Genomic DNA, 62139 nt, shown 5'->3' with positions numbered 1-62139 from the left:
GAAGGATGTCTGAAGTCGCTTATTTCAGCAGAAACTATGTCTACAGGGAGACCTTTCCCTGCCGTTTGCATATATATGCTGTAATATTTGAAGATTTCAATGAAAACACATTCGCCCATGTAACACACTTTCTTGACACTTGGCAATAATCGCTCTTATAATTTTGGACACATTCCAGCAGCTTAAAGTGTAAAACAGTAAATTTACAAGACAATGAGATGATGTCACAGGAAAGGCTGTATTTAGGAAAACCTGAGAAGAAGATTACAACCATTACAGCTAGTCGAACACAGCACATGCTCAAGTCTATGAAGGAGGTATGCAATTCTTTGCCTCTCAAAGTGTGCAGAACTAAAAAGTGTAAGAGAAGTGTAGGACAACAGCAGGACAAAGTTCACTGTGACCCCTGAACCCAAACCCATCTCTGACCTTTTGACCCCACCCATCAGGTTTGAGAACACATAAACCTGCCATGCAAGGCCCATGCAGGGAAACAGGATTTGGTCTAATCCATGCCTACAAGGAAGTGGTTTAGTTTGTCAATTCAGAGGTAATTATAATTTGTATGTTTTGCAATCCCACACATTATTTCAAGGAACACTCACATTTACAAGGGCTCAAAGTCAGAGAATTCTCTTAGAGACTTGTTCTTAAATCGATTCAAAATTAAAGAGAGATCTGGTAGACTTTTAGAGGATGTGTCATGTGGTCGGACCACTCAACACTCTGTCACCCACACTCTGTTAGTTCAGACTTTGCCAGGAAGGCAGGAAGCTGCACAAAAAAAACAGTGACAATTAGAGAAGGAGTTTCAGTAAATGAGTTTAACCCCCCTCCACCCATTAGGACATACACACAAACACACACAGACAAATACACAGTCTTAATTCCCACTGGACATACAATCATTCCTACATTTAGACCCCATCTCCAACAACAGCTGCCACCGCACCCCAGCAGAGGAAATGCCAAAGTCCTCTGAAGTGGAGCATAACAGCTCTGCCGTTCACATCCACAAAGAAGGACCAAGAGGGCAGGAGAGCCTCTAATAGCAGGAAGTTGTAAGAATAATAGCGACGTGGGGATGTCATGCCCCCTGTCCTTCTGGCATGCAAGCTTTGGCCAAGACAGCAGAGTTTGTATGCTTGCTTGTACAACTAATGCAACATATTTCACACAAGTTACAGCAAGGGATTACAGGGTGAAGGCTTTTGTGGGAACCATGTATGCTTCGCTACACATAAAGCCACACAGTAAAGGCTTAACATTAGATATGATGCCATATTTGTGTCATTTTGTCACACTTTTTTTTTTTAACAGAATGCCTGGCAGGCTTTATGACTTGCCAGTAAAAGTGGTTTGTAATCAAATGTCATGAGGTCAAGGCCAAGCTGAGCCTGACACATCAGAAAATAAAAACCTGTGACTTTTATCCCCTACATCTGTCCTGGATTATCTAAGAATGGCTGCTAAGTAAATTACTGAGCTCAGGAACATTCCCATAATCCAAAGTCTTTAACCCTAATGCTGCTGTCCCACAGCTGACCACTGGTGTGTGTGTGTGTGTGTGTGTGTGTGTGTGTGTGTGTGTGTGTGTGTGTGCTGGCATGTCTGGAGAGAGTTTGGCTGGAGTTCACAGGTTATGCATATGTGAGCCTTTGCATCAGTGCATAGCAGCGCTTGTGTGTAACATGGTTTTGTGTGTGTGTGTGTGTGTGTGTGTGTGTGTGTGTGTGTGTGTGTGTGTGTGTGTGCGTGCGTCACTGCTGGGCAGTCATTGCACAGACCCCCAGCTGTTTTTAAACACTGAAACAGCCTCTCCTTCTTTTCGCTGCCAGTTCCCATGAAATTGGCCCTTCTTTGGCTTGTTCTCAGATTGTCTGCACTGAAGGCTTCTCTGGAGTGGGGACCAGTAAGGGCCAATTCAAAGAGAGAAAAAAATAAACTGACAGATCCAGGGATGTGGCCCAGCCCCTTTAGACCCTTTAATCACATCAACAATGCTAACTGGAATTTTAAAAAAAAGGTTAGAGCTCATTTACTGTCTTATTTTTGGATTAATTACAAAGCAAAAATGATTGTATTGTCCCATGCTTCCGACTGTTGGCCATCATTCATTAGTAGCATGATTATGAAATAGTATACACCTAGGCAATTTATTGCGCAGGAAAGCTGCCCCATATAAACCAATATTAAGTTAATTATGGGGTATAGTATGCACGTATGATCAGTACAAGTAAATAAGTTGTTAAGTTTCTTTAGAGTGACCCAGCTTGCAGTGAAGTCATTATGCTTTCCACTCTCTCAACGGGAGGTGGGGCTTTTTAGTGCAAACTTCTCCTTCTCCGCTGCACAAAGACCAGTGTGCAGTCGCAGTCTCCTCCACACTGAGTGCGCAGCGCCTTCACACAACTCTCCAGTTTGGAACTTAAACCCCACACTGCATGAACTTGCAAACCTCCGCTGCTGTTTTCTCGCCTGTGAACGACCTTAAGTGTACCGCTGTGGCAGTTTTCCAGCAGATAGTCGGACCCCGAAAAGCGTCGGGACCAGTGAATAGAGAAGCTGCGGGAGTGGTCTGGAAACTCTTGCCATCATGAGCACCCGAGGGGTCGACCTTGATACCTACAGTCTGTCGCTGCTCACAGCCAAAGAGGACATCCTTAACCCCCGGTCCTCCACCAACTGGTAACTTCACAGTGCTTTTGAACTAGACTGCATCTGGCGAATATTATCGTTTTTTTCTTCTACTTTTTGACTGCTTCAGTGTTATGAGACTATAGCCTACAAAGACATGTAGATACCGTAACTATAGTTCAACTTTCATGTTCTCCAGCATAGGCATATACTTTCCTTATTTAGTCGTTTACGCATAATCAAATGCTCGTAAGCAGAGGCTTGATTTCAATTAATCCAATGAGGGCAACTAAGTAACCAACGCAGGGACTGCACGCAACCTGTACTATATTTACGTCCAGCAGTGACTAATGCATCCAGGCTTGTTAATTAGCACAGCGAGTGCTGTGTTAAATTGTGGCTAGCCGACCATTACGCACGCCAGGCGGCTGGTGTGGACGGCACCTGGCCGGCGGCCCAGTTGTCCTGCGCTCCATGACTTTGCTTTTCTCCACCAGGAGCCGTGAGGCTTCATTCTCTGTGCTGCAGGATCACGTTTCTGCTCTTTGTGCTGATCTCTGACAGGGGTTGTCTTTCAAGGAGAGGCATTTAAATTTGACAGCTTGCACACATGAGGACCATCCACATAAAAATATATAAAAAATAAATGATAATATCAACCAATAACTAAGATGTCTATAAATAAGATGTACAGAGTTTTGAGAACCCATAGACTATTTAAATGACCATTCAAGAATAAGTAAACACAAAGAATTACTAGCTCACAGTTCAGAATCGACTTTAACAAGAATGTTCTTTAACATCAAATGTTGACATCATTTGTGATTAATTCTGCTCTGACATGTGTGAGACCTCATCATGCTATAACCTGACCTCCTGATACCTCCCTCATTCTGTTACTTTGCCACAGGGTCTGTTACTATGGTCACCCATTCATCTTTCCCAAACATCAACACTCAACCTATTTTTTTCTTCGTCTCTTATGCTGTCTTATAAGAATTTGCGATATTGTCATCTCCATCGACTTCATGTTTTCACTGGCAATACTCAGGTAGAGCAGGAAGAAAAAAAAGTCTGTTGTACTTTGATATTGCTCTTCAGGTGTCCACTCGTTTTGATGTACCATAGGTATACTTAAAGGAAGTGGGCCGGGGCCCACACACACACAAACACGTGTTCTCATGTGGAAGTAGAGGACTGATTCTGTCCATCTCTTTTTCATCTTCCTCTGCCACAGGGCTTTGCTGCCCACTTTCCTTTTACCTTCTTCTAACCTCTTCATGATGAGATGGGACTTGGAGTTATGAGATCCAGCTCAAGTGAACTCAGTACGAGTGAACTGTTGTCTTCATAAAAATTTGTGGAAAGAAAGAAATTCTCCACCCAGGCAGAAATTGCTCAGTTTCCATTCTTTCTTGCATTTGGAAGATCTTAAAAAGTTTCCACATTTAGTATCATTATGGAGGTTTTGTCCCAACACCTCCATAATGATATACCACGTATTTCAAGATGCATGCACATGTTTGGTTGTGCTTAGAAGATAATAAAATAAGAAGGAAAAAGAAAGAGAGAGAGAAATCCCCCAGCATTCCCTAAACCCACTTGGCTAAATAACTCTGCTGTGACTGAATTGGGAGGTGGGAGGGGGACAGGATGATGTCATGATTCCCACTGTCAAACCGCAGACGAGCCAGCAAGTGTGTGTCTGTGTGCACTGAAGGGATTTTATAAGCGTGCATGTGAGTTTGCATGTGAATGTATTTGTGTCAGGGTGTGCATATGCATCCTGCAGGGACTATTAAAGTGAGTCGGGGCTGTTGAGAAGTTTGCATGGGGTTGAAGGGTAGGAGGCTGGTTTTGTCAAACCATCCCGCCCCCACTACGTGGCCTTGAGGTTCCTATGTGTATTATCTAATGACCTTGTGTGTCCTGAATGGGAAACAGACCCTTTGTGGGTGAGGCTGTGTGAAGAAAAGAATAGCAATTGCAATGCATTCGTCATTCAGACCTCTTGGCTCAACATGCAGCCTTGGAGGTCTCCCCTCGGTCTCTAACACCACTGAGGACTGCGAAGTGTCTCACTTGTGGGCTGGAATTACACTATCTGCATGTGTTATGTTTTTGTGTGTGCTTGTAGACACAGGAAAAAGGATAACTGTAAAAAAAAGCTCTTCCCAAGGACATTGTGTAATCCTCAGAACAGGAAATTCCTCCAATTCCTCACCACAGAAACCACATTTATGTCCAGTTTACACCCAAATAAATGATTCAAATTGGCACTTGAGCTCACTGTTGTTATTGTGTTTTTTAAAGCAACAATGCAGAGTTATTTTATTTAGGCCTTTGTGTTTCAAAAGTTCTCTTGCTTGTTATTTTTCTCTTTACAGTTCTATTAAACACCCCACGTCAGTGGTTCGTTCTTCAAATGTTAAACACACACTTTCTACTTGGCCAATAGCACTTTGTAAATAAGAGCAATTTTCCAAAGCAGCAAAATGCGTTGCCAGGGGTGTCATCTTGCCAAGTATCACATAGTGCAGCACCAGTTAAGAGGAAAAATCAGTTCAGACAAATGATTGTACAAAGCATATCCGATTGGAATTCCTATTGAGCTGTGGAGCAGTTTGAACTCTATTCATCAGATTGGGGCGTGGGCTGAATCCAAACATCTGTGGGCCCTGGTGACTTTGTACACACCTTCATTAAGACATCTATCTTGCAGTCCACATTTTGATACTATGTGCTTTAGTTCTAAGGGCACGGTCACACTGGCCATCCGTACCGTGCCCAAGCACGCTTCAACGCTAAAGTCCAGTTCGTTTGACCAGTGTGACCTCTCCGTATCGTGCTCAGGCACGGTACACTTCCTTGGCTTTGGCACACTATGGAGAGGTGTGCTTCGGCACGGTACACTTCATGCACGAGCACAAGCACGCGGGAACACAACGCTGACAGCCTTCATTATGGAGAAATCCAGAGTTTCGTGTCTGTATCTGACTAAAATGACACAATATAAGCCACAAAGTAGCTGTCATGTTCTCTGTGTCGTGTATCAGCGTGTTCTCTTGCAGGGATCATTACAGGCAGTGACACATTAAGTAAATATCTGATTCATTGTAGTAACAGAGAAAATCAGTCCAGTGGAGCTTGTCTCTATTCATCACAGGTCAAAAGTCTAGTTCTAGAATTAGATCAGATATGACTAAATCATGTACTGGCCATATTATAAAAAACAAAGAAGCTGCTCAGAGACGTTGTGTCCCCCCCCCCGATTCATTATTAATTTGAATCAGAATTAACTGTAAGGGACTGTGAGAAATACTTAACCTTTAATAGAAAACTCAAACATTGGATAACAACCACCCAGATATACCGTATATAATATTGGCCTCCACTTCTGGTGCCTCTCTCCGGGGGCTTCTGGCTCATCCTGCATTTTTAATTAACTAATCATATGAGTGTCTGTTGTAACAATTGTAATAATTGTGTCCATCTTGTTTGTAAAACTGGCTGTGAGTTCTTTTGTGAGCTATCCTGTGAGGTTTCCTGTTATTGTAAATTGTAAATTGAGTTTTTAGTGAGTAACTGTCTTAGAACTTCCTGTACAGATACATTTATAGCTTTTTTGCTAATTCCAGTATATTGACATAGATCGTATTTCTGATATGTTGATTAATGTGCATTTCCCCTTCTTCATAGCGGAACTATAGCTGCAGTGTGATCTGCGATGGTCATGGATATAACAGATATTAGATTTCTGTTTTCTGTTTTAAAATAGTTTTGAATTAGAAATGCACCTCTGGCAAAACCTTAAGTAATCAATATGTTACACTGTTGCAGCTGTTAAAAACATTCCTCCATATCATCATACAAAAGTTAATTTAAACTTTGGGATTCAGAAAGTAACTAGATTCAGAAATGGACCATTTAATTTGACCTTTGTGTATTTTTTCTTTAATTTTGACCTTCTGTGGGAAACTGAAGTAATCCATCATACTCATTTTCATTCGAGAAACAACACCCAATCCTCTTCTCTGCGGGGCCTTTGAGCTCACGAGAAGGGACTCTCCTGGTGATGATAAAGGCAGCAGGCTTTATTTCAGTGCAGGCCCGGGGTGTTTGTGTTGCAGCTACTTGCCAGAATTTCCACAGGCTCATGCATGATTAACCACGACCTAAAGAGCTCCCGTGTCTAAAGTTACGTCGTATGGAAGACACCTGTGGGTGTGGGTGCAAGATGGGAGGGAGGCAAAAAGTATGGCTGCCATTGTGCATGAATGCTTACCAAAGTGCTCCTGCATGTGTGCGAGTGTGCATTATTTACTGACTGCAGAGGGAGGTTACAGGTGGAAGCGTGTGATGTTATCTTGTTTGTAAAGATAAATAACCCTATCATCACACTGTTATCAAGAAGTTACTTCCCTGAAAATGTTCTGCTTTTTCAGTTCTCTTATGAAAGGTCAACTGAAGGTGAAAACTCTATAACCTTTCAATGTTTGAGCTGATGTGTTATCCTTATCCATTTTAGTAAAGGTTGTCATTGATGCTATGTTAAAACAATTCCTTCTGACCACCTGACTCTGCGGTCTCACAGGAAGAAAACAAGCAGTCTGGTTGGCTTCCTCTGGCTGTTCAGGATAAGGCTTCAAAGGTTGCTCACAGTGTTGATACAGGCTGGATAGTGACAGGACATGTTTGATCGATCGCTATATAAATAGCGGTATATTTTAAATGGCTAGTCACACGATGGTTTGCCTGGACTATTGCCTGCTCTTTGTTGAGCTGCTGTCTCTTTCTGTTAGATAGGTTAGATGTCTGTGTGAAATGGATCTCCATCGGTTTCTAAAGACACATTCATCTTATCACATATCCTACTATTTTTAGTGTGAACCATTGCATCACCAGTTTTGATGTGTTTCAGTTAACCAAAAGGATAATGAATGAGCCTTAAAATCCAATAAAAGGGCTCCCATTGATACCATGGTGTTCACAGACAATGTAAGAGGCAGTCATGAGAAACATAAAGCAGTCAGATTTTAGGGGATGCCAATATTGTCAAACTTTATGATTTTTTTTTAGTATGGTGATTGAGTAAAAAAATCAATCTGGATTATTAATATGTTAGATGAGAATCAGAGATGTTAATAAAAGTTTAGCTTCTCATCTCCAAGCATCTAGAGTCAGTTTTAATCAAAAGCATAAAACTTCATGCTGAGCTGTCATTGGTTCATAGCCGGGAAGGGGCACAAGTATTACACAGTTCAAGTGGTTGTTGAGTGACATTTGAGCAACATGGGCATGAGTCTTTTCCTGTTTTTGTAAATGTTTAAAAAGCTATTTAACACCACAAACACACTCGCTGTTTCAAAGATACTGTACAGGGTTTGCACCTTTGCACTTTCCACAGAATAACCTCAGCTATCCTATTTGCTTGTGTGAGCATGTCTGTAGGTGGCATGTTGGAAGATGATGACAATGAAGGCTGTAATAGCTGGTATGTGAATGTCTGTTTGGATGAACTTAGTAAATGATTCAAACAGGCATCACTAAACAACTGCTTCCTGCCCCTGAAAATATTGTTTAGATCCATCTGAGGTCTTAGATGAAGCTGCGTGGTAATAGTAGGTATCAGGCATGATGAGGCCTGACTGCAGGAGGTTATTCTCTTTGTGTAATGGTGAAAACTTACGGGTGCAATACTGCCACTTCACATGTTGAGGTGTGACTTGTAACTGTCCTGTAAAAGAAAGGACGTTAATAATGTGCCATGACTTGGTGGCACTGCAGAGCTGTTATTCTTCCTTGTTAAATCATTCAGACAAACAAACTTCTACCTCAGTAAAGATATGGCATCCAGCATTTGCGTGTTTCTTCTCTGCTTGTCATAGACGTTTTAAACACCATCATCACCACATCATAAACCATAACTATCTAAGTATTTCATTATTCTCACACCTGACCTTTCTGTCAGAATGCTCCTTTTCTTTGTTTTCGGTGCCTCTCACAGCAGTTGACCTTAATCCAGATGCCTCCTGCACATTGTTTCCACTGGAAAGCTTCTCTTTATATTATACCCACACAACCACAGTGAACACTACAAATGCTTTATTGTTTGCCTTTGCAGTTTAAGATCCAGGCTGGGAAACTCTACTGGAAAATGTTGGCTGTCTCTATGTGAAAGCAGATGCATTTTTTTCTGCAGTTGTAATGAAAAATGGAAGCTGGATTGAGGTGAATTGTTTGTTTAATCTAACTAATGAGCTGTGAGTGTTGCAGGCAGTGCAGGATTTTATGGGTGTGTCAAATAGCTGTCTAAGCACATCTGTATTTTAGTGTTTTTACAAACATTGGCAAGAGGATGAATACAGTTTACGGTGTGTGTGTGTGTGTGTGTGTGTGTGTGTGTGTGTGTGTGTCTCTGATTCTGTGAGGCACTTTTAGGGGATGTCTGAGCAACTATTTGAAATCGAGGGACTATAATCTGCTGCTGGAGTTTACTTGTGCTTGAGTAACAAATCTTGATGTTGTTACCTTGGTTGGTTTACAAAATGCTGAATTAGGAGATGGTGAGACACAATATTCTCTTCAGCTGTTTCATCTTCGTTCCAAGTATAGACCACAGACAGCTGCTTAGGTGCTGAAGAATTTAGGTTGGTGTAGGCAGCTTTGGTGAAAAAAAAATATACAAGAATTAGGTTGATTTTGAAATGATCAACTCCCCTACACACTAACACTAACTTAATTACACAGGTCCTGATATTTTCAGGAATTTAACTTTCACACATGCATATCATCAACCTTGCCTCTCGCTCGCAGGGAATGTTCCAGACTGTTACCTGCTGCATTCACACATCAGCTCAATGATACTTTATGTGTACATTTTACTAGGACAAAAAGTCTTCTTAAATCTTAGGTAAACAGATTCAGCAGTGTCCTTTCACATATGCATTCTATTCAGTGTCGGGGAAATTCTCAGGAGTGCAGGGCATGTGTTACATTGTGAGTGTACAAGATCATTTCATAGCTTGTTTGCCTTAGCTTGTGGAAAAAAAAAACTTTTCTCATTCACAATTAATGCATGGGCAGAATGAGGACAGACAGGTATTTATGGACAGGCTGATTAGCCTTCCAAACACCCATCATTTATTTTTTTCCAAAAAAAATGATCAAACCGGCTTACAGTATCTCACCGTTTTCCCTTTTTCGTCAAAGCATTTCTTTTATTGATTGCTGTCAAGAAATCTTTTGGAATTTTAACAAATAGAGCAAAACAATTCTTCTTAATAAATTGCTTTCCATGTAGCTTTAACGTACAATACATATGGACCTAGAGTCAGCCTTTATATAATGTTCAATTCCTATCCAGAAAATACTCAAATTTCATGTGTCCTCTCTTCTTTCTGGCATCTTTAGCTCCTGAAGTATCCAGAGCCTCATTGAAAGTTGCAAAAGGTGTAACAAAGTGCACATGGTCATGTTTTCTGTTGCTATGACCCGTCTATCAGTGAGCCTGCCAAACTCAGCACTCAGAGTCTGACAGAATCTGATACTCTGAAAGACCAAAACATATTTACTGTCCTTCTCTTAATTATTGATTTGATCAGATAAACACACTGACCCTGTCACTGATATCTTATCCAATTATATAAAATTCAAAAACATATTGTCCAATTGTCCTGCTACTGTTTGGTATCATCAGCTGTCTTTGCTGCCTCATCACCATGGTTACAGAGAAGCTCCATGGTTATAAACACAACAGTCTGGGGTTAACTATATTAGCATCTTACAGGGCCTTGACTGGGAACTCCACTTTTCCTTTCTCTTTCTTATTTGTTCACTTGCTGCTAGTGCGATCAGGGCTGTGGGTGAGATGAGGCGATTCGGGGGGCTCCGTTGTCCTGACGACCCTTGTGGGAAAGCTTGGTTGTTTGTTAAGGGAGACTGAATGAAGCGGGTAAGATGAGTGGAAAAGGACTGGGGAGGCTGGGAAAGGGGGAGCAAAACAATAGGCAAGGGCTTTAGGTAAGGAATATAGAGGAATAACGAGATGAGAAAGTAGCAAGAGGGAGGAATCGGCCAAGAATTACAGTGCATAAAGACAAGGTGAAGTTGGGGGGAGTGACAGAGCAAAGAAGACGGTAAGATGAGAAGAGGACAGGTGGAGGAGGAAGAGGAGGAGTACGATCAAAGCCTTAAGAAAGGCAGCAAAATGAGGTCTAAGTGGACATGTGATACTTGAGAGTTTGCTTTGATGAACTGAAGGAAATGAATGAAGATAAGAAGTCATCATGTTGTTACTAGTCCTATTATAACTTAGATGTAGAGACAGGAGGCTTGTGTGTGTGTGTGACTGTGTGACTGTGTGTGTGTGTGTGTGTGTGTGTGTGTGTGTGTGTGTGTGTGTGTGTGTGTGTGTGTGTGTGTGTGTGTGTGTGTGTGTGTGTGACTGTGTCTGTGTCTGTGAGTAATGTAGTATTGGAGTGTGATTCTGCATGCACAGGAAATGCCAGAGAAATCCCAGAGGACCACAATTTTGGAGTTTTATCTCCTCTCCTCTCCTCTCCTCTCCTCTCCTCTCCTCTCTTCTCCTCTCCTCTCCTCTCCTCCATACTTATACTTAGGTGTAAATTCTGTTGTCACCCCCCCCCCAGCTTTACTTCCCAGCAAGACACATAACAATTTACCCCATAGAGACCCTTTCTTTAAGACACTCACCCCCAATAACCACATATTCCTCTGCCCCCTTGGAAACCTCCCACACACTCAGGGTGTTTCCCTTTGTGTGCTATTGTTTAAAGTGCCCCTACTAGCCTGCTCATTTATACCTATCTACATCCCCTGGTGCTTTTCATCTTTTCCCCTGCGTGAACCCCATCTTGTCGCCATCACTCTCTCTACCCTCACATCGACTCACCTATCTTAAACACACACTTGCAAGACATTGTACCACATGTACCCACCTTTAACTAACCCTTGCACACAGAATTGTACTACAGTTTTAGCCTCAAAGTGCTGCTGTCTTCTCCAACAAGTGCAAAAGTTATGCAAAACTGAACAATTTTAGCAACTCTTGTTAGTCAAAAAAAGTACCTCATATCTTATTGTGAAGCCCGTCCTGTATATGCATCGATAGTATTTTCTGAAACACAATCTTGTCATATTTATTTTAACAATCAAACTAACAGAACAAATGTCAACAGGGTCTTTCAACAGTGTGTAATGTCTTACAGTGACTTGGTGTGCTCTAATCAGATCTCATACTTCATATCACACAACAGGTGAGGTCTGTTTCCACGTTCTGTGTTGAAAGATACCTCATGCTTTGAAAACAAGTGTGACAGAGTTTCTAAAGTTCCAACCTTTCAAAAGTAAAAAAAACAAACAAATACGTCATATAGGCTCATAAATGTTGCCCTCAAATTCTATCTTTACAATTTATGTTATAATTTATGTATTTATGTTACGATTTACAAAAAACCCTGTCACACGCATACACAAACTCATACACTTGCATGTCTTGATGGTGCAGATTAGATTACATGGAGATAAATGTGGTAGTCAGTTAGTTACTGTGTGCAGCTTTATACAATAACGGGTTAATGTTAACAGTGGATTAAGTCACAGCTGTAACAGGAGACAGACAGATCCACCACTTCACACTGCCTCACAGTTCATCACCTGATTGTATAGTGTCATTGTTGTTTCGCGAGGTTTTGAACGGACAGCTCGCCACACAGCCGCATGTTTGTTGTGTCTCTTTCTGCCTTTGTCCATCCCTCGCTCTTTTCCATCCGCCTCAGCACACAGAGGGCCGCTGCCTCTCACTGCTCCTTGGCAGAGAGTTAATTACTTATTTGTTTAGTTTGTCATTTTGTAAACTTCTCTGGCTCTGTGTTTTGCTGAGAAGCGAAGTTTTTCCTCCCTCCCCTCCTCCTGTCAGCATTCCTTCCAGTCTCTCCCTCACTCTCTGCCCCCCCACAACCCACCCCCCAGCCACCACACTGCCTGATATCATATGCTCCCTGTCTTTCCCCCTAAATTCTACTGCATTTAATTAACCTACACTTTCTTTTCTTTCTTATAATTTTGTCTTCCCTGGCCTCTGTCATTTCTTCTACTATTTACACGTTTCTTCAGGCCAAATAGCTGCAGTGGTCTGTAATAGTCTCCAAATTAGTCTGCTGTGTCCTCCACCCAGTCAAATAATACACAGATAAGTGAGTGTTACTCAGAGGGAGGATCTGAGCAACTTTTCTTATGGGGCAAATATGACGCCAACCTACATTTCACATTGACTTACACAGCTGTTTGTTTCATGTGGCGTTAAACATGATTTATAAACTGTATGAGACATTCTCTAATATCTAATGTACTGTATAAAAAAAGCTTGGGCATCTAGATGTGCTACTCACAACATTCAAGTAGAAACAAATGATTTATCAACTAACAAGTAGAGCCAAAGCTGTGAGGAACCGTCTTACAAAAACAGTTGTGACTTTGGGTGATTTAAATGAGGTCAGATTTTCACCCCAACATGTCTCACTCCTGTCAGAAATTTCCAGAAATATTTGAAGCATGAAGAGCAAGCAGTCATTTTTGGATTAGTCTGCGAGTGTGTAGGTCAAAGAGACCTGTACGCTTACTATATTTCTTGATGTCCATTGATAAAATAAGACTTGAACCAGAAACCAGACATGTCTAAGTGATGTCAACATTTGTATACGTTTCTTGAGAAAAGAAAGGCAAACCTTTTTTTGGAAGCTTTCAGTTTGTACGGCTTCTACAGGCAGGTGGGTTTAACATGATGCATCGCTGGTTTTATGCTTATTTCATTATCCTTTATTATATTTATCTAAAGAACTGAAAATTCTAGACTGTGAAGTAACAGTCAGTATAATCATTTCATCTACTGTAACACTGCTGTAAATGACTGAATGTGAAGCTTTGAATGAATCCAACTGTGTGTGTGTGTGTGTGTGTGTGTGTGTGTGTGTGTGTGTGTGTGTGTGTGTGTGTGTGTGTGTGTGTGTGTGTGTGCGCGTGTGTGTGTCTTTGTGTGTGTGTGTGTGTGTGTGTGTGTCAAGCGGGATATACTTACAGTCCAGTTGGCTGGTGTTAATGGTGTTGATTGGGGCTTGGCATGGTTCGGTAATTGGATCAAGGTTTCTGTGCTAGGCACCAGCATCACATCATAACCCTCACACAGAGCCTCTGCCAGGTTAATGTAAGACCTTTTCCCAGAGCCAGCTTCACTCCTGGCACAGTAATACACGTGTAGGAGACCAGACAGTCTAAGTTTTATAATAAGAATATGTATTTTTTCATGATTTTGTTGTATGTAGTCCTTGTTAATCAAATCTTACTGGGAGAGGGGCATGTTGAGTATAAACTTGGGATGTAGTGAATACAAAGAGACATTACACCTTGGATTATAAACTGCTGCTTGAGAATGTTTGGTGAGCTTTTGTCTTTGCTTTTTGAACACTGCATGTCTCATGACTCTATGAGCACATCAATGGTTGTTTTGTGTTCCAATGAGCAACACATTTAAATGTTAATGCAACGTTCCTGTTCATTTGAAAACAAGTTACATTTCATTTGTAAATATTACTTCACTTATGTAATTTTAAGATTTCCTCTGGGAGTCTTTTGGCTCCGTGTTTCTATCCCCTCTTTCTCTGCAGGTCTTATTAAGGGGCCCTGTAGCTTGGTCTGTTGGGATTACAGGTTACAGCCCCAACTCTCTGTAGGGCACCTGACTGAACTCTGGAGCAATGCAGAGAGCCATGAGTATGGGGACCAAGACAATACCTTTTTTTTATGCTTTTCCAATCTCTATTTTTCCATTCAGCCTTCCCTGTTCCCTAGCTGTTTTTCAAAAGAGATTGTTGCACATTTTCCTCAATATTTCTCCCTCCTTTCTCTTTTGTTCTCTTGAGCAATCTTCCTCTGAGTAATCTAGGTCATTGCGGGATATTAGGAAAGCACAGAGCAGCAGTGTTAACATAAACATCATCCTTCAGCATCAGTCTTCATCATATTGACATTCATGTTTCGATTACGAGGAATCCTGGTTAATACTGAATAGTCTGCATGCTTTTCCTTGTGTTGATTAACTTTAAATATAAGGTGAAAACCGAATGAAAATGTTTTACGTTTTTAAGTGAAAATGAACCCATCAATATGTTTGATCATAGCATTACTCATATGTGTCTCTGGTATCCAGTGTCAGATTTGAAGTCATGACGTTTGATTGGATGCATCACTGTACTGCACAAAATTCACAGGCCTCTAAACCAAACAAACGTTATTCTATTCTTTCTTTGTCCGTTTCTCTTCTTCTCAATCACTCTCTGATTCCATCACTTCCTTTCTTACTCACATTTCCTGACCTCTTCCCATAAACCGCCACATGTTTCAGCAGTCCAGACGGACGGAGGAATGTGTGTACTGCTGGGGTCGCCGCATGGACACTATATGAGCAACATGCCGAAAAGGGGGTGGGGGGGAGGGGACGGCTTTTTCAGAATTGCATTTGGCTGGACTTTTTTTGCCCATGTTTGGTGAGAGGAAATGAGCGCTGTGTGCATAGGGGATGTCTCTGAGTTCCCCCCACTCCCCAACACAGACGGAGAGGTAGACAGGCTAAAAATAGCTCTGAGGGCCCAGGTCAGCTTCGAGCCAAGAGTAAGAAGTTGGGGGTCTTAGCAAGGAGGAGAGAAAAACACATGATGTAAAATGAAATGAACAGAAAGAAGCTTGTTGAAGGCAAAATGAAAGTGTGAAAGAAGTATGGGCATGAAATATGCATTCAAAAGAGTACGCTTTTAATATCACAGATCTTGACAAATGTCTTACAGAGTCTGTTGGACCACTGTGGATGTTTTTGCAATATGTTAGGGTAAGAGCAAGAAAGAAGGACAGATCTGATGGAGAGCTTAATCTTGGCAGTGAATTCTGGCCAGAGCTCCCAACCTCTCATCCATTTTCTCATATCTTTCTCTTCATGCACCGTTTATCATACCTTCACAGTGTGCACTACCACAAATCTCTCATATCTCCCCCGCTGGCAAAGATGAACTGAATAAAACGACCTATGAGCCCACGAGATCCTCCTGTCAAGGAGACACAGAGGGAAAGAATTGTTGGGACGAGGGAGAAAAGACGAGGGTGAGATATCGCTTCAGTTTGTGAAAGAGGTATGATACATACCAGGATTAGAAGTTGATGGGAAAAAGATATGTGTTGTAAGAGACAGGGTCAGAATAATGAATTTGCAGTAATAATGATTGTAAGATATCAGCATAATATGTGGAGAGTAAGAATAGTAAAGTGGAATATGAGATATTGTTATTGGCTCTGGGTCCCACATGTGTTCTTATAGGTTCTTTGTGCTCTTTCTTATTGCACAATGTGCTCAATTGCAAAGGAATGTGTTCCTCAACAGCATCAAAGCAGAGCTGTTGGGGAGAAAAAGGGATACAAATCTTTGTAGACAGAACAATACAAGAAAAGGGTGTACATTATGTTCAAATATTTCCTGTATGCTCACACAGTGGTGTACAAACAAGGCAGCTTCTCCACCAGAGCTGAGCATCTGCTTCTGTCATGTTCATCTCGAAATGGTAGAGCCTATAATGTTTGGAGGTATTACTGTGGTAGTCCAAAACAAACCGTTGTTACAGGCTAGAGCTTACAGTATGTGTTTGTGTGTGTGTACACGTGTTTGCCTGTATATACTAGATGTTTGTCTTTGTCTTAGTTGAGTTGCAGTTTATTTGTTCATTTAAGCATTGGCTGGCTTGCTGTGGTAGTGTTGCACAGAATGAATTCATCATTAATAATTACTTTTTAGAAAATGTGGTAGTTTTTTTTTTCAGATCATGACATCATTTTTCCTTCTCTTTGCCCCACCCCCTCCCCTTTTTATGCTCCTCACTCCCCTTAATGATGGCCTCGCTCCCTTCGTTTATAATGCCTCTTCTCTTTTCTTCTTTTCTCTCCTCCACCCTCTGTCCCTCCCTCTCTCGGAGCTGAGGTCATAGCTGGCTGAGGTTGGAGGTGGGCTCGAGTACAGACATAGGAGTGTGTTTTTCTCATCAGCCTGTTTGGCTTGTAAGAAGCCTACATGTGAGAAGGAGTAGGGGTCTGTCTGCTTTGTCAGTTGGGGAAGATTTTTGTACATACGAATACTGCTGCTGCTACAAATGCATCAATGTAGAGCTAAACTCTACAGAGAGCAAGAAATGGAGAAGGATGTCTATTTTGATTAATTCAACGCCGCACACCATGCCAGCTAATGATCAATAATGTACACTTGTATTGTCAACTATTATGTCAGGAAATAGCCAGGGTTCCTCTTTTTGACAGATTCACAGAACAAAGAAATAATAAACTAGCAGGTTTGATTACAATTTGAGAATGCAGAGCATCTTTTCACAGGGTTGAACAATCCTTGAAAATAGAGTTTCAAAAAAGGAGATATATTATTTGGATCAAGGCAGACAAGTTAAGGGAGATGGTTCTTCCTTTGGTAAAAACTGATTTTATAGATTTTGACCATGCTTTTGTTAAATCATTGCATTTGTGATTCCCCTGGCCTTGTAAAAATTGAATACAAGGCTCAATTCCTGAGAAAGAAAATGCCAAAAGATTTGATTTTGCAAACTACATCTTGGAAAAAGCTCCGTAGGTAAAATGAGTCTACCACAATAACACTTTTTCCACATGTGCAAGCCTGTTCTCTGTGCGTGGAGAATTTGCACATGCAATTAAGACTCTTTCAGAGGCTCAGCGAACTTTGACCTTGACTGCTCATGAATGGTGACCTTTAGGAATGTCGTGAGGACCAGGGGTCACTCAATGTGGATTGTTGTATAAGCTCTGGATGCTAGTGAGACTAATTGGGGAGTGCAGAATGCTGTTTCTAAAGTTATTGTTTCTAGACTAATCTGTGCAGAGATATGGATGATGTGGGGAACAAGAAGCTCATGTTATGCTGGAGAGTCCTTGAGAATTATTCCACATTATATCTGGAGTGATACTTGGGTTTGCCTGATGATATAATAGACTCAGAAAACAATTGTCAATATTTAAGTAGAATAGAAAAATAACAGTGCAGTATCAGCCTCCCATATGCAGGGTCTGCCTACAGATTGCTCAATAGGGTGTACAATGTGGTTATTGTGTCCTCAGCACCCTCACGCACACTCACACACACTTAGACACAGTGATTGACTTTGTCTTCCTTTGTTCTTCTGACAGACAGAGACTTATTGTTTCAGGGAAAAAGATTTGCTTACTGAGCAAGCTAGCCTTTTTGGGCTTGATTGATAAACATTTCTTGTTTTTAATTTAGCTTCTCTATAGTAGATTAATACCCTTTAAACCCCCCCCCCCCTCCACCCCATTTCTGGTTTTCATTCTGAACCTCAGTGACTCCCTCCTCCTATCACACATCCACCATCACACACACACACACACACACACACACACACACACACACACACACACACACACACACACACACACACACACACACACACACACACACACACACAGCCTGTTCACCTTTGGCCCATTATAATAGCTGCTCATGCCCTTACGCTCTCGCTGCCCAGCTCCAGATGTTATTGACCCCCCCCACGGAAACACAGAGCTTAGAGACACTGAGTTTTAACTTGACACTGCCTTTTTAAGCTTTTTCTTACTAGTTTTAACCACATGGTCTGTTTGTTCTTGAAATAATCCTGATAGAAACTTTGGAAATAATGAAAACTGAAAGAATCCTAACCTAAGAATCATGCTAAATACTGTCAAACAAGCTAGTGGCTGCTTCTGATATCTTATTGGCGAGAAAGAAGAGTGTCGAAGACATTTTTTAAACTAAGACTTTTTTCAGTGTTTTATCTGGTAGGCTACTTACTGGACATTAAGACTTAGTTTATGACGTTTACAGCTCTGCCATGCTAGTGTACAATGATAGATCTAAAATACACAAATGCAAATATTCAACTCATACAATGCAAGTGACTCAGGGTCATCTCTTAATTGGGGATTCTAATTTTTGAGTTTTGGGAGGCACCCAAGCACAATATTCACCAGACCGAAACTAAAAATGTCTCTTGGTTTGCATCTTTTTGACTGATTATGCAGCTAACTTGTGTTACTTTAGCTAACTTGTGTTATTTTATGTAATGTACCTATAGCTGCTTCAAAACAAACACTCTGCACTTAGTTTGTTCAGCAGGGGATTTGTATCTCAGAGGCCCCTTGAAACACATCATGAGTTGTTGAGTTGCTACGGTGACCTGCAGCTTGACTGACAAAAGGGTGCGGTAGGGCAGGTTTTCACCTGCAAAATGTCAAAAAGCCCTTAGCTGTGAACAGTGTTTAATTCACATTCAGGAGCCATCCATCTGAAGCTAACACTATGATTGAAAGGTTTGTGCTGCTTCCTGTTTTACACCCGTACTGTAAAGGTCACTGGAAAGCAAAGGTTAGAAAGTGAACAAGTGTGTGTCACAGCTGAAGATTATTCATTTTTGTTAGTGCATGGAAGAGATGATTTGCACTGCAAGGAGGCTCTTCATGGTTTAGACAAAGTATTTGCGGTTAAACATCTGGTTATGTGTGCGTGCCTGTGTGTGTCTGAAAACATCATGTAACCAGCTGTCCACATGCTCATGCAAGGATATGAATATTTTTGATGAGCCCTTACTTTTTGGCAACAGAAATCCAAAACAAAATAGATCGAGAAAACTAAAACTGTGTTTTCTTGACACATTTTCCTATATGCAATAATATATATTTTTCATATGTCTCATTATACTTTTCATGTATAGCTGACCTCTTTGTGTGTCTGTCTGTCCACAGGGCCATATTCACATATGATGGACTCACCAACAAGCTCAAACTGGCGGACTCAGGAGGTAAGGCATGAAGACTTTCACAACAGGTATATGTGGTTTGTTTGAACTGCCAATTGTGTATTTGAAACCCCTATAAACAAATAAAAAGCTTGTTAATGTTTGCCTCAAGGCAATAGTTGCAAAAGTCTTATAAACCAGTTATTTCCCTTTATTTCCACCAACCTGTCCCTATCTGTGTCTCTATAACAGCGGGTTGTATGGCAGAGCTGGCAGAGAAGTTTCACATCTCCAAGCCTCAATATGGACTGTGCAAGGTCAGCAGCATGGAGACTGGAGGCCCCCGGATTGTTCTGATCAGCTGGGTGAGTGGCAGACAGGCTCTTGAGCCTTAGGTCATGTAAGTCTTATTAAAGACATAGCAGTGCAAAGACAGAAAAACACATATGCTTATTTGACACGAGCACACACACATATACCAACAGACTTGCATTCTTTGGCCACAGCAAAGTCATTTACCAGTCCCAAGATAATGGGTTTATCATCTTAAGTGGTCACATACTGAAATATCTATGCGCCTTTTTAATCTGTAAAATGCCTTGAAAAAAATCCTAAACCACTTGGCTTATTCACATTGTATGGTCCTGTTTTGACATAGGCTTATCTGTAATCTGACATGTGGGAAAATGCTCTAAGATCATGAATCACAGGACAAGCTACCCGTCTAAATACTCAAATGTTGAGTAAAGTTGTGGGAGTCTTAAATGTCTCTGATTGACTGAAAAATCCACCTTTTCAATGACAAAGTTTGGAAATGACAAACCTAGAAAGCATGCGCAGCATAATCAGATATACTTATGTCCTAGTCAAAAGGATAATTAAAAAAAGGTTTACAGTATAGTGTTTGTTGATGCTTGAGGAGGCAGCATGCATTGTTTGGATTTTGTTCAGAAACAAATACACTTAAAAATTCAAAAATGTATGCTGTATCGCTCTATCGTGATTATCTTCTTTTTATGGCTTCAGCATGGGTGACAAGCCCAAGTAAAATTTCCCGCCTTGTAGGACAAATGAAGTTTATCTTGAATATTTAATCTTGGCTGCTTTAGGTAACGAAAATATATTTTTATATATTTGATCTATTTTGGGAGTCATTTATTTTAATTCCCACTTCAGGAAAAAAGATAAGACTCAACCACTGTGACGTAAATTCTATTGTTCGCTTTTCCTCTCTTCCTCTTCTTTTTTATGTCCCCTCACAGGGAGGTATGACATGAATGTAAGTGTCTACATCCTGTGTTTGTCTGCAGGTCGGCCAAAATGTGGAGGAATACAGAAAGACAGAGTGTGCCGGTCACATTCCAGCCATCAAAAACTTATTCAAGGTATGGTAGATCAAGATGTGCCATATCTGTTAAATATGGTGGCATGCAAATGAACTTAGTCAGTTGTTGGTTTAAATTTTTCTCCTACAAAAAAGTATATTAGAGATGCCATCATTCCAGTTGTGACTGTTTTAGCTTAAAGGATGGGCAGAAGCATTAGAGTACATAAAACCCTTGTAAACGTACCATGGTACTCTTTGTTTTACCTGATATAGTGTTTGTTCTTTTGGGCTTCATCCCTCAGACTTTGTACTCACTGACTCTATATTTACACACACTAGTTTACTTTGTATTGTTTTGAGAGTTTCCTGTTCTGAGTCCACTTCCTGCTCCTTTGCAGTGTCCGTCTGTCTGTGCTGTCACTGCAGAGGGTGGCGGGCAGCAGTTGAGTTTTGGCTTGAAGGCTCCATTGTTTGTGTTGCATCCTTGAGTAACGTCATTGACTCAAGTGGTAAGAGGAGAGACAACAAGTAGAGAGAATAGAGAAGAGGGAGCTCCTGTATATTTAAATGATTCAGGAACATACGGCAGCACATGAGAAAGTCGGTCCATCGCTGTATTGCGGCAGCTTCTGCTCGCCATCTCTGCCCCTCAAACTGTGTTTATTTAGTGTTTCAATCGTATTGTACAGGGAGAGTTTCAGAAGACCTCTAGGTTTACTTGTTTCCATATAAAGGCATCACCAAGTCAACTGCAGAAGCATCTGTGGAATGTTTGTTGTTGTTTTTGTCTTTTTTTTAAACAGTCAATGTTGATTCTGGGATTTTGTGAGGCGCTGTATTCAGCCCCCTCTGTCTAACTGTGTGCGTGTGTGCGTGTGTGCGTGTGTGTGTGTGTGTGTGTGTGTGTGTGTGTGTGTGAGTGTGTGAGTGTACCCCTGAGCCTCTGTTCATTTTCATGTGGGGTTATAAAATTGAAGCAAAGGGATTACATGGTCAATATGGCAAGGAGTGAGAATAATCACACTACCATGGGGGAATTGTTGGAAAATTGTGTGTTCGAAACACAGAACATAAACGGCCAGATATTTGTAACAACAATGAAATTAACCAGCTGTCACTTCTGTGACTGCTAACTCAAATCTCTGTGAGTGTCAACAAACGGGGAACAGAAAGGATTTATTTAGGACCAAATCAAGACCAAATGTCTTTTAGCTGAAAGTGGAAGACTTTGAAAAAGAATATGATTTTGATATTCACTTATCTACGAGCTAATACGATGATTTATCCCTCTTAGGTAACTCAGAGGAAGAACACTCACCTTGCATCATCATAGCCAAACATATGGCTTGCGTTCGCAGAAATACCCTGACCTAAAGACCGCTTGCATGAATACATAACTGTGCTGTTATGTCTCCTAAATTTTCCAGCAGACGTGACCTTTTTCACACTCTGTTATGGGCAAGTTATCGTGTTTCACAACCACCTGGCTAAAATTAGCAGAAAGAAAACGACCCATGAATTTATACAAACTGATGTAGTGTTTATGTCTGTGGTGAAAACCACATATTGACTCTTTCACAGGCTCAAGGAACTAACTTTAAATGTAATAATTAAAGTTTCAATTAATGTATCAATTAGCCTCAATATTTTATGAAAAAAAAAATTCATTGCCATTTTATTTTTTCTCATATTATAACGGAGAAAATGAAAGATAGCATTTATAGTTTATTTCGTAATGGAACTGTTCTGCCCCCAGTCCCCTCCTCCCTAGCCGATGCGCACGTGGGTAGCCATGTCATGGACACGGAAGCTTCAGTGTTTAGCCAGCTCTACATCAGTCTTAAAACCTTTCTGTGTTCTAACCTCTCTCAATTTTTCAAAAACATCTCCAATATTTGTCCTTTTTTTTACCACGTTTCTCATCGTGGAGCTTCTTAGAAAAATGCAGAGGCTTTTAAGGTTGGGTAGAATCAGTTATATCTGAACCAGTAAGTTTGCTCGCATCCATCACTGCAACAACTGTTGGTTTGCTGTTTGCCAGGCGAACCAAGGGGCGTCTAAAATGGCTGTGTGGCCTACCTTCTCCAGTCAAAACAAATACAGACCAGTACGGACCAGAATGAAAACTTAGGACATACTGGCTGCTGCATTGTTGTCAGAGAAGCCAGCACTTCAGCATGTTTCCTTAATGTCTGATGAGATAGTAAGGACATTTTATGATTTAACAGTTGATATCTTACATAATGCTCATTTATTCAAAGTCAATGTCAAAATAATTGGTATTGCATGCTACGTTTTTGAAAACTCAATTGCTTTTTTAGAAAAAAATAAATTAAGATAAAGTCATTATAGGATAGCTATGGATGTTATCCACATTTATTACATGTTAACAACTGATGATGATGACTTTAAACTTAATTAGCTTGTTTCTTTTATTCCTTCATTTCATTGTCACAGTTGACATTTTCCTTTTCTTTTTGCTTTATTTGCCTCTCCTCCAGTCTTTTCTATTCCTGTTTTCACTTTATGCCTGTCTCTCTGGCCTGCTATGCTGCATGTTCCAGCTGGCAGTGAGGGGGTTTTGTAAAGGCAGGTCTGCAGCAGCAGAGTTTGTTTTGTTGCGCTCTGTACTCCAGTGTGGCTTTATGTTATGAACACAAAAATCTGAATAGAGTGCAGATGTTTCCACTGTTCTAAATTTCCACTACAATGATGTTAGGAATAAGTTGTAACATTAGGGCTCTGTGAATGTGCGGTTGCTGTGTGTGTGTGTGTGTGTGTGTGTGTGTGTGTGTGTGTGTGTGTGTGTTTGTGTGTGTGTTTGTGTGTGTGTGTGTGTGTGTGTGTGTGTGTGTGTGTGTGTGTGTGTGTGTGTGTGTGTGTGTGTGTGTGTGTGTGTGTGTGTGTGTGTGTGTGTGTGTGGAGGAGTTGAAAAGATGAAAAAGGACCTTTCAAAAGGTAATTAAAACATAGGATAAGCCACATAATAGACTGGCACAAAGCCAAATGTCTTTCAAGGTCGAGCAGCACTTTTGGAGTTTTTTTTTTTGGAGTCCAACAAAGAACAGTAGTTCTTTTGTAAATAAGGCAACATGTTCAGGTCAAGGCACTCAACCTTGAAGCGGTTCAGATCATTCAAATCTGTCATCTGGCCCTGACACACTTCAGATCGGAGGATTTAGTTTCACATCAGTCAGCATATCCCATGATTGCTCCTTCTGATTTCAGCTGAGGAGATCTGATTTCAACTGAAAAGGACTTAACTGTAAGATGGTAAACATGTTTAAATGTAACGGGAATCTCTTTCTACTGTTCACGAATCAACCTGCATTTTTTCTGCATTGAACGGGGAAGATCCAATTTTTGAAGAAGAAATGATTCAAGTCAGACAATAATGCAAATAATATTAATTTAAATTAATAAACAATCAGCTGGGTCTAAAACCACTACCTGTCGTATCCCCCTGTACTCCCTTCTCTACCACAGAGGATATATTCTTGTTCATACATCAAGTTTTCATTACCACTGATCCTAAACCCTCAGGAAAATGTTCTGTGGTGGATTGTTAAACAGAGCCCATTTCAGTTAGGCAAGACCAGCCTGTGAATCTGTGTCTGTCAGGACGGTGTGACTCTGTGGTCAGTGACTTCAGAGCACTGTATTCTTGTGTGCATGAGCTGGTTACCTATAGTAATTGTTCACTATTATTGACAGACAACACTATTCTTTATAACAAACTGGTGTAGTGTTAAACTGTTGGTGGATTTCACCACCACAGCTCCCCTGGGTAGGGTTTACAGGGTACCATGCTGTGCCTGACACAGAAAGACCAAACTGTGAGCCTAAGTCCATTTCAAATAGACAGGACCAGCAGGGGTATCTTGTGTCTGTCTGGAAGATAAGACTCTGTAGTCAAGGACTTCAGAAATAAATGAATGTGCCTTGCTTTGCTTGTGGTTCTCAACCAGGGTTATGATATTCTAATACATATGTAGGTTTGAAGAGCGTCATGTCTGAATTAGAAGGCTTGGACAATTGGCCAGGTCGAGCCACTGGCATGGGGAGCCTGGTTTTTATTGTCACAGAGCAGTCATTGGGCCTTCGCACTGTAGGGATCTCTCACTGGCAGGATAGAATAAATTTCCCCAGGTTTCCTAATGGAGCTGTATCTCCATATTTCTCTCTATCTCTCTGTCTTTTTTCCATCTCAAACCAGTTCAGCTGTGACACATTGCACAATACATCTGAATATTCTTTATGTGCAGTTTATCAACTGCCTAAACAAAACTGCATTCACACAACCATCTATTTGGTTTGTGATATTTAGCATTTATCAACATTCAACACGGTTAATAAATTGATATCACATTGTAAAAAAACAATGATTCAAGAATGCAAAGCCTGGATTCCATCATCATTCCATCTTGTCTATATTTGGTTCTGTGTCTGTAACAGCTCCTGTTTGATGTCAATAAACTTGATAAGAGGAATATGTCAGTGTTGTTTCAAGTGGTTGATTTTTGCTGCCCCCAAGTGGTCAAAGTATCCATTCTTTCATCTCAAAGCTCTAGAGAATATTGTAGTTCCAGTTCTGGGATATTCTGAGTAGCTCTGGCAGCACTGTGGACGGACTGTCTGCCTGCCTGCCTGTGTTTGTTCAGTTGGCAGTGACAGCCAGAGTGATATGGATTATACACTGTACTGACATGTATTACAGGGCACATTGGGTGCTCTGTTCAGTGTACGTGTCAGTGTTGTCACTGAGATAAAGCTGTGGTTTCCTGTTGAAGGCTGACAGACCTGGCTCTGCATTAACAAGCCTGGACTGTCTCGGCCCAATGGAAATTATTCTGAGGTTCTGACCACATACAAATAGAAATGCATTTGGAGATACATGGCTGAGAATAAATGCACCAGTTCATCTCATACCAAATTAACAGACAAAAACACTTGAGCAGCAGTGTACAATAAATTTGATCCATTAAAAACCTTCTCTTTAAATCCTGGTATATCCCTCAAGCTTTAATGCCATGTTTTCAGCAACTGTTACACATTAGGTGAGGCACATGCCTTCACACCCTCCATTTCTCCTTTCCCCCATCTCAACCCCTGTTGTTCACTTTTCCCCATCTCTCTCTCTTCTATGCATAACCGTCCAAACCAATGCATTCCTTTCCTCACAACCGAAGCCAGGGAGTATTTTTTGTTCTCTTACATTCAGTGTAACTGAAGTAGTTGCACAACTTTTTGGCTCTGAGTTTGCATAACTCCAAGTCAGACCCAGAGAAAACCACCACAGGGACTGTGTGTACTTGTGTATGGATTTCGGAGCTTTGTGTGTGGTTGTGTGTGCGGCTACAGTACAGCATGTAATAGTGGATTAAATTCACATCTGTCTTGCTCGACTTGTCATCTCATTCCCTGCCCCTCCATGTTTCAGGAAGCACAAGCGTTCTTTAGTGCAGAGAAGGTAGAGGATGTGACGGATGAGAAAGTAAAAGAAGAGCTCAGCAAAGCCCAGGCCCAGACTCCTGCACAGTGGGTGAGGAGGAGCTCCAGGTCCGCAGACAAGGAGGAAATAGTGGTAAGTCTCCCGCAAAACTTCATCTGCCCACCAGATGGAGACAGACAGTTTTATGGAAGCCTACACAATATGTGACACGATAAGGTAGAAACGCAGTTTGCAGGTTATATCCGAGTGACCTCAGTGTTTTACTTTTGCCTCTAGTATGTTATTTTGTCATGCTATTATTTATATTATAATATTATATTACAATTAAATACAATGTAAAAAAAAAGGACTCTTTAGGCTGTGTATTCACTACTAAATATTCTATTTTCTTAAAGGGTACAAATTATAGAAAAACCAATGCTGCAATGGAGATGAGACAAATAAACAGAGACTCCTTCTGGGCACGTGCAGAGGTAAGAATCCCTTCTATTATGGTTATACGAAGTTCACCTGAATGTTTACTGCCTCTAAAATGTTCTTTTTTATGAGGTGGAAAGAAATCAAACAAGTGTTTTGTTGTGTGTATCAGCGTGAAGAGGAAGAGAGGAAAGAAGATGAGAGGAGACGAGCCACAGATGAGAGACGTCGACTTGAAAGAGAAAGAGTCTTAAAGGAAAAGAGGGACGCAGAAGAAAGAGACAGAAAGATGAACGAGAAGCTACAGATGATCGAAGAGCAGAGGTTGAAACGATAGTGCCCTCTAGTGGTTGTATTGTGCATGGATAGGCAGGACAATGTACACTCATGAAGATGGTAAATGCTCCATATGTTATATAATAATTGTATTTTATTTATTTTGCGTTCTGGCAGAAGAAAACAGGCAGAGCAAGAGGCAGAGCTGCGCGGGAAAGAGAAATTTAAATGGGTGAGTTAAATCACGTGTGTATATTTCTGGAATTTCACAGTTTTTGGATGTAAAATGTTATTGAAGTAGCATAAGTGGTCAAGCTGTGATTTTTTTGGCCTTCTGGCTCAATGGTTTAATGACCAGCTGATCTGCTGGATTGTGGCTTTGAAGGATGGTCAAACAAGCCTGAACTCACTGACCTCTGCTGGGCTGGTTTGTTTGAGGTCTGACTCTACAACTGTAACTGTTTCTTTTATCCATGTACAGTGAGATACATGCACATTGGAAAGAAAAAGCCCTACACAACTCATGCCCCACAATGTTTTAGCCCCTCTGAACCTTTGTGAAGTGTGTTCTCAAACGATTTCCCAACCATGATCTTTTGTAGACAATGCTCTGCCTACTGTGTGCGCACAGGTGTGGGACATTTAGTCTGATAAGACATTGGCTTTACAGCTTTTATAAAGCTTTAAAAAAATATAACCACATGTGTTAAAATGTCCATGTAAGAGCCAAAATCCGCTCGTTTGCACCGACTGAATTCACTATTAATTTAACATAAAAATGATTACTAAGTTCCCCCTGATCATACAGGCTTTATGTGACATATTAGGTAAGTTGATTAATAATAATTTAATCTTTACAACCTGGCCAATATTTTTTAACATCTATATGTCTACATTTTTTTGATACACTCTGGTTTCTGTTCATATAAAGAACTTAAAAAAGCAACACATGACAGACTTGTTGCCAACTTGATATGGAGTTAAACAGTAAGATTATTGCATACTTTTTACGATACGGTTTCGGTAAGTGTTAGCTGCTTTAATTTGTCTTACTTGGGAATGAGAGTAAGAAAACATACTGTTTCAGGGTTAGACTGAAGGGTTTTGTTAGGACGTTCCTAACTAGGCTTATGAAGTAAACTGACCTTTCCCTGAAGGTTTGAGGTTATTCCTATTTTTCAGTACTTACTCTGGGTTCAGAGTGGGCGCTTATGTCTGTATCACTGCAGTAATTAGGGACAAAAAAAAATCACAATATCCAAGTCTAAAGATCCAGATGTCTTCTAATTGTATATTGATTAAAGAGACTTAATGCAGGACAAAGAGTGTGTTGATATATATAGACATATGAATGCTGCCATGTTTGTGTGCTGGCAGGAGCAGCAGCAGAGGGAGCATGAGGAGTTTATGAGAGCTCGTCTGAAAAGGAGTGAGTCCATAGAGAAAGCTGCAGTAAGTATGTCCTAAACTTCTAAAAACCTAAGGAACAAACGTTACATGTCGTAAAATAAGACATTTGCCAAAAAAGAAATAGGACACACATTTGTATTTAAATTGATACTCACAAAACTGAACTATAAAATGAGCTAAATCATCAACTACTCACTCATACTGTGCTTGGCCTGCCCTGTAGGAAGCAGCAGCATTAGTGTCCCAGCGCTCCATGAACCCCAGAGAGTTCTTCAGGCAGCTCTCATCGTCCTCATCACAAAGTCCCACGAGCCCCGGATCGTCCCGCTCAGGTGTGTACCACCTCGTAGGAATATCCAAGCAAGCAAAGATCAGCTGCAGTTACATTGCATGCAAGTTTTTGCCAAAACAACAGGTATTTATCAACACTTCATCCAAACTTTCTCTCCAGGCAAACCCCTCAGACGATACCAGCGCAGCCTGACGGACACAGCATTCATCTTCTCCAAAGCTGAAGAGAGCGCAACATCATCCCCTTACAGTTCTCCCCTGGTCTCCCCCTTTTCCAGAGCATCTCCCTCTCCCTTCTTCCGTGCCACGTCCCCCCCCACAAGCCCTGACTTCCGCTCTCTCATTTCTACACAAAGGCCCAGAGCCCCCATGTCTCCGCCCACCTCACCTTTACGCCCAATCCCTCCTTTCTCAGCCCTGCCCAGTGTCCCACAAACTAACAGACACGTTCAGGCTGTTGTTGAAAACAAACCCAAATCACCCACACAACCTTCTGCACCTCCAGCATCCCCTACTCTCTTTGCTTCTTTAGACAACACTTCTGAACCACATGCTACACTCAATAATACCCAAACCCAGCCAGAGAACACAGCTTTCTGCTTCGAGCCCGGTGTAGCTCCGCAGGCTCCAACAAGCCCTCTTCCAGAGAGACCACAGACAAACACAGGTAGGCTGGAACAGAATATTAAGATCTATACTGCTGTCTGATTGTCCTGTCACAATATTTAGCAGAAAATGCACAGTGGGTGATAGTGCTATATGAAGAAAAGCATGTTAAGCTTATTTGTCATTCTCTTGCCAAAGTCATTGTTTGTTTTGGTCATTTAACTTTGATTCCTAAAAATATTCCAGGGTTAATTTATTTTAATTCTTCTGCCACAAACTAAATAAACTGCTCGAGACTGTATAAAGCAGACCAAAGACTATGAGTAAGGGGACTGTTTTAAAGAAATGACTGTCTAGTCACAATTAAATATTCCTCAAGTAACCACACTTACTCTAAGTCATGCCAAAGCTTTACTGTAATGTGCACAACTTTGGTTCTTTATAGTTATGGTTTTCTACCACTGCCTTACAGTACAAAGTCTTTAACCACATCAAGGCTTATGAAATGAAATGTGTGTTGAAGTGATTAGAGAATAATGATCATTTACAATCGACAGACCTCGCCACAGCCGCTCATAAGCACATTGAGCTGGTCTCAGACTTTGGCTACAAAGTACAGGCTGTGCTGGTGGAGGAGGACGAGGAGGACGAGGATGTGGCAGAGCAAGAGGAAGAAAAGGTTGAAACACAACCAAAGCCATGTGGTGTAACAGAACCAGTCCACCCAGAACCAGAGGAGCCGGAGCGAGAGGAGGGGAAGGAGCAGGATGAGGACAAGGAGGAAGAGGAGGACAGAGTGAAACTAGAAGCTGATCCGGCCTCACCAGAGGTGGAGGTTTTATCAGTGGATGGAGTGCAAGAAGAAGAGGAGGCAAAGGAAGAAAGAGATGAGAATAACCAATCAGCAGACAATAAGGCTCCTGAACCTGCAGAGATTTTGGAGACAGACGAGTGTGCAGTCAAAGGTAGATCTCTTCTTCTTGTATCCTGTTATTTTGACTCATTTTTGATATTTTAGAACCAGTATCATTAACTTTCATGAACAATGTATATTAAAATAATGTTCTGTAGCCTTTCTCAGAAGTCATTTGATTATATTTTGCACAATAACAAAGAACGTTTTTGTTTCAGATGCCAAATCAGTTTGTCAAGACGTCAAACATGATACTGTCATCCTGTCCACCAATGGGATCATCAATGGAGACACACACAATGGAGGTTTGGTCACATATTAAACGGATAATTCATACAGTAATATATTTATTCTCTTTGCTCGCTGTGCTGAATGCCTTTCACTCTGCTCTTCCTCAGAGCGATCTTTGAGTCCATCTGACACTGAGCTCAGCTCACCGGAGCTGGCTGTGTGCTTTGATGTGTTGGATCCGGCGGAGGAGGAGGATGATGATGTTGAGGAAGAGGGACATGAGATCACAGAAAATGGACAAGAGGTACAGTTTCCAGGGGATTGCCCAATAAAGTCTGTTTTTATTTTAAAATATTGTTGAACATTTGAAGTCCAGGAGTGCTAGAATTAGTTTCTTATTTTGAACAAAATCTATCAAGGACCGAAACCACAGACGTGATCCAGTGTCCCTCACTGCTCTCTGACTTCGCTATCCAGGCTTTAGCACTCAGCCCCATGCGGTCTGGTTCCTAGTAAAAAACTACAATTAGGGGTGCTGGTGGCGCAGTGGTTCAAATCCAACCTGTGGCTCCTTTCCTCACTCTCACTCTGTCCACTGTCCTATCTCTCCAATAAAGACACATAAAGCCAAAAAAAACCACACAGTTGTATGCTCCCACTAACCAGTCAAGTTGCAGTTTACATCCGACTATGTTTTTGCAATTGCATGAGAGTGTAACTGAATGATGGAGAATTTATCTTTGTATAGGTTTGGGAAAAAAAGAGACATCCCTCTAATAAGAGGAACAAGTAGGCCTACATTAAGCAGCTGCTGTCACATCACAAGAAGTGATTGATTGATTTCTTTATTTCAAACATGTTCATAAAACAAAAAAAGATAAATGAATCAATAACAATAGCAATAAACAATATGTAAGTGAAACTAACCAACAAAATCAGCCGACATATACTAAACATAGCAAATAGAACCGGTTTGAAAAAAGTTGACACTCATTTTATCCTACCTCTTTTCCACTTTTCAACAGCGATAACTCAAATGTCTACCTTGTGTCAACAATTACTTGAAAAGAATTGAGGTTGCACTTTGTTTTAGTTCAAAAGAGGAAGAAAATTACTCTGTGTCTCTCTGCCTCTCTCTGTGGTTTTCATGTGGTGATGTGATTGTTAACACTTGTGACCTCAAAACAGACCCCAAGGGGTGGATTAAGGATAGATTGTACATTCATTTATGGAGGAAGTTGTTTTACTTCAGTACGGATATAAAAAAGAAATAATCCAGATGTGATTAAGTGATTGCTGGGTTATCATTTTCAGAAGCAAAAAGACAAATGAGAGGTCCGACAGACCTTGACCCTGTGACCTTTCACCACCGATATCTAATCAGGTTACCCTCAAATCATGCATTTGTGCCAAATGTGCCAATACTGGCTCAAGACGATTCCTTTTATTCACAATAAATTGGTGGGATTAAGTGATAAGGAGGACACAATGATGTCCCAGGACACATTGATGTCATTGTCTAATAGACCTTTGAACTCCAGGTTAAAAGATGTTGCCACTTTATTATTATATCCTAAAGACATTTCCGTGAAATGTCATCATAAATAGATTATATATCTTTAATTATGGCCATAGAATGTTTATGTTCTGGAGATCTGTTTGAGTGTAGTGACTGAATGAACAAATAAACAATTAATGAATACGTTATTGCAAAAGGAAGTACTGAACAGTTAGCAGCAGTTAAGAATAATACATATTCATTTTACAAGGTTTTATGGAAAATCATTAGCCTTTTCTTTTAAAATGAGGGAAATACAATATTTTGGAGACATACATTTATTTTCCTTTCATCTGTCTTGTATTTTATGATTACAATCTTTCTCCATTTTCCTCTCTGATTCAGGTTTTAGCCGAGCAACAAATGTGCGTCCGAGCTCTGTATGACTACCAAGCAGGTAAGCTGCCATTTAGAGGGTAATCACCACGAATGTGCACATAAAGTGGCTCCACTTACCATAATTACACTGTGATTAGTGGGTCTTCACCATGTTATCTTGCGTTTCCCACAGAGGATGAATCTGAGATCTCCTTTGAACCAGGTGACATCATCACAGACGTGGAAACGGTGGACAAAGCCTGGTGGAGGGGATTTAGCAAAGATGGCCGTCAAGGCTTGTTCCCTGCCAATTATGTGGAGACCATATAGGCAGGCAGCGACACACTTACACACAAGAAGAGTCAAACACACACACACACTCACACACACTCACACACACTCAGGGACACCATCTCCCATCACGTTTGTTCATGTTTTTACCTTAATCCTCCCACTGAAACTTTGACTCTATGTTCTCGAGGAAGAATAAAGAAAAATGTGACTCTCGTTTGTAGAAAGCATAAAGAACAAGTGTGAATCTGTATTTTGATATTTCTTTTTATCCAGAAAAACTAAACATTGTCACAAGTGTGTAGAAATTACCCAGCCTCATTTGCTTGGATATAATAGCAGAGAGCTTTTTTCTTGGACCAAAATAACTTATTACCTTTTGAGACGGAGCAGGAGTGTTGGTGGGAGGGATCCGATCACTGTGACAAATGATCACAAACTTGCTTTTCATGTAGGAACAAAAAAAACAACTGGTTTTTATAGTGTATATTCCTCTTTTTGATAACAACCTTTCCAGTGAGTGTCACGTTGTTAAAAAAAATTGTACTGATCTTGACTGGTATATATAATCAAGAAAAATGTATGAGACATCATTTTATAATCATCTTCCTGTGTTTCCTGAGTTTATTTTGTAGCACTGTAGTTGTTCCTGACAGGCTCACAGCACATTTTAATTACCTAAACCACCAAAACAGCATTAATAAGGATAAACAAGTCGAGGGAAAAGGGCCTTGTATTGACACCTGTACGTCTCTGTCACTCTGTGAGATGGATGTATTTTGTTCTTTTCCTGATGTTTTTCCATACATTTTGTCTCCTTGCGTCTCAGATGAATTTTTCCTTGATTTTAAGAAAAGTAAACACTATTTCCACACAGATGATATAAAAAGAATATTTCAGTTTTAATCTTCTGTAATATCTGTATGTATGTATAATAAAACACATCAACGATCTTCTCTTTTTCTATACTTAACTTTTATGTTTGTATGATGAATGTTCTTTGTATTTACTCCAAACTTACAAATATATACCATCTACAAACTCAAACTGCTTCATTATGTTTGTCTGCCACTTTGTTCGGTACAATTCCGATTTAGATGATTTCACACCAGTCATCAAGTAGTAATGTTACAAACTACAGCTGATTGATAAACATTTTATATAGTGAGTCAGTCTTTCATGAATATGTATTTGTTAGATTTGAAAACAGGACTCACATTTTGTCATAAAGGTCCGATTGACTACACCTTTTCAATTTTGAAAGTTTAGAAAAAAATGTCTTTCCAAAAATTGGATTTAGTTAAAGACTTTTAAAAATGTTTTTTTTTTTCATGAAAAACAATGGTGTCAAAACATCTTTTCCACCCCTGAAATACCTTAAGTAATGCTTCTTAATTGCATTTGGTGAAAGAGAAGAGTTGTGAATTGTAGTTGTTTATTTTCACCAACAGGGGGCGACATTGTCTTTCCCTCTTTGTCACTCACAGCATTATTGAGGGAGCACTTCACTGAAGTGAACAGATTCCTCAGGACGAAAGACAAAATATTTTGACAAGCAGAGAGGAGGCTCATTGTTGCACACATTTAAGAAGCAGGGCAGCCAGACATTTCCAAAACGCTAAAAATTGCTAATGCTGCTTCACCTCAAACAGGATTTTCCCCTCAGGTATTAATGACTGATTGCATTTGACATTAATATTCCTTAACCATACAACTTTAATATTTATGGTGGGGGCTAGGTTACGCTCTTGTGGTGCCAGTTCAATAACAGTGTTTGGCAGATGTGCCTCTGTTCTGAAATAGAGAGGTAATGTCTGACATGGGTCTCATCCTGCCTGAACTGATGTCTGTTGACAGGGTGAATAAATCCATCCAGCAGACTATTCTGCAGAGGTTATCCCAGAAGGCTAATCAGTAGTGAAATGTGCGAAAAGGTGATGAGCCTCTTATGAAATACTAATTGGGTAGCATGGAGAAGACCTTGGAAAGCTTATATGAGCAAGATTGAAACATTTTTTTTTACTTAATTTAAGTTTTAAGTAGTCTGAAAAAAGGGGAACTTAAGATGAATCTTTAAACAGCAGTGTAGATATTTTTTAAATTGGTAAACAGCCAAAAAGTGAAGGATATATGGACAGAGAGAGGACATCTGTGCTCATAGGATTTGAAGGCCGATTGATCTTGACATTTGTGTCTCCCCTTATCTCTCTTCAGCCAAATCCCTGTTCCCATGGTCATCCCCGCAACTCAAGACATCCCTTGTCTCTTTAGATTACGCAGAGTGATACGGAGACACTGGATAATGCACCAGTCAACTTTCCCTACCCTTTTTCTTTAGGCTCTTCCTTCCCTCCCTGACCCTCATCAGTTACAAAAACACTTCAACAAGGATGCTTAACTAACAGAGAAAAATACCCCTCCCCAAGTCCTGGTTTTTCCCTTTATCTTGTATTCAACTGACAGACTCTATCTGACCAGCAGAGGACTGACAAGTGTGGGACAGGCCGAGGTGAAGTGGCGTTAGGGAAGTGCCACTCATTGTAGTGTTATCAGCACAAAGGCCACCAAACGACAGACACCTAATCTGACCTGGCTGCTGATGCCTCATGGCTTATTGGTTGGGTTTCTGCTCAAAGGGAGATTCTGGTAAACCCTAAGATAAGTACACACACACACACACACACACTCAAATGCAAACATGTGGGTGGGACACACACACCGAGACACAAACACAGACACCCACAATTTGAAGAACATATTTGGGAAGCAACCTTCTCTCCTTGTCGCTTCTCAACCCTTGCCTGTCATCCTCTAACTAATAGTTTGCTGCAACTTTCTGTGATTAATTACACGTTTGGGAGAGGTGTCACTTTAATGTTAACACAGCAGTCTTATAACTGTGCGTTTAGCCTTCTTTCTTTACTGTTTCCGCAAGCGGCTGTGTCTAAGTGTGAGCCAATGGGACACGTTTTGGCTTATTGTGCTGCAGAATGAGACTGTCTTACGCTACAGGGCTAGTAGTTATACATTTTTTGCTAACGGGCCGTCTGGCTGAATCTTCTGCACTCAAAAGTGCTCGAGTTCCCACAATGCTCTGCTATCATAAAGGTTCTTTAGCAATTCTGCGTTATTCTTAAAATACTTGAGATGCTCCTGCTTTCCCCTTCCCTTGCTGAAACACAGATCAGTGGTTGTAAGCACCTGAATGTAAGAGGACTGACTAAGAAATGGTTCTCATTTTCTCGTTCAGCTCTTTGTTCTGCAGGGGCAACAGTTACCGCAGTCAACATTTCATCTGTTGGATCAAACACTACCCCTCGGCGATAGAGACTCCATTGCAACCCTTGGTGGTGCATCAGAATGTGAATCTAGCACTGAAGCTGCTGTTTTCTTGCGAGATGATCTCAATGCTACAACTGTTATCTTGGAAGAATTTCTCTCAACTATTATGCCTCCTCAACATAAATCAGCTTTAGCTTGGTGATAATTCCATCTGTTATAAGTCTTGATTAAACCTTTACTGTAAGACATCTCTCTTGTTCTTGACATTGTCATTTTCTGTTTTCCTCTTAAGATAATCTTCAAAACCACTGAAGAAGATAATGCCTCGCAAGCTCCTGATGGCTGCAGCCAAGATTTTACTGTTAGCACAGAAACCGGTCCATTAACTTCTAAAGCCCTCTTTGGCAAAGCTCCCCTTCCACTCTTTTGCCATCAAAAAGCTATTTCCCTTGGCCAGTCCCACACAGCCCTAACAATGAACAGAGGATTAGAACATCTCTCTGTCTTGAAGGGGGGAAAAAAAGGTAAAAAATGAATAAAGAACAATCTCTTTTTACCAGTCATTGGTGAAGAATAAAGTTGGCAGCATTTCCTCCAAGGGATTTTTCCTGAGGCGGTTTTTTCGCTTTTATGATACAATTCCTGTGCTTGTAATCAGCCAACATGTGGCATTGTGATCCAATCACACAGATTTATTTTCCCCTTCGGTTCGTAAATGGTTAAGTCTCTCAGTCTATTGTGCAGGAATCTTCAAAGTAGCTAGAAACCACAGGGGAACATTGCTAGATGTTAATTAATGCAAAAAACTTTGTGCAAATGCTTTATTTTCCTGATTCCTAAGATGAAAAATACAATAATGCTTTGAATCTAGCAACAGGCACATCCAAATCTGTTACCTCATCTTCAATCCTGGAGAAGGAAAAGCTGTTGTTCCTCTGAAAACCATAAATGATTTTTATTAACTCTGCTGTGGTTCCAGAAGAAATCCCTCTCTCCCTCTCTCTCTGGTTTAGCTTTATTGGATTTTTGTTCTTACCGATCATTTATGTTTCCATTCAGTAAATTGAGGTAAAATGTGTTTTGCTAAAATGATCTTCTCTGGTCTTTATGACTGTCATTGAATGTGAAAGAAATGGGAACGATGACAGAGGCTGTGGTAACCCGCTGAAAGGCAACTGAAGCATAAATCGGCCAAAATAAACAACGTATAATAAGGTTTAATCTTAAGATTTAAAAAAATTACTTTCGATCCATCTAATGACTTTAAATCTTTTGGATTGCTTATGATGGTACAATACATATTTATTTTATTAACACACAAAATAAACGATGACTTCATATAAGAAAGACCGAGAAATATTGTCAGAGTAGATCATGACCTAAAAATAATTTGGCCAATAAAGGGGTGAGCTGTTCCTCAACCCAATACTAGAAGGGGTTAAAGCCCATTTACCCTGTCTCTCTCTTTCAAACACACACACACACGCACACACGCACACACACACACACACACACACACACACACACACACACACACACGCACACACACACACACACATACACGTGCACACTGGCTTTTCCACACACTCTGCCTGTGGCAACACAATCACTGCCAGATGCAGACAATTCATTTCACAAGTATCCAAGTACCTTTGAAGGAGCGATGCCGATGGTGGCATTTGAGGGAGACAAATGTACATAAGTGTGTGTGTGTGTGTGTGTGTGTGTGTGTGCGTGTGTTGGTGAGTGATGGGGGGATTTGCCGGTGGCAGTGTGTGAAAAGGACACATATGAGATCAGATAAAGTTGAGACTAATTCCCAGCCTGGCCTGAAGACATTAAGCAGGATAAAGTGAGACATCTTTTCTCACACCATTTAGGCTAGGCCCATGGGGACACTTTGTTTATTTCTTGGCTGAACTACATGATTTCAGGCTAAAAGCTTGATTTTTAAAACAGAATCATTTTATGTAGCTGAAAGAAATAATACAACAATAAAAAAAAATTAAGGAAGGGAATACACGTTTCTTTTACTGCTTTTTTTTTTTTTTACCTTACAGATTCACAATTCAATTTACACCCTGCAATAGGACAACTTGGTGCTCCACACTCACACTACTGCTTCAATGATTGTGATGTTAACCGTGCAGATTTATAGTGGATGAGACATCCAGAGCCAGCCCTTGGCAGCGCAGGCACGGTGCCCGCCCCAGGGGAGGGGGATGATGGAGAGCAAACAGCTAATAATTAATATTGTGATTACACAGGCTGCAACAACACAGGGAGACAAACCTTAACACACGCAGGCGGGGACCTGAGCAAGACTGATAGCACAGGAGCATCCAAGTACACACACAGATGCACAAATATACAGTCACAGACGTGTATCCACAATAGCCTGTGACACACACACATACAGCAACCAGGGCTAGCACTCAGACAATTCATACCTCTTTACTTTTGTCACATTAAGATCAATTAGAAAATATGAACACATCGCCTCAAGTAAATTTGAGAAGAAAATAATATGGAATAAAATCCCTATTACGTACACTAGTGGCTTCAATCTGACTAATATTTATAACCCATTTGTAAAAAAAATGAATGCACCAGTCAGCAACAAATAAGTACAATTTAATGTGTGGGACCACATTACAGAAGTCGTCGGCTATCTTCTGATGACCTGACCATACTGTATGCCTCTCCGAGTTATGGGCAACTTCTCTGGTGTAGCCAGTGCTTAACTCCTGGTGAGACTTCCTATTCCATGTGTAGCCATTGTATTGGCCAACAGTCCGAGTAGCAGGAAAGCAATAGAGTTGGAGTTGATAGAGGGATGTCTGTGAGTGGATTGTTTGCAACACTTTCATGCAGGTAGGACTATCTGATGAAATATATTAATTATAGATTAAGAAGACTAAAGACGATTTCAGCATCAAGCTAACGCAATTGTCGATCCATAAATATAATTCAACAACAATATAGATCAGCAGATTACTTATACAGCTACGTAGTCATTTTGAGATTATTTGGCAATTAAATAGAAAATGTATTCCAGTACGTTTACTTTTATTTGTGTGTGGCTGGCGAGCTCTGTGATTGGATAGCATAAGAGCCGCAATGCATTGTGGGGCAGTTTAGAATGACCAGTGTGCCCCTGATTCATACTTAAAAATTCTGCCCAATTCAGTAAACATCCGGACATTTCTTAACACACAAAATTGCATACTATGATTTCGAGTCATACCAATTGTGACGTTATATTTAGTATAAATAGTATAGACGCAGTTTCGGACACAGCCCAAGTGTCAAATCGATTTTTGAAGACATATTAACTGAAGGGAAAATGGATAATTCTGTCATTTTCATAAATGAGGGTGCTAACTGCAACTGGAGGAGATTGGGGGATGAGGATGATGAAGATGAAGACATTCTGAAGGAGCTGTAGCTTATAAATACTGTAAGTAGGCCTTGTCATCCTGAGCTGAAGGTTATTTACTTTTGTCATGGGCTGTGTGCTCCAGGCTAACATTAGCTAAAGCTAAAGGCAGCTGCAAGCTAGCTGGACTTGTTCATTGCTGTATTGCTATCCCCATGCTATCATTAGAGAGTCTGCTTTACCATTTAGAATGTAACGCACATTTAATAAGGGGCAGGTTACTAATATGCATGAAAACTGAAACCTGTTCTTTCTGTAGAAATGTTATTTACAATTGTTTTGTCAAAGATCAATAACACCTGCAAACAATTCAGCAATCCACCATGTAGCTCTCCCAATCTGAATTCATTTGCACTGTTAAAATCACTGAAGCCTCAACTAAATAAAAAACAATACTTAATATACCACTAATTATGTTTTTTTCAAATGGTCTGTGCAGCGTACAAATAGAGTATGGAAAAAAGCGTATCTTCTTGTCTATTCTACGCTGCTTATTGCACTGTCAACATCAGTCCCCCTGTGTCAGTGTGTCTGCTGAGACATGAAATAAATCCAGCATGCTAACCAGCCACTTAACCTTACCTGCAATGTGTAGATCTGAATCCTAAATTCAAAAGGCTAAAAAGACCATAAAAATGTGTTAAGTCTGTTAAAATGCAGCTTAGACCCCCCTGTGTGTGTGGACTAAACCACCCATCCTGTTCAGCCATTACCTAAGCCACACAGTAGGATAACAACATAAAAAGGCCACCCCTCACCCTCATTAGCAACAGGGACGGAGTTCCTATTCTTTGTATGTACACGCACAGAATCTGTGATGGCTTCCATATGGGCCCAATTTAATTTTTTAATATAACAAGCATCACGTTACTCTGAGATGAGGTGTTCTTAATTCCTCCAAAACCTCAAGTATTAGTCTAAATGTGCCTGACATGTCCGGGATTTCCTACAATTTGAAGGGATGCAGGGGCGGTGTGTGTTTTCAATACAATGTGGCTTTCCGAACTCCCCTCGTAATTGTGTATATGTGTGTGAGAGGTGGAGTAAGACAGGTTGAGTGCAGTTATGTGCACTTGTGAACGAGTGTGTGTGGAAGTAACGAGATGCCAGCCATAGAGGGGCCGCACAAGGCCCATGGCCCACAACCCTTGGCCGCCACATCCTCCCCCTCTGTGCCACATTGACTATGTTTCCATTACTGGCGGTGGAAGGAACAATAAAAGGCTGATGTGTGGATGTGTGGTCGTCTCGCGCAGCAGAGGCCTGGACAGCCCAGGACAGATTGGACTGAGCTGCTGAGACCTGAACAGCTTTGTGTGTGTGTGTGTGTGTGTGTGTGTGTGTGTGTGTGTGTGTGTGTGTGTGTGTGTGTGTGTGTGTGTGTGTGTGTGTGTGTGTGTGCGTGTGTATGTGTGTGTGCATACAATATGGGCTCTACCTGGCGACAGCTTGTCAGACTGAGAAGATGAGAGTAGAGGATTACTGCACTAATCTTATTTTAACACCTCATACTGTTAGGACCAGGTAATAATTGAGCACTTGAGTTCTCAGTATTGACCCATCTAACTGTAAAGTTTTTCTTAAACTTGACCTAGATATATGAGTTCATTTCTAATTCAGTCCTTTGTACCTTTTAACTACTCCTGAACACGAGCAAAGATGGACGAATCGAAAATATATTTAAATTCAAGTCAATTCAAATCAAACTAATTCATCAATCTGACTAGCGGAAATGGGTTTGGAGCAGCTTATCGATAAAACACGTGTACAAACGACAACAATCTATAAATAAGAGCTAAAATAAATGCTGACATCAAGTACACTGATAAGTTATGTATTGAATAAAACAATTAAAGGACTTATTTATTTCATTTATTTATTCATTAAAAATATGGACAGTGCACATTGATGAACATAAACATGTAAATATGATTGTAGCCATAAAATAATCCAACTGTAGTGCCTTGGCAGGTTGGAGGTTCAAACGCATACAAATTTACATAAAACCACAATGATAAACTATAAAAAGATAAAAGGATCATTCATGATTAAAGTGTAAAAAGTCTGTGAAGAAACATAATACCTTGCAGTTGGATTGTCCCTTGCTAACTTTTTTTTTTATCAGAAATGAGCTGTTTGGATTCGAAACTGCAATAAAATGACAAAATTTTATTAAACTTGAACCATCAGCCTGGCAGTAATATTCCTGAAAAAAATCAGCTTGTATAAAGAGTTTCTCATCTCTTTGTTTCTTTGTTTAAGGACATGATGACACATTTGATCCTGTCTCACAGTGTCACATGTCAACCTTCTCATGCCCTGTCACTGTGACAGCTCACAGCCCGCTAGGCAAAGGATCATGGGTGCTGTGTCAGACACAGCGGGGAGGTTGCAGGAAGGCAAGCTAAATGCAAGCGTGTGCATGTGTGCGTCTGTCTATGTGTGAGTGCATGTGTTTCAGTCTGAAGGGATGGATGCATGCCAAAGGCGAGAGCAACACCATGTCAGAGTGTTAGCAGACGATGCCCGTTTCAGATGCACTAATTCAAACAGTCAGCTCAGCCATGAAACCATTTCCTCCCATGATCCCTCCACTACCTTCCTCTCTGCTCCATGTGCGTCAGCGCAGAGCTGCAAGGTGTAGCAGTAGCCTTTGTCAAAGTGAGAGCAGATTTCACCTTTCGTTTTAATTAGCTTGTAGCTGCTTTCAGAAAAGTAGTTATCCAGCTTCAACCTTTTCACCATTGCTACTTTAAGAAGTTAGAAGATAGTGCAACTGGTTTACAGAATGTCACACAAGTCACAAAACAGGTCATACGTAGGTAATCAGTGTCAAATTCTGAATTGAAAATAATGTCTTGTTATTTTTTGAGTCATAAGGGATTGTGAAATACTGTTCTTTAGACATTTAATATCTCTCTGAAGCTGCCAAGACATTACAGTACAAAGATTTTGGTCATGACACATCACCCTTATATTGTAAGTGTTGGGGGATTTATTTCTTTGCTTTGTTGGTATCCTGCGGAAGCTTTTCACCTTCCATCGAAGACGGCTTCTTGATGATAAAATGTTCACAAAATAATTACAGGATATATTTTTTGAACTGCTTGAAACACATAAATATTATGTAAGCAATACGTGTGGAAATGCTATTACAACAGAACCTGCTAAAGTTGATAGACTTGTGTTTCTGCTGTTGTTTAACCTGAAATCCACCTTCCAACACCTCCAAACTAATAAGACCATAACTATATATAAAACTGACCAGCTCCTTATGGGCAAGCAGGATTTATTGTTCTTACTCTTGGCATTTATCGAAACATAGTTTCATTATTACTCCTTGTTTTATACTGTAGCATGATCCTTCCTTCTTCATGTACATTCCTTTATACACAAACCAATGGAATATAAATGGAGTCATTCAAGCCAGTCAACTGAGGCTGGCCTTTAATGTAAAAGAATGTCTTCCTTCAAGGATGTGATGATTTCCTAGTCCCTGCATGAGTGACAAAAATCTGTCAGAAGATATGGACATAAAGCCAATAAAATGAAATGCTGAAAATCACCATTTAAGCATGAATGGGACAAACGTCACTGATATGGTAGCAATGGTATTATAAATGACCAAGCCTAAAATATAATTACAGTACCCATCACAGCCTGGAACATTGCACTATTATGAGTTCTGTCCGACAAAGACCATTCTGTAGTTTAAAACTAGAGAGCAATCATATTACACAGCTAGTATGGAAATTGTGATGGCCTCATGCAAAGATATGAATAGTAGGCCTATAATAGTTGTGGCTTTGCCTGAATGATCCCTTTTGAACCACCAGTGGGTTTTAGAATTGCCTTCAAATCGCTTAAGCTGTCCGCCACTGTCTGACAGAACGAGCAGCGCCTACTTTCAGTGTTTTGGTCAAGACATAATGCCTTCCACAGGTGTAGGAGTCTTGGGGTAATTGGTAATGGGAGCGGCAACTGGAGCCTCCGTATGCCACCTGGAGAATCACAATCCTGCTGCCAACTACCACCTATTACTTCCCACAGACAGCACCCACCCCCAAGTCACACACACACACACACACACACACACACACACACACACACACACACACACACACATACACACAGTGTAGATGCAGAAGGTTGTTCCTTGAAAGCAGGAAAAGTGAAAAACTGGCTCTGGATGAACCGTATAAATAGTGCACATACTGCACAACATGTTCTGTTTTCATGTAATTATGGTGCAGGAAGAGCTGGGTTTAGTAGGGAGTAGTTTTGGGCAACCGTTGTAGGGTCTTTAACAAGGGATTTGGTGAGGAAAACGGTTGCACCTGGCGGAGCTTGGTGTTCTTTTGGAACAAGGAGGAAAAAGGAATAAAAAATAAAAAAAACCTAGATAAAAGATAGCGGAGAGTGCAGGACGAAGTATCCAGAGAGACTCAGACACTTTCTCCAGGACTCACTCCTGTGCTGTTGAAGGAACACCTGGACTTGATGAGTTAAGCCTGCTTTACTGTATAGTGGAGAAAGAAAGAGGAGCTGGAGCATGATGTTTACACTTATAATCACATTCAAATGGATCATTTAGGCCCCACATGCAAGATGTTGTCACTTGCCAACATGTTGGATTGATTCAATTTTAAATAATCCCCTGAGAGCAGTTGGCTTGTTTACAAAAGTGCAGGAGACGGACATTTCATTGGCAGACTTAGTTTATTTCTTATTGAATGGAAGAGAACACAAAATGAGGTAATTGTGCAAAAAAGTAAGGAAATGTGATGTTCAAAATTTTGCTCAGGTATCCATAGTGACAGAGAGCAATATAACTTGTATTGCAACCTGGAGTCACACTGTCCTACTGAGTATGATTATAGCGTATGAAACCAGACTGAGACAGGATTAGAAGCAGAAAAGAGTATGCTGAACACAAGGGGGAGCACTTATCCTTCCCCTGTGTTCCTCAGGCTGTCACTTTCACAGCGAAGCAATCTTTTTCTGTCCATTGTTCCCTCTTATAAATCATGAAGTCCTAAATGTGTGTTCCTGTGAAAATATACTGAACACAACCTAATCAACCTAATCACACCCGCCCACACACACTGTCTAAATATGGGCTTTAAAACAAGCAAAAGGAGCCTTTAAAAAGTTATACAAAAAAACTAAGCCCTTCCTTCAACCTGAATCTTAGAAGATGTACACAAAAAAACATTCAAACTAACAAAAAAGGCAGAGCTGAAACAGTGAAATGAAAGCTGTGCCCTTTTCAGGACACGTAAGGCAACTGTAGTAATCCCAAACACAATGGAGCTCAACATGCTCCCTCTTAACACTTGTTCAGGCCCGTGGCACTGAGTGATTTGAATTCTTACTCTGGTGAGTTTCCCCCTCCATGAATTAATTAGTCTTTGCCAAAGCGGGCCACATTTGTCATTCGAATTTATGCTAATGAGTGCTGAGGTCTCGTGGAGGAGCTGATAGGCCGCAGCAGCTGCTCTGTCCTTGCGGGGCCTAACTGTCTCCCCCTTTTTTAACTGCTCAATCTCTCCGTCTACTCCTCTGTCTGCCTCCTCATCCCATTTCTCTCTTTCAGGTTTTGTCTGCTCCCTCCCCCTTGCTCTCCCTCTCTTTCTCTCTCTCTTTCCTTTTCCTTGTCTCTCCTCCTGTGGCCTTATCATCCCACCTCCTCCTTTTCTCCAACCTCCCGCTGGTCCTGGGCTCCATGACCTGTCAGTGGAGAGGAGACTGCCCGTGTCCCAGGCTGATAAGGCAGCTAATTATCCAACACGTCACACACCGGGGGGAAGTGGATCGGCAAACAGACAGGCACACACATGCAGAACTATACGGGCTGCAAAAACAGTCACACGTATGCATGCACTGTTAGGATACAGTGAACACAGATAGATAGATAGATAGATAGATAGATAGATAGATAGATAGACAGATACATAGATAGATAGATAGATAGATAGATAGATACATAGATAGATACATAGATAGATAGATACATAGATAGATAGATAGATAGATAGATAGAACGATAGGTTAATGTACACATTTTAATACCAAAAAAGTAAAAAAAAACCTGAATAGTATTACTCATGAAATTACCAAATTCTTAAAAAGAATAAAAAGGGGAAAATGGTCTTAAAAATATTTTTTTGTTGTAAATATCCCCCCCGAAAGAGAGAAAGAAGAGGGGCCATCCTATCCACTCTTGTCTAATACTGTTGTAAGAGAAAGCTAGTTGAAATGTCAGTGGTATATCTTGGCAGCAATTTTAGGAGCTGAGCACTCCCATTCAGCCTCCCAGGCTCCCCATTTGATGGAGTAGAAATAAGCACTTTGGTGCTCTTTCTGCGATGTTCAAATGCACCATTGGTGGAGGGAGAGGTCCACATTCTGTAATGCTCTATTTTGAAGTTTGCTTCAAGTAGTGGCCAAGTGGTTGAGACAGTATGTTAGAGGACAATCCAACCACACTAGATTATGCACTTTTCTTTTCCCTCTCCTTCTTTGCTGGGATTTTCACAGTTTTTGGTTTGAGTTGGTGTTGCAGATTTTTAAATACATCTCAACAACAGAATGCGACTTTGACAGTGTCTTAATAAAGTGTGTGTAAGCAGTTTTTTCTATAATGATAAACTATGTCATGTTGGTTTGGTTTTAAAGCATCTTCAAAAGACATGGTAGTGGTCATTGGTGGAAAAGTTTCTCATATTAAATGCTCACTATTTTTAAAGAAATCTTTCTGCAGCTAAGGAACTTCACTCAAACTATCACATGCACCCAATTTCGTTTAATGTAGAGCTTCTAATTGGCTTAGTATGGGATGCTGAGCAGACACCATATTTATACTTTTTAGACTTAATCAAATTACATTGGGAACTTTATGTGTTTATCGCATCGTTCCCAACACCCTAGAGTGTCTTCAGTAATTTGGCTCAGATACATTCCACCTACTCAAAGAGGAAAGTGAAGACTAATGTCATTTCGAGGGGATTATTGTGATCTTTCAACACATCTTTGGGGGGGTTAAGCATGCTGTTAAAGAGAGGAAGGGAAGAGCAAGAAAAGTGATAAAACCCTGCCATAGAACCTCTGTTTTAACTTTCACATTTTCTCGCCTCTCTCTCCTCCTCCGATCTCCTTCTCTCCTTTTTCTCCCTCACAGCACCAAAAGCCATATTATGTGCTTGTCAAGATGGATAAACCCCTCAGCCAAACGTTCAGATGAAAACAAATAAGTAGGAGACGTTCATGTAATCGCTTCTGCCAGAGAAAGGCTTTAAGAAGAACATAAACACTTTCTGGAAATGTGCCTCGCATGTACTAATTCCCTCACGCTTTTGTTTGAGTCTCATTCAACTTCAGCACCATTTCATAGCACGCCATGACGAGATGTCACCATCGGAGACACGCTTAAAACTACTTTGCAACACGGTTAGTAGCGCTGAACAAAAATATGAGATCATATTACCTTGCTGCTTGTAGAGCTGTCATGATTATATTCTGGGGAATTAAGAAAAGAAGTCTTTAATTAACCTGGCTGCGATTACGAATGTGGAGACGGCAGAGAGAGAGAAAAAAAAGGGGGGGGGGGGGGAATATGCCACTGCTTTTTGAAATGCGTAACCTCAGAGTTCCTCATTATCGGGTCATGGATGCTTTTTGTTTGTAGTGCTGTGTTTTTCTTGTGGACGGCTTGGCCTTTTCACATGAGAAAAGTCCCTCCACTGTCGCTGCACTCCCACAATCTTTTCAGCCAAACCCTCCAAGTTCCCATGGTGGTCCTTGGAGTTTTCTCAGATTGTAACACCATACTGTGGCTTTAACTCCTGAAGAATTATTGTTTCCCACATTTTGTAACCTGCAGTATTTAAATTAAATGTCACACCATATTATTTAAAAAATCTTTAATCATACATTTTTTTTTTTTGAAGATGACTGAAAAATTTCTCTTTTCCTAATTTAAAAACTTTCTTCTGCTAAAAATGGCTATCTGCATGATTAGCTATAAGGATGAATTTTTATTTAAGATCCATTGCATGCTCCTTCGTTCTTTTTTCCCATGTCTGATGCAAATAATGTCGTCTGAAGCAAAAATATTACAAAAATAGCAGACAGTGAAAGAGAGAAAAAAGAGAAAAGAGAGCGAGAGAGAGAAGATGGCTTAGTGAGATGAGAAAAAAAATGCAGTGACCAAAAGGATGCTAAAAAGTTTCAGAGAAAAAGCTCTCCTCTTGTTAAATATTAAAGTGAAAGGACACGCAACTTTTACACCAACTTCCCCGGGTTCCCTCAAACTCACCCAGTGTACGTGCAGTACATCGAGTCAATTTCTCTCCTCAACCGTGTCCTCAAACAAAAAGGTCTATATCTCTGCCGCGCCTCAGTGCTCACATTTAAAGCTTTATAGAAACGTCTATTTCACCTTAACGTCACATCTATATCAACAAATCAAGATAGCCTTACATGACTTTTAAACTCCAAATTGTTTTCTGTTTACATAGTGAAATGGAGCAGCTACTGAATCGATTTCTCCGCAGCAGTCAGACATCTGAAAAAGAAAAATAGGTCTGTGTGATGTGGTTTGAATTCTAAGGAAACCTTCTAGCCCTGCGACGGGTAAATCCCAAAAACTAACACTTGGGTTGTTAAAAGGAAGCATTGAGCAGTCAGTGCTTTGGACTAGCCTGATTTCAAAGTGATGTAATACACACAGAACGCAAATAGCAACTGGATGAAGGGCTGTGGCCATGACCTCTGTGTCTAGGGAACTCATTTTCATAGTAACTAAACACGGCTTAAATGTCTTCCCTGGAATGAGCCAAACCAGAGCTCGGAGCGTCCAATAAAAGGGATCGGGAAATGAAAATATGCTGAAAAGGAAATCATATCGGGGATGTAAACTGAAACTGCACAAACCTGTACTGATGACCTCTTTAATTTCCTCTGAAATACATTTCATAAATCACTTATTAGGCTTTGAGAATATTCTGGAAGACTCACTGACAGAAATAGAAAAAAATATGATCTAGATTTGTCTGCTTTGTGAATCAGAGACATTTAATAGATTTAGGAAATCTCTGGCAGCATTACTTTGGTTGGGAAGAGAAACTGCGTTTAACCTACTGGACCTCAGATTAACTGTGCTTTATAAAATGAAATGCTCTATTTTCCCATCCAAATGACATTATCATATACTGAAAGCACAATGTGGACATTTACTCAGATTCTTTTTACTTCAATTACTCCTCAATATGACAACCATGAGGATTAGGCTGCAGACAGCCATGTAAAGCCTGGTTTTAGATCTGTGGTGTGTTTACTAAAAGGCAGACAGAGCATGTCAGGCCTGTGGTCCAGCTGGCAGGGCTCTGGTGTTTGTGTTGTGCTCATCGGGATGTCAGGACAAGAGTGGGCTGAAGGGAGCTGGAGGGGCTACGCGAGGACCAGGCCTCCTCTGGACTTGGCTGCTCGGACTAAATGGACCAGATCAATCACATTGGACGGCCCTGTGACAGTGAGTTAAGGTTCTGCGGCACGGCGCAGCGTTTTTGGACACAGCGGCCCCTCGGCAAGGCTAGCTGGCTGGCTTGGCAGACGCGTACACCCGTTGGTCTCGCTTTCCTTGAGCTCACCAAGCAGATGGCGTTAGCAAGGACGGAGGCGACAAGCCCACCGTCAATCCCAAGCCCCCATACATCCAGAGACAAGTGATGAGAGAGATTAGAGCGTGGGAGATGAGGAGAAGGATGGAGGGGATGGACAGTGGTCGTGTGCTGGCCAGGTCTGGACTGGATCACACACAGCTGGGCAGGGCTGGCCTGGCCTGGCCTGAGGCTTCTTCCATGAGGCGTGGCACGGGATGGTGGTTTGGGGATACAGTGGCCATGGAGGTCCCAGACAGTGGAGCAGTATGGTAACATGTCTGAGGTTTGCCTGGCATGGTTACTGTCAGAATGTGTGTGTATGTGTGTGTGTGTCCCTAGAGGAAGTGCCAGCTCTGTGTTTAGTGGCATCCAGAGTTGGGGCAGAGCTAGATTCCTGCTGAGACACTCGAGAGGCAGAGTTGGAGGAAAATATGACCTACATTGCCATAAGGGAGGGAGGATGCTTAGCTTTCAGAATATATACTGAAACAGACTGAATGCATTTAGGGGAAAACACCTCAATAACATGTTTAACTTTCCCTCAGATGTCCTTCATAAATGATCCTTCTACCCACATATTATTATTAAATATTTCCTTAAAACATACTCTTGAAAAACATACATTTGAACATTCTTTCTAGATTTGATATTGATGTTTTAGAACAAGTTTTTATTTGTGTAGTAGGACATGCAAGAAAGTCTGACTTGATTTTCAAAAAGTGTCTGCTTAAGATCCACTGAGCTGTAGGTTTTAAAAGAGTCAATGATATCAAACAGCAGACTTCATTTACACCATTGGTTTCCTTTGGTTTGTACACTGGCAAAGCTCTCATCTATACAGCTGGAAGGTGCTTGTAAAATGCCACAGGCATTTTCTTCTTAATCCAGATTTGATCTGATTCTTTGTTGTGTTATAAAAACTCTCTCTCTCTCTTTCTATGTGTTTGTGTGTGTGTGTGTGTGTGTGTGTGTGTGTGTGTGTGTGTGTCAGTGTTTGTGTGTGTGTGTGTGTGTGTGTGTGTGTGTGTGTGTGTGTGTGTGTGTGTGGGGGGGGGGGGGGTATCGGCTTGTCACACTGCTTTGTTTACTTGCTGACAATGGATCCTCCCACTTACTTCTAAGCAAGTGGCAAAGTGTGTTTTTCCCCCTGTGAAGCCACAATCCAAAGCTCCCACGTACATCACATTTTTTGTGTGAAAATCTGTAACATATTCACTCTGCATGAGGCTTTGCAGTGTTCATTGATTTTTCCATAATAATGTTGTCAGAATGGATTTCAATTATTATTCAATTCCATGTGTATCAAGAGAATCTAATCCAGCTATTGAGCATCCATCATTCATTTTAATGTCCTGTACATCTGTTTAAAATTGTTAAATGGACCGAAATGAAGGGCTTTGTGAAATGATTTTAAACCATGCACATTGGTTGTAATATTAAATCCTGGATGAAGCTCTGGCCCCTCAAATTCAAATTACGAGTCAGAGTCGATGATATTTTCCCATCCTTAGAACATTTACAGCCATAGTTAAATACAAAAAAGGTGATTTCAAAAGCACAAAAAGTGTAAAGAAACATCATAAAAGACTGTTCCTTGAATGTTATTGCCATGTGCATTTAACAGCTCTGTTAGAACTAAGCCCTTATTGTTTTATAATTTCCCACTCTGTAATTTAAAATCCAGATGAGACCCTCTGGAAAAGTATTTAACTCATCTTCCCCAATAACCCTGGATGATGACCAGCACCAACCGATGGCTTCTAAGAGACATTACACATATTTACTATAAGTGTTGTGCAGTCACCGGTGTCTCGCCGTGCTCTGGACACTGTTACTAATTGGAGATCCTTTTTTGTTATCGCTTCTCTCTTGGTGGTTGAAATGTAAACAGGGTGTTATGAAAGTGCCCTTATGGCGTGGAGGGAAGCGAGCGAGGCCACTCTGGCACTTACACGGCATGCCTTATAAATAAGTAATGGTACTGGACGTGTAGCGGTTAGTCATAGAGGAGGAAGGTCTGCGCATCAACCCCACCTCTGTTTGCCTTGTACATATTTCATAAGATGCTGGGGTGGAGGGAAGTGGTGGAGGGGCTGTTGGGCATATGGGAGGGTGGTTGAAATAAAAGGCAGCTCACACAGGCTCCTCTCTGTTCACTGTCATGGGTCTGTTACTATTAATAATACCAAGTGTCCTCTCTCTCCACTGATACAAGTTCAGGGTGCTTTTTCTCCTCCCTCCCTTCCTGTATTTGACAACAAAATAGAGCCAGCTGCCCGTGTGCCCATTGTAACCCAGGGAGAACATAGCACAGGTCGCCCAGTGTTAGTTTAAACAATTAAGACAAAGTTTCCTGTACAGACTCCAGATGACCATTAACTCAAGAACCTTTGATTAAACTTGGCATGGAAAAGTATGCACAAGCTCTTATACTCTAAAAATGAAACTGTGAAACTCATATAACCATTAATGTGCTCTTTGTTTTTTCCCAGTATGTCTTAAATATTTTACCATTTACATAAGCATTTTAAATTAAACTTCAGATCCATTTAGTAAGTGAGCTTTGGTTACAGTGTCATGTATTGATTGGAGGCTGCAGGGGCTAGTTGATCTCCTTACCTCTCCATGCACAACCACGCTGCCTATTAAATGGAGAAAGTAGCTAATGATTTCACACCCAATCAATGGCCTTCATGTCTTCATGATAACATAATGGAGGTCATGTTATCTCAATAGATCAGGATCCTGTTTATGTTTACTCACTGCTCAAGAAACACCTTGAATAATTGATTGGAAGGAAGGAAGAACAACATTAACCGATCATGCCGCACCGAAGACTGAAGAGAAAACTCAGAACCACATGAATTAATGACTATTTCACACAGGTCAAGATAAAAAAAAGACATATTTAGGTTTAAATGATTTCCTCTGGAACCCAGATTACATGTAATTATAGAAAAAGTAATGTGACAGACTTAGCTTGTATTCCATAGATATTACAGGCCTTCTTTTCCAAACCTCAAACTCTAATTTTCTATGCTCCATCTAGCAACATGATGAATGGCCATGATACAGATCAATCCCAGACAAAAGCATGCTTTTCACAAATGCCGTGCTTGAATAATGTTGTGAATAGTATTTCCACCTGAAGTTGATAAGTTGTTTCAAAGTTTTCAATTTCCTTTCCCCTTCCTGCCTCACTTACATTGTGTTGAAAATATTTTATATAGTATATCGGTCAAACAAATTTTCTGAACTGACTGTATCAACCATATTCAAGAGGCATATCCATTTTTTTTTTTTTTTACCACAGCACACAATCAGTGAGAACTTGTTGCCAGGTTACGCTTCCATGCAACTCACTGACTCTCAAAGTGGACTGAAAAACAGAAAAGATGGCCACCTCACCTGTCTGTTTGAATGCTCTCTCCCCACTCTTTTGAGAAGGTAAATGGAAGCCATTGGTCATGTTGTTGGCTGCTGATGGCAAGTAAGGCGCAGGCCCCCACACAACATATGGCCCTGTGTGGGTGTACCTGCTTATGAAATAAAAAAAAATAAATATAATTTTCGCCCCTATGGATACATTAACAAAATAAAGGTGATAATTTTTTGGGTCATTACATCCCCTGGAGCATGTTCATTCGTTTCTGCTAGGTGACTATATGTGGATAGTAATTTTCACATAGACTTCACTCTGGCTTACCTCAGCGGTATGAACTCAACAGAGTTTGTTTAATACAGGTCAGACCGGCCTTCAGGAAGTCTGGAAATCTAAATGTTTGTGCTTTTCTACTAAGTGGCAAGCGGATTGTTCACCCGAATTTAACTTTTTTGATCCAGAACCAAATATGAACTTGCAGAAATCTAAATGTTTGTATAATTTACTTCTGTAATTAGAGATGACCAAACTACTAGAAGACTGCACCTAAATTATAATACTAATAAGATGATTATTCCTGTGGTTTAATGTCCTCACAGGTTCATGGGTCATTTGAGGACAGTCTATTCAGGCATGTCATTATGTTGCTCCTTGCTTTGGCTATTTAAAACCATTTTTTATTTGCCATGTTAATTGAGAATGTACGTTAAATCTCTTTAGTGTCTAAAAGCTGGAAGTCAGGACAAAATGTCACCAGAAGTGTTTGTGAAACTCAAAGTAAGTAGTCCTGTGAAACTTCATGTATGCTGGTACAGTACTTTACCTAGCGTTGAGTTATGTGGGTCAGACATTGTGCTCCTGGGGGCCAATTCAAGCCTGCAGCTGAAGGATTCGGCTGAGTCAGCATCTCCAGTCCGCTCTCTGGGACCAGGATGCAGCACGGTGTTCCGCTGTGACTAGGCAACCAGCCTCAATGTTATGTGCACACATGGAAGTCCTGTGCCTCCCTCTAATTTAGGTGTGGCTGTGTCCCACTTTTACCTCATACAGTCAGGACAATGAGGCTATACTTCATTGTACCAATCTACAGAGGTAACTTGTGCACAGAAAACAACAGTGTATGCTGTAACAGTCCTTCATCCTGTTTTAAATTGCTTCATTGTTTTATGACTATTTTGCCCTTTATCTTGTCTTCTGTTTAAGATAAAATTTTCAATGCAATTCATGTTGCTGCAGGAACGATTAAACCCCCAACCTTCCGGTTGAGAGACAACCAACTCTACCAAATGAGCCACAGCCGCCCCAAAACAACATTCAAGGTCAGTAACACAATAGGACTTTTAAGAATCCATCTAACCTAATCCGCTAAAGAAATGTCACAAATCATACAGGCAATACCAAATAAGGCTGCACATTTTATCCCAGTTTCATCACTTTCACAATAAAGCATGTACTTTAGACATCCCAAAAATCTGAATAGAACAGCAGATAGAAACTTTGAGTTATGGCTAATAGTGTTGCATGGTACAGTTTACAAAAATTTGTCAAAAGTTTCAATGCTATTCATCCGGTCATTTGCCTTTAAGAAAAACAAAAGTCCCGAATTGTCTGTGCTATTTTGGTACTAGTATTGAACAATGTTTATTTTGGTCACACCATGCAGGCCTTATATTAAACCATCAACAAGTCTTTAACCTCTATCAGGTTTGTTAAGTTAGGTATTATAATGTAAATAAAATTAAGTTATTAATAACCTTGTGTCTTAACACTATAGATATAAACACCACCACCCGCAGACACATGAAGGCACATACAATAAAACTTCTCTCCACTTTATACAAAAGTTGAAATCAAACAAAGGCAGAGTGTTCTCCTCCGGATGCAGAGATTTGAAGGTCTGATAGAACTCAATTCTTAATGCAATGGATGACAGAGGACTTAGTTGTTGGGCTGATGCAAATGGATATATTGTGTTCAGTAGTTCACCCTGTCAACCTTGTGATGAATAATAAAGTTTATTTCATTTCCTCCATCTCTGCTTCTATGTGATGAAACCTTACACTGACGTTTTCACCATTTCTTCTTTATGATAGGATACATGCAGGTGTCAGGGAAGTTTAGAAATAGGGGAGGGTTGTTCAGTGCAGTGATGGTTGCTTAATTTCGGATATCAAGTCACACATTTCAATGAATTTAGCTCCACTAAACAGACTAAATATAAACAACACCTAGCAAAGCATTAATCCACTCATTCTCAGATTTTACTGGAGTAAAAGCTCACTTTCCGTTATATTCTTTTGGTCAAAAAGAGGCTGCATCTTCTCTTCTACTTCTGTCCATTCAGATGGGGCCTTGTTATACAGATATTACTTTCCTTCAGAAAGGTTACCATGGATACAAAACTATTACTTAATCGCTCAGCTTGTGGCATTTTGAGTCACCAGCTCACCGCTAGCTGCCCCTGTAATTACTCAATTCCAACAATTCCCTCCATTGGTCTTGTTCAGCAGTGATTTGAATAATTGTACAGTGAACCGCTTGTGAGCCCTGTGGAGTGCCCTGGATACTGTACTGGGTCACTGTCATTAAGAGCCAGTGAGTAATTGTGGGAGTCAATTGAGGATCAAAGCATTGGATATGACTGGCCGTCTGTCTCTCTGTTACTGATCAACACATTGGTTATGGTGGACATCATAGTATAATCAGTCTACAACAGTTTTTTTAATTGAGTAATTTAGCGTGCTGATATCCTTCTTAATAGGATCAGTTAGAGAGAGATTATGTAGCGACTAGGCCTGCATGATGTAGGTATAAAACTGACAATTCAATAGCTTTAATTTCTGCGAAATATTGCTATATTGCTATATGAAAGATCTGAAAAATCAACCCAGATAAATGCAGGTAATTTTATGAACATATTCATATATTTTTTAAATTAATTCCGAATTCAAGTCTCTTTTCTGCTAACAAAACAAACCTAGTTTTACAAATAGATGGGTGTCGCAGTTGTTACCTATGTCATCAACGAGGCTCGAATGTATGGAAATCAGTGTGACAGACCCATAACTGTAGCTATTTGCTTCCAGCCTATGACTCCAGGGCGCACGCACACGAGGCAATCTTTATTGAGGCCAGGCAGGTTTGACCCCCAAAGTCCAGTTTGTTTGAATAGTGTGACTGCTCCGTTCTGTGCTTAAACACGGGACACTTCCTTGGCCCTTGCACGAATGGAAGAGGTGTGCCTCAGCGTGGTACAGTTGCTAATGGACGAGCACAAGCACTGGTACACAGCTGGAACATGAAGTATAGTCGATCCCAGCGGGAGCAACTTGGGGTTAAGTCTCTTGCCCAAGGACACATCGGACATGTAGCTGCAGGAGCTGGGGATCGAAGCCCAAAAATGATTCTACAACTGATCCGCAGCCGACCCCCTACAACCCAATTCGTTTACAGGCTCACATTGCAGTAGCAAATGTTGCGATGAAGCGTGCAGCCCTAGTTGAATATTATGCCCCAATATTATGAATGTGATAAACACACCAAATCTGCCTCTTTAAATCCATAAAGACACAGTACCCATTTACTCACATGTACAAACAGAGTGTAAAATGTAAAAAACTAACACAAAAACAATAGATTTGCCAGTTAAGTTGGATGAAGGTTTGGATCTCATGGTGATGAAGTGATTCAAGACAAAAGCAGACAGCAGCCTTTCATTTCATTTACAATCATGCTCCATGCAATCCGTTATGCAGGGACGGACTGGGACTACAAAACAGCCCTGGACTTTGACTCGGCCGGCCCACAACAATCGGTACGCGGAAAGTCATCAACGCCTGGCACGGGTGTCACAATACTTTAATCATGACTCATGACACTATACCATCCAAATTACAGCAATAGCACTGATGTTGACTAGATGTTGTGTTAAGAGCATAGTATTCTAGTCTTACTTGAATACTCACAAAGAAATGAAGGTGTCATCACACTGCAGTCCCTCTACTGTCAGGTATTTTGTCTTCTTCTGAGGGTGGTAAGAAAAAAAAACCTCTAGGCTGTGACTGTCTGAATTGGGGCGCTTAAATTAATTTAAGGTTGAGCTGGCGTGGGTGTCATCCTCTGCCCTCGGTCTAAGCTCAACCTGAATAAACAAATGATGGAATGGATTAAAAAAAAACAAAAAAACAGGTTTTATGTATCCAATTGATCATAACATCATCTATTCCATGCAATCTTATGATTACTTTATTACTCAGTAATTAACTTACTGCACAAATAATAATGAAAATACACCACTACAAATGCAACTTCTGTATTCAAAGTCTTCAAAGTTTGTAAGTATTATCAGAAAACTGTAACGTTACCAAAACTTTAAAAAGTAAAAGCACAACAGTTTTTTATATATACAGTATATAGCCTATTTCTTAATATTACTGCATGTGGCATTTTACACCTAAAATGTTTAAAGTGGAGCTGTTTTAGCTACTATAATCATTATTTCACTTTATTTTATTTCATTTATTTTTTTGCATTGTACTGAGCAACACAAACTGGGTATAGATAAAAATGTAGCAACACCTGAATAACGTTTGCTAACATCAGCCAGCAAGTAACTCTCTTTCTCCCTCTCTCATGTCATGTTCCATACTTACTTGCCCTGAACTTCCACCAGCTCATCTCTCTGTTCCTCATCATCACAGGTGGCCCTACCATGCTGAGGCTGCACAACTGTCTGGCTCACCTCAACACTCTCTTCTTCACTCATGCTGCTAACTTCTTGGATGCTGCTGCTAACGTCAACTTGTGCCGCAGTGCTACTGCCGGCTGTGCTGCTGAACATTTCAGTGAGCTTGTGACATTTAGCGGCTTCACTTTCTAAATGTCCCATTTTTTTCCCCCTCGCCTTCTCAGCCCCACCCTTTTCTTTGCGTTTTTTACCGACGTTATCCATATTTTTGTGCTTCACTACTACTACCAAAGATCGTCTTCGCTGCTACTACTTCTTCTTCTTCTTCTTTTCAATTAGCTGGTGGGCACGGGCGGCTGCCGGCTGGCATCCAACTTAAAGACATCCGGCATCCGGACTGGAGTGTGAAACAGTAGATTAGCAGGAAAAAAAAAACTGGTGATGACTGCGTGGCGGCCACCGGCCGTCCTGGAATACCGGCCATTCTGTGATTCTCCAGAACACACAGATGGCCAGTCCGCCCCTGCCTTTATGGACCCCAGAACTCCTTTTTGTGTGTGTGTTTGTATACATGCGTGTCAGCAGCTAACATTTCAGACACCGCCTGCTTTACAGTAACTCCTGATGACAATGCCGTGGTACACAAATTACATTCAGATTTTTCCCCTCAGCAGGAATAACAATTTGTTTCACCCCAACACAAACACAATGCTGTAATAAGGGCTCATTATGAGGCGACCAGATTCATTTTGTGTGTAAAAGGAGAAATCACTCTGCAGATTTAACGTGACAGCTTCTTTTCCAGGATAAACATTTCTCTTTGATGCATTGCTGAATTGGTACATGTGTTGAATTCCAATATCAACAGCAGTTCACTGAATTATTGGAAAGAAAAAATGATGTGTATGCTTTGTGTTTGATGAGAGAGGAGCGTCATTATGCACTTGATTTAGTTCCCATGGCTATTTTATTTTCCAGATTTTTGGAAAAGAGGCTGATGCAGAGGACCAAATGAAAGGTGACTTGTGTCAAAGTAACCCAGAAATGGTGCGTGTTAAACACTCTCAGCAGACTTGGTCTTCAGTCGATGAAAATCAAAGAAACTGGTTCTTTTCTTTTGCGCCCCCTCTGTGCCTTTCTCTTCCTCTAAGCCCTTGGTAGTTCTCAGCAGACAAGAGCAAGAGGCCGCTTGCTGTTAATGCTCTTCAGTGTAGAATTTATTTTAGAAGGGATACAGTGCATCATGCCAAAGGGAGGACTTCCTGACCCACAATCCGCTTAAGCCCCGACCAAGGGCGCAGTGAGTTACGGCTCCCCGCAGCACGGTGTCACTCCAAGAAGCATGGTGGAGCAGAGGTCTGGGGAACAGCGAGGCGCGTGGCAATCGATTTCTCCTTGGGGGAATTCAATACAGACACTGTTGTCGCTGCACTGATTCTTCTCTTCCACCTCCCTCTGCCCTCTATCACTCTCTCTTTTTCTCCTCCCTCTCAATCTATTTATTTACCCTCTCTTTCGTCTCTCTCTCACCTCGCCCAGGCCCCCCTGCCAGCCTCAGATTTTTGAGGGGTTGCTCCACTGTCTGCTCCCTCGAATCCTGCAGCCTGAGCTTTGTGCCTGTGTCCTGACCCAGCCCTAATTAAACACAATTAGATAAATCCCATGGACTTGGGCGTAATCCTCTGGACTGCAGCGGGAGCAGAAGAGAGCACGAGCGGGGGAGATAGTCGAGGGAAGAAGGGAGCCTTGGCAGGAGAGGGGACAGAACATCCCTCCAGAACAAAGCCAAGCAGAGCGTCTAATGTATCAAACACATGGATTAGCGGTTAGCTGGGAGAGCTGGGGCAGAGCGAGAGCCTGCGGTTTCCAGCTTTCTTGGAGGCTGACTTGGCCCAGTGAGAGACGGGGGGCCCCTGGTTAGTCTTGTGGGAGGCTGAAAATCCATTTCTGAATGTGTAAATTGACAACTGTGTAAAGAGAAGTAAATATATCATAATTCTGTCCAGGAGGATTTATTTTTGTTTGAAAAGACAGGTGCCTTGATTATTAGTTTTCCACATTCATGAAACCAAAATCCCATGATGAAACATGGAAAAAGGAAAGACGTAGAAATAAAGGACTGTAGTTTTACTTATTCAATGCTGGACAGGGGCACTTTTCTTTCTCATCTCTGAAATAGGTGATATAAACAAACCTTCTTCTTTCTCAGTTTGGGGTTTGTAACATATAGCATTTCTTTATGAAATACATGACTTAATGAGGTTATTTAAGTCATTTAGGACACTTATTTGGACAGGCATTCTTTGAACAGCATTACATCAGGTATTCAAAAAGATTTGAGGAACAAATTGTTTTGAACGAAGAAAAGTGACTGTGAGTTTCCTTCTTACGATCATCTTCTCACCTCTCCTATTGTGTTACAAAGCCGGCAATATTTTCATAACCGTAGAAAGATAATCTCGCACTTGACTCCCAGTATTGAGTCATTTCACCAGACCCACTTTTGGCCATGTATTATTCACGGGTATTCAAGCCCCACTCTGGCCCAGAGAGGAAGTGCTCTCTCCCAGTCTCCGTCACAGGATATCAGCCTCTTATTCATTATTCAACACGCTGGAGCAAGGCCACTCAGTCTAACTCAGAGAGATGCTGCCCGGACAGGAGAGGAGAGTGAGGGACTGTGCAGAAGCTGCTCTGAGGCCTCATGTGATTTCCCTTTTCCCTTACTAGATGGACCAATGGATGGATGGAGATATCTTATTTCTGGATTTTAGGTCTTGTTACAGAATTGATGCTGTGGGGTGATTATCTATCACTGTTGTTAATTCAACAGATGAAGGCAATAAGTTGATGATGCAGCTGTGGCTACTGCTTCTGTCAATAATTGATATCAATGGTTAGAATGCATTGCAGTGAGTGCAATGTTACATATTCTATATAACTTATGTATGCAATATTTGAAATTGTACTGCTGCGTCTTTATGACTTGTGCATCTGCAAATGTTATTAGTTTAAACTCATGAGACCTCTCTAATGATTTGTTGAAACATTTAGTCTTGAACCAAACTTTGTATACCTTAAATATTTTTCTTTAGCATCATCAAATATCACACATGGGTATTAAGAAAAACATATACTCCCAGTGTGCTTTATGAGTTTGTTATTTGATTACATGGGCGGTTGAGGTAGAGACTGTTGTCACTCAACTAGAAGGTCAGGGTTCGATCCCCAAGCTCCTGCAGCCACATGTCAAAATGTCCTTGAGCAAGTCACTGAACCCCAAATTCCTGGTGTGGTGTGAGAATATGTATGAATGGGAGTCAATACGGTGGATGCTTTAGGTGTAAAAATAGCTTTGAATGCTGCAGGTGTACTGCTTATACAACAATATTATTTAAGGTAGAGTGCAACAGTTGAGTTTTGTTCATCTCAGTTCCCCTTCTCCAATTTTGGAAATGATGTTTATCTGAATGAGATTATTCCAAATTTAAATTCAGATGAGTCCAGCAAGGATAATGGATTTAGAATTGCCATAATCCAAAATGTAAGAACAAACTTTTGTAGTAGAAAAGCGATGTGATTTCTAATACTTTACTGAGATGACATGATGATCAGAGCTTGCACAAGTACAAAATGAAAGCTAAATTCTCACAGCTGCATAGCTACATCTTTGAGTTGTATCATCTTACCTTCAAAAACATATTTTATACTAATGTTGTACATTAATAATTTCTCTTTCAGCAACAGAATATATAACAGCCTAGTTATCCATGACAACCAATAAGACTGCCTGATCCTAAATGGTGGATCTTAAATTTTACAGCTGTTCCTTTTACTGTATTTTTCAGCTCTTTTGATATTGCTTTTTAATAACTGCTTACTCACAGTTACACAAATGCCTTGTGAAAAAATAACAGGACAGACAGCTCTTCAATGATATTTAATAAAAAGATTAATAGTTTGCCACATTTATAAAAATAGCATATACGTTAATGAATAATAGGCATAACATTGCATTTTAAAATATAAGCATTGTACAAAATAAAAGTTTCCAGTCCAAATATGCGGTTATGTGGTGGAGAGAAGTGGCGGAGAGGTCACATTTGAGAGCTTGGAAAAAGATCAATCAAAGTGAATTAGGTCAGTGCCATGGAGGTCTCAGGAGGTGGACGACAGCAGGGAGACTTTCTGGTTTTGGGTCATCCATGCCCCTGACAGAGCGAGCTGTGATCCAGTGGGCAAACAACAGACCAGACTATCAGTATCCCGCTTCCTTCCTGAGATTTTCCTCTCATTGCTGTATTTTATGGCGCTTTGCTCCAGTGCATCACTGTCATCCTTCACTCATCCTTCATATCTCTCACTTCCCTTTCTCATTTCCCTCTCTGCCCCATTATAATCACCCTCTCCATATTTTAATCATTATCCACTAAAACCATTAAACCTCCTGTGTCCTTTGTTGGAACAATAAATGAGAGAAATTAAAAGATACATTCATCCATTTCGTTCCTTTTCAGACACATTTCCAGGTCTGTGACAAGGGGGAAGGGGGTGCCAAGATGTTTTTCTTTACTGTACTCTCAGATCCCCTTTGATCTAAGTCGTATTCTTCTCTACTGGATGAAATCTTATTTTGGCATATTTCCCCTGGTGGTAAGGGGTTCAGAGAGTAAAAAAAAAGCTAACTCTAAAATATAAAAATACATTTCTTTTGCAATTTGTTTTTGTCTGAAGCTACTGTACATGGCCTGTGTTTATGTTTGATAGATCCTCAATAATTGCAATGTCTGTTGTTTAGGGGTGTTTTCCACCTCCTGCCAATACTCATTAGGCAGGCAGCGATAATTTTGTTTTGGGGGATTTCCTCCATCGGCAGAATATTTGTCCCTGCTCTGATTTTCTGGGCGCACCCTCAAAGAGCAGAGCATTTTCAGACAAAAACAGTTTAAGATGTTTGATTAAAAAGGTGAATTTCTTGATTGAAGCTTAAAATGGTGTAGTTTGAATGATAACATATATGGTTAAGATTAGGTTAAAATGAGTTTGACATTTGGACAACTAAGCTTTCTTGTCAACTGTCTTATAAAAACGT

General features: G+C 40.7%; 1 protein-coding gene across 1 annotated transcript; it reads left to right on the top strand.

Moving 5' to 3' along the window:
- Positions 1 to 2355: 2355 nt before the first annotated feature.
- si:dkey-40c11.2 (drebrin-like protein A) lies at positions 2356 to 33642 on the top strand. The gene is made up of 16 exons (XM_061037927.1): positions 2356 to 2688; positions 19513 to 19568; positions 19758 to 19870; positions 20816 to 20890; positions 26273 to 26416; positions 26680 to 26757; positions 26874 to 27025; positions 27155 to 27209; positions 28355 to 28429; positions 28611 to 28719; positions 28839 to 29345; positions 29842 to 30249; positions 30416 to 30502; positions 30596 to 30732; positions 32332 to 32383; positions 32498 to 33642. Exons 1-16 carry the CDS (start codon positions 2597 to 2599, stop codon positions 32632 to 32634), a joined length of 2277 nt encoding a protein of 758 aa, XP_060893910.1. The 5' UTR covers positions 2356 to 2596; the 3' UTR covers positions 32635 to 33642.
- Positions 33643 to 62139: the final 28497 nt, after the last annotated feature.

The sequence above is a fragment of the Labrus mixtus genome, chromosome 5, assembly GCF_963584025.1.
Source record: "Labrus mixtus chromosome 5, fLabMix1.1, whole genome shotgun sequence".
NCBI classification, from domain to species: domain Eukaryota; kingdom Metazoa; phylum Chordata; class Actinopteri; order Labriformes; family Labridae; genus Labrus; species Labrus mixtus.
Note: the sequence above shows the minus strand (reverse complement) of the source record. Positions and strands in the feature narration are given on the sequence as shown.

Bases quoted from the DNA above. Each gene is read 5' to 3' on its own strand.
- si:dkey-40c11.2 (XM_061037927.1), top strand. From the start codon at position 2,597: ATGAGCACCCGAGGGGTCGACCTTGATACCTACAGTCTGTCGCTGCTC. The intron at 2,689-19,512 runs GTAACTTCACAG...GTCTGTCCACAG, and splicing joins CCCCGGTCCTCCACCAACTG to GGCCATATTCACATATGATG. The intron at 26,758-26,873 runs GTAAGAATCCCT...TGTGTGTATCAG, and splicing joins CCTTCTGGGCACGTGCAGAG to CGTGAAGAGGAAGAGAGGAA.